Source organism: Xenopus tropicalis, chromosome 8, assembly GCF_000004195.4.
Source record: "Xenopus tropicalis strain Nigerian chromosome 8, UCB_Xtro_10.0, whole genome shotgun sequence".
Lineage (NCBI taxonomy): Eukaryota > Metazoa > Chordata > Amphibia > Anura > Pipidae > Xenopus > Xenopus tropicalis.
In genome coordinates this window covers 133,901,163-133,973,251 of record NC_030684.2, presented here as the reverse complement: position 1 = coordinate 133,973,251, position 72,089 = coordinate 133,901,163, and the positions used below count along the sequence as shown (strand labels likewise).

The 72,089-nt window shown below is 41.9% G+C and overlaps 2 protein-coding genes across 2 annotated transcripts; both read left to right on the top strand.

Annotated features, from left to right (window-relative positions):
* The first annotated feature begins 11,678 nt into the window (after nucleotides 1-11,678).
* On the top strand, nucleotides 11,679-25,180 carry LOC116406481 (major histocompatibility complex class I-related gene protein-like). The gene is made up of 6 exons (XM_031891823.1): nucleotides 11,679-11,798; nucleotides 18,819-18,936; nucleotides 19,312-19,587; nucleotides 21,905-22,177; nucleotides 22,879-22,980; nucleotides 25,035-25,180. The coding sequence occupies exons 1-6, from the start codon at nucleotides 11,679-11,681 to the stop codon at nucleotides 25,178-25,180; spliced, it is 1,035 nt and encodes a 344-aa protein (XP_031747683.1).
* A 6,292-nt stretch (nucleotides 25,181-31,472) lies between these two features.
* On the top strand, nucleotides 31,473-67,835 carry LOC100494293 (major histocompatibility complex class I-related gene protein-like). Its single transcript, XM_018096955.2, has 6 exons — nucleotides 31,473-31,574; nucleotides 33,110-33,373; nucleotides 34,667-34,951; nucleotides 37,054-37,326; nucleotides 38,814-38,921; nucleotides 67,090-67,835. Exons 1-6 carry the CDS (start codon nucleotides 31,514-31,516, stop codon nucleotides 67,119-67,121), a joined length of 1,023 nt encoding a protein of 340 aa, XP_017952444.2. The 5' UTR covers nucleotides 31,473-31,513; the 3' UTR covers nucleotides 67,122-67,835.
* The last annotated feature ends 4,254 nt before the right edge of the window (nucleotides 67,836-72,089 follow it).

Below are 72,089 nucleotides of genomic sequence, written 5' to 3'. Positions count from 1 at the left end.
TTAAAGTAGCATCCCACCCACCTACCCATAAGTCAGGGTTGGTTGTTCAGTGTGGGGCCAAGTAAAGGTGTGTAGATATAATTTGTCGCAGCTGGGGATGACATGGGGGTTTTTGGTCAGTGTTCATGGTAGACAAGTGGTAGTTTTTTAAGAGTGGGGACAAATGGTTGCCTGGTTTACTTGCCTATCTGACCACTAAGGGTCTGGCAGCTGGCATGTCAGGCAGCCAAGTAAAGTGGATGTTGGCTATTATTGGAAGCATTCCTTGAGGGTAATTTTTCCTGTATGATTAAGTAAAAATACTTAATACATTATTCTTATTGTATCTGTATTTTGAACTGTTATTTAAAGCTGTGGCTTTTTCAGTCTCAAAACTGAGTGTCCTTATTGGGTCTTGGGGGAGCATGAAGGGGAGGGTAAAAGGGTGCAGGACAGGGGCGTACTCTTATCCCGCAAGGATTGAAGCTGCCCTTGTCATGTGTTAGATGCAAAAAAAATTAAACTGTTTTACATCCTGATTATAGTTGTAAAATGTCATCTAATACACTCAAGATAAATTTCCGTGTTGTTTTGGCATAGCTAAATTTATTAAGAAATATACTGAAAATAAAAAAAAAAAATAGTTAGAGTGCCATTGAACTACCTGCCTGTACAAGGAGTCAGAAAAATGTTTTAGTCTGAGAGGAAAAGGACATTGCAAACAATCTAGTTATGCTGGTATTGCGTGTCCTTTTCCAAAGCATTCTAATTAATGGCCTCTCTGGAAATGTTGAGTCAAAAGGTTGAAAAATGTTCCCCTCCAGAGTTTTTCTCTGATATCTGTTGGAAAGAAAGTCTTTCACCGGTTTCCATTAAATAAAAGAAGTAGGAAGTGCCATCATTTATTATAACCATATGACAAGGCTGCACATATCTGAAAGTCATAATTATTCTTATGCAAGGGACAAAAGAAAAGTATATGCAAAGCCATAATGGCTCCAAATGTGTACTACAACTAGATTCTCTAACCAATATGCCTAAAACATGCCTGCCAACCTGCCCTTCAGTGGGTTCCAGTGTGGGGTGGGCAATAGTGCAGTCCCACCCCTAGTGTTCTGGAAATTACTGTAAAAAATGTGGCCCAATATGTAAAAAAAAAGATGCAGTAAAGACACAAGACATTGTGACCAGTAAATGGTAACAGCCGATTGGTTGCTATAGGTAACTAGACCTATAGCAAACTTTGCATCTTTTATTACATAATCCTCATTAGATTAGTCTGCACTGCACAGCTATCAATATTATTAACATATAATTAATTAGAAATGATTATGTAGTAAAGTAATGTCCAACATAAAGGGCTGAGTTTATAATAAATAAATAATATATAGATAATCGATATAATCTATAATGGATAGAAAACAGTAATTTATCAAGTCACTCATAGGGACAAAACTACAGGTGCACAGGTTGTGATTTTCCCCATGCCCAGGAAATTAAAAAGCCGGTAGTTGTAAGCAAGAACCAGATTTCTTGACTAACAAAACTAAAATAATCTGCACTGTAAGGGGACAATGCACAATCTGAACGCCTGGTTGTTGGAAGAATTATGAGTGGATAGATTTGCTGATATTATGACACTGGCAGTGGCTGTTTGAATCATGAGTGTTTGGAGGTTTTCAGTGACCAAAAAACCACCAGCCAAGTAGCATCTCACAATTCTCTAAAGTGATCACAGAATGGGAGCATTAGTGGTTCCCTCAATTTACCAGGAACATATACAATAAAGGTGCAAGTACTTGGCTGAATTGTGTCAATGCATGCTGAGTTTTGGGTCAAAACCAATTCACCATCAACATTGTGGGGGGATATATCCTCCCTTCTTCATGTTGACGAAGGGAGGGTATAAACATTTTGCCACCCTGCACCTTGCAAATATTGGAGCAGATGCTCTGTTGTGTGCATACATTGTGAGACATGATATGTCATACTAACTGATACAGGGGAATGCTAAAAAAATATTTCAAGCCACTCCCAAGCTTTACCTCAGGGACAGTTAAAAATGTTCCCTGTATACAGACCAGTACCTGGATTAACACTGTACTTTATGTATTAGTAGTAATAATCTTATATACTGTCTGATCTGCCTTTCTGCATTAAGCAAATCCAGCAAATTCAGTTGCTCCCCTTACTACCTCTTTAAGTGAAAATCACTTTTGTTTTGAACAGATATTATATTCAATTTTTTACAGCAACTAGGGCAATGGTGCACAGAGATTTTTGTGGGATTTTGTCTGTGCTCCTTTCTGAGTATAAATACCCAGCATCACTGCCAAACAGTCATTGCTGCCTATGGGTATGGAGAAAAATGTAGGCAGCCAAGCAAAACAACTTTAAATGATCCCTATTTTTAGGCTGGAGTACTTTGGTTTTCTATGATTACTTTTTCTTATTTCACAGTTGGAATAATGACCTGATTCCATTTGTGTAGCTATTACATCACTCACTTGACTCTATTTGCTAACAAAGGTTATTATCGTCCTTTACAAGCATTTTAATATCATTTACATCAGCTCCTGCCCAAGTACAGTTGACCCCCCCCCCAAAAGATCCCTTTTACATACAAGCTATTTGTCAATTTTATCAGGAGTCATTTAACACCCAGTATGTGTTGGAGGAAACTGGTGTCCCTCAAAGAAACTATAGAGTAGGAACCCACAAAATTTCCCTTGTAGTTTAGCCCTTAAATAAAATCGGTGTTGTTTGTTGTATATACCCATGTATTGCAATATATTCAAGCTGAATAACAATGTCATTGTCATTTCTGGTCTGGACAGTCCTACACTGACTTTCATCTGATTCATTAAGAATTCATTATCATCTTATTGCTTCATTACATTTTTCACAGGGACTGTGATTACCTGTAACTTGTTTTCCAAGGTTAAACTCCCAAATGGTAAAAAGTAGTCCCTGTCAGTAATGCAAAATAAAATAGTATTATCCTTTATGAATTTGTGGCAGTGATAAGAATGTTTCAATTAGCTGCAGGCATCAGTAAAAGCAAAAATGTGGTGACTGTCTGAGTACAAATTTACCAACTGTTTATTAATGAGCCCCAGAGGCTCCTGGCTGGAATTAAACATGGGACCGCAGTTTTGCAAAACTACAGTGTTAACTATGCTTCTCAATTCTAATTTTTTTAAAAAAAAAAACAACCTCTTTTGGATGAAGTTCCCAGGTGCATGTCGACAAAGTGACAAGGCCTATGTTCATTGGGTCATGTTCAAAAGTGATAGCTTTTTGGGCCTAAACTTTGCACTGTGACAAGATTTTAGGTCAGGATTTACTAGGTGAATAATGTTTATTGGCTTTTATGATAAGCTCTGAATCTTTTTTTTTATTAATATTCAACTTGGTAAATGTTGTACCCTACCAGTATTTAATGCATATGAGCATAACGTTCCATCCAACCCACACCCATATGAATTGTAACAAATGCTTCTGAAAGTTGAAGCAATGTCATTTGCAAAATTAGTACAGGTATCGGACCCCTTATCCGGAAACCCGTTATCCAGAAAGCTCCGAATTATGGAATGCCCGTCTCCCATAGACTCCATTTTAATCAAATAATTCAGAATTTTAAAACTGATTTCCTTTTTCTATGTAGAAATAAAACAGAACCTTGTATTTGATCCCAACTAAGATATAATTAATCCTTATTGGATGCAATCCTATTGGGTTTAATTAATGTTTTATTGATTTTTTAGTAGACTTAAGTTATTGAGATCCAAATTACGGAAAGACCCCTTATCCGGAATACCCTTGGTCCCGAGCATTCTGGATAATGGGTCCTATACCTGTACTGAGTCTCACATTATAAATAGGCCATTCACCTTGTGAATCAGAGCTTTTTCTGAGGCCAGGCTGAAATTGGTCATAAATGTCAAATTATGAAAGTTTGCAGTATGGATTGCTTCTGCATTTTAAAAAGCAAACAAGTCTAGTTGCTTTAAATTTATTTATACTAGATATACCATGACCTGGATGAATGAAAATCTTCATAGACATATTTAAAAAGATAGGTTTCAAGCTGGCCTGTGTTAGGTATAGAGTTGGGTTTTAGCTTGGTAATAGATCTTGATAGGGAACTTAAGTGCTGCTTCCTCTGAAGTGCCACTCTCTGTAAAAAGTTCATTTGCTGGGGTTTTCCCTCTATAAAAGTATTTTACAAACTGTACTCCAACATATTTCAAGATCTATATGAACTTACAAGGCTTGCATGAGAAATACTGTCACCCCATAATACTAAATGGTCATGGCACCCCCTGTCAGCAATCTCTAGGGTCCATTGTAAGCACAAGCTATTGAACCCAGCTATTGTCTTCTCTTCTTGGAAGCAGAGGCCCAGATATTTCTGTATAAAACAAGAAAAAGTAGTCTGCCTGAGTTATCCTTTCCCTCTGTGGGCCAAAAATGTCAGGGGCCCCCAACAACAGTTCCAGTTGCTTCCCCCACCCCCATGGTAGCCTTGTGAATATAGATGTACAATATATATGAATGTGTCTTAGTTTGAGTCATTTCTAAAGGCTTCTATTAGAAGACAGAAGCAAAATTAGTACATCCTCTGAGGGGCTTTTACCTTGAAAGAATTTAAATACACAGGGTTTCATTTGTCATACCACTTCCCTAGGAGAGTTTATGCCCACATCCTTTCTTTCGCCTCTAAGAAACTAAGGTATACATATGAACTTACAAGGCTTGCATGAGAAATACTGTCACCCCATAATACTAAATGGTCATGGCACCCCCTGTCAGCAACCTCTAGGGTCCATTGTAAGCACAACCAGAACCCAGCTATTGTCTTCTCTTCTTGGAAGCAGAGGCCCAGATATTTCTGTATAAAACAAGAAAAAGTAGATGTACAATATATATGAATGTGTCTTAGTTTGAGTCATTTCTAAAGGCTTCTATTAGAAGACAGTAGCAAAATTAGTACATCCTCTGAGGGGCTTTTACCTTGAAAGAATTTAAACACACAGGGTTTCATTTGTCATACCACTTCCCTAGGAGCAGTGTCGGACTGGCCCACCAGGATACCAGGAAAACTCCCAGTGGGCCCAGGTGTCAGTGGGCCCTCCTGCTCCTGACCATTTGGCCTGTTTCATGGTCATTCCCTATTTCTTAATGGGAACAAAGAGGAGAAATAGATGGAAGAATAGACACTAGCATGTAAATAAAAGAGACAATGAGAATAAAGAGGTTGGGTGAGGAAAGGAGAAAAAATAGTTTGGAAAGTGGGCCTAGGGTTCAAGGTTTTCTGCTGGGCCCCTGGGCTCCCAGTCCGACACTGCCTAGGAGAGTTTATGCCCACATCCTTTCGCCTCTAAGAAACTAAGGTATATGTAGGGGAGCTGTGTACACTTGTATGTATGTATGTATATCTTTATTTATAAAGCGCTACTTATGTACGCAGCGCTGTACTTGGATGACTAAGGATGTCAGCATTTCAGAGCACCCCTTGACTGACGCAATAACCCAAATGACAGAGGCATTGGCTCAGGGGCTGCAGCTGAGCCACTATAAAAAGCTAAAGACTGACAAGGGAAGAGTCTGCTGGGCTGCTGGTGATTACAGAGGCCTCTGTAGAATCTCTGTGTGTGTCCCCTGGTGGTGAGGACAGGTATTGCTTGTTTGCCTGCTACGCGGAAGCAGCCACCTTTCCAAAGGGGAAGGTACTCTGGGGCAGGTAGCGCTACCTGGGGGACTGAACTGAATAAAAGGGTTGGGGTCTATCCGGATCCAAGGTGGTGGCGCTGCACTAAAATCCCAGTTCCCAGTATCTTATAATTCAAAGAGAACAAAATCTCCTGTTAAAGTCAGTAAACAGCCCAACAGAAGTGAGTGTGCCAAGAAAGGGTTACATATCTAATTTTTAATCCAGTGCAAGGGACACTGCTTACAGGTAGAAGAGAGCCCTGTTGCTACCCTGATGAAACAAGTAAATTGCAAGAACAGTGTTTTCTTAAGTGGAATATTAGCAACATTTTCATCAAAACCCTTTAGTTTCCTACATGGAATGCCACTATGTAGGTAGAGATGCACCAAATCCAGAATTTTTGGATTCAGGCAACTACCGAATCCTTCATGGAGCATTCAGCCAAATACCGAACCCTTCATGGAGCATTCAGCCAAATACCGAACCCTTCATGGAGCATTCAGCCAAATACCGAACCCTTCATGGAGCATTCAGCCAAATACCGAACCCTTCATGGATCATTCAGCCAAATACCGAACCCTTCATGGATCATTCAGCCAAATACCGAACCCTTCATGGAGCATTCAGCCAAATACCGAACCCTTCATGGAGCATTCAGCCAAATACCGAACCCTTCATGGATCATTCAGCCAAATACCGAACCCTTCATGGATCATTCAGCCAAATACCGAACCCTTCATGGAGCATTCAGCCAAATACCGAACCCTTCATGGAGCATTCAGCCAAATACCGAACCCTTCATGGAGCATTCAGCCAAATACCGAACCCTTCATGGAGCATTCAGCCAAATACCGAACCCTTCATGGAGCATTCAGCCAAATACCGAACCCTTCATGGAGCATTCAGCCAAATACGGAACCCTTCATGGAGCATTCAGCCAAATACGGAACCCTTCATGGAGCATTCAGCCAAATACGGAACCCTTCATGGAGCATTCAGCCAAATACCGAACCCTTCATGGAGCATTCAGCCAAATACGGAACCCTTCATGGAGCATTCAGCCAAATACCGAACCCTTCATGGAGCATTCAGCCAAATACCGAACGCTTCATGGATCATTCAGCCAAATACGGAACCCTTCATGGAGCATTCAGCCAAATACGGAACCCTTCATGGAGCATTCAGCCAAATACCGAACCCTTCATGGATCATTCAGCCAAATATCGAACTTAATTTATGTGCACTTGAGGAGGGGGTCAGACAGGTGATGGGTGCCCGTGCGCGCGGGGGGGGTGAAGGTGGTGGCGGGGGCCCACTGGGGGGTGCAGGGGACCCTAAGGCTGTAGCCCCGGTGGGCCCTGTACACCCCAGTCCAACCCTGATAGAAAGAAATAGAGAGGGCTCCTTATAGGCCTTATATTATAATAAATAATGATTGGATTGGACAATGCAGGATTCTTCCAGAGAAGCTCTATTAACTGATGGGTTTTGAAAAGAACATGTTTTCCCATGACAGTATTGCTTTAAGAAAGAGAAATAATTAATGGAGATGAACCTGGTGGTATATATGCATACAAAGGACACTACAGGATTATTTTCCAAATGCAAGAGCTGAATCCTGAAATGGACACAAAATATAAATATACTGCTGTAGGGCTTAATAACAGAATGACAAAGCACAGCAACATGTTTACTATTTGATGGCTCTCAATAGTAATAGTTTCATTTTGAGTGGCGAGATAGAGAGCAGAGGAAATAGACAAACCGGATCTGAACGCTAAAGGCTTTGACTCTTCTACCAGCTGACAATGCTTCCTCTTATACTGACAAAATGGGCAACGGATGTGTCTGGTTTAACTATAAACCTTTTGGCCAAGCAAGAATGCTGTAGAAATGCTGTCTGTTGCGCTTCTGCTCTTCAGCCTCGGTATCCCAGCAGTATATTGTGGTAAGTCTTACCCTGTGAGCTTCTTACTCACTTCTCTCTTATGTCTCTAACTACTAATAAGCTAAGCTATAGCAGGTTAAGGAATGAGTAAAAGTAGTGCTTAGTCACGAACCCAAAGGCAAAACTGCATCAATTATAAAACTCACAGCCATTATTAAGCAATTATTTGTGGAAGTTTGATAATTACAGTTAGCAGATGATTAGTTGTTATGGGTAATGGCAACTGTGCATATTTAACTCCTATGTTAACAGATAGGAGTGTGTATTATGGAAAAATCATTTTCAACCAGGGCTGCACAGGGGTCCTATTGGGGGATTCAGGGACCAGTGACTAATACTAACAGTGCTCATATGCTTGATTTGTATGGTGTATCTTGAATGAGAGCCTGGAATATGAAAGGGTCTAAATAGAGAGACGGGTGATAAAAAGTTGCAATAACAATAAAATAGTAGCTGCACAGCGTATTTGTTTTTTTGATTGGGGTCAGTGACCCCCTTTTAAAAGCTGGAAAGAGTCAGAATTAGATGGCAAATAATTCAATAATAATAATAATAATAATAAGGCATTTTGTAAAATCATTTAGAATTGGATATTCTATTACATACTAAAGGGTGAACCTCCCCTTTAATATCTATTAATCACCTGCTTTTATCATATAATACTAACATAACAAGTATTAAGGGGCAGATTTACTGAGCAATTTTGAGTACATTTTTTTTTTTACTGCTAGATATTTTCAAGATTTACAAATGGGTTTTTGCCAGAACTCAACTATTGATTTTTTGGAAGTTTTCTCCGAAAGATTCAACTTTTTTAAAATAACTCCTAAAACTTGTGATTTATTAATGTTTAGTTAAAGGAGACATTTTATATAAGTCCATATTCCGTTATAATATTCACCCTCCCTCAAAAACTGTCATTATATGAGAGCTGCATACACACCCTCTCTAATCAGAAGCCAAAGTGAAATGAAACATGGGAGTGTCCTTCAGTCTCCCACAGGGAGTGGTCACAGCACTGACTGACTTTACTCAGCAGCAGCAGGGAAACCCCTCCCTCCTTCTGTGTCTCTCTGCTTGTGCTACTGCCGGGGGGGGAGGAGTGAGCGAGCGAGTAGAGCAGGAACAGACTGAAGTCTACCAGGGCGCAGCCCCATAGTCTAGAAGGGAGGGGGTGGGGAGGGCTGGGTAGAGCACAGTTTTCAAGCAGTTATGGACATATTTGAACCCCAAGGTATTAAAATAAAAGCACTTACAGTATGTAACTGCTCAAATTCTGTTGTTTGTCCCATGTTGGTTAAATACTTATTCTTCTCACTGCCATTATAGACTGTAAATACATGTAAATAAAATGTCTATTTTTGCTCCCCTAGGAAGTCACACCCTGCAGTACCATATATCCCTGGTATCAGATCCTGGCTATGGTGTTCCTCAGTTTTCAGTTGTTATGTACATAGACGGCTTGCAGTATGGAAGGTACAACAGTGACACACAGTGCGCCCAGGCTTTGGCTCCATCACTGAATGCACTTTCTGAGCACATAGAAAATCAGATTAAATTTGCTCAGGAATATGAAGTTAGGCAAAGGCACAGGCTAAACTTTCTAATGGGATTTTTTAATAAGACAAAAGGTGAGTGTAAAATATACTGCAAATATCATGTATTATGTTTTTACCACTGCCAACAGTGCATTCTTATTATATAAAAATCTCACTTGAAACGTAGGAATCAGATCTTTAGTTGAATGGAATGATAACAGACTGCAGATGGTGTGAGCGACATTTTGGCTTACTTAGGAATTCTCTAAAGGACCCATTATGGGGGCCACTGCAGTGATGTGCATTGTGCCTGATGCTCTGTACTCACTGCCTAACAGAAGTAGGACCAATACAGAAGTGATTCATAAGCAGAACCTCTTGTCCCCTCTGATTTTGCTCCATATGCCTAAGTCATAACAGTTTAGAATCTCTGCTTTTTCCCTGCTCTCATCAACCATGTGACCTCCCTCTGATACGAAGGGGCACATTACCTAAGCAATTTTGAGAAAAAGTCAATTTTTTTTAACTTCTAAATATTTCCAAGATTTACAAATCGGTTTTTGCCAGTACTCGATTTTCTGATATTGTTTTAAGTTTTTCAAAAATAACTTAATTCGTGAATTTATTAATATTGTCAGGTTTGATCTGTCGCGTACGATTGAGTCCTATGGAGGCTTAGAATAGTAGAGGAACTGAATAGTCAGTGACAGACTGTCCTTGACACATTTTCAAGGGGAAGTTAATCCCATCATTTTGTTTTCTTTTTTACCCAGTTTCAAGTAAAACTTAAACGCATTATTGTTTTGCCAATGCTCCTAAAATGGCTGCTTGAGCAATTCCTGTTTGGGAAAAATAAAGAGGATTCATGGAAACGAACATCTGTTTAAACTCTAATTTCTCAAATTTTAACTATACTTTCTGCTTGAAAACTTCTGGATTTTCGAAAGTAAACTCAAAATTTTCGTATGAACGATTCAAGCATTATTGTGACATTTTATAAATACAGCAATGATGGAGTTTAGTTCAAATACTATGTCAAGTTTATACGACTTTCAAGACCAGAAAAAAAAACAATTATTTTAGTAAACCAGACCCTAAATGTCCCATATGCCCAAGTCATCAAGCAGGTCTGGAACATTTAATAAATGAAATAGGATTGGTTTGCCACCAACATGGATTCATGCATTGTACCCATCAGGTACAAGGTACAAGTGCTAAGATACAGGTTTATGTAATCAAAGCCACTAAGTTTGCTCAGGAGCAGTAACCCATAGCAACTAATCAAATTCAAATTCAAATTTTATTTGTCACATACACAGTCATACACATTATGATATGCAGTGAAATGCTTAAACGACTACTCAACCTCAATTACAAAAAAAAAAAAAAAATACACATAGTAAAATGAGTATAATTGAAATGAAATATAATAATTGAAATGTATGTAGTGCAATGTAGAACCATGATGTTATTATGATTGAGAGCTCGTATGGCGTGCGGGAAGAAGCTCCTCCTCAATCTCTCTGTGTTGGCCTTCAGGGAGCGGAAGCACCTTCCTGACCACAACAGAGAGAACAGTCCATTGTCGGGATGGCTGAGGTCTTTCACTAGCTTCCACTAGCTTCCTGGCCTTGGTCCAGCATCGTTTGTTGTAGATCGATTGAAGGTCAGGGAGCTTGATACAGATGATGTGTTCAGCTAAACGAACTACCCTCTGTACGGCTTGTCTGTCCTGCATGTTGCTGTTCCCGAACCAGGTTGAGATGTTTCCCCTTAAGATGCTCTCTATGGTGCAGGAGTAAAAGTTCCTAAGCACCTTAGAGGGCAGTCTGAAGCCTCTCAGGCGTCTGAGATGGAAGAGACGCTGCCTCGCCTTTTTCACCACGGTATTGATGTGACAGGACCATGACAGGTCCTGCGTGATGTGAACACCAAGGTATCGAAAACTATCTACTCTCTCTACTGAGTTCTTGTTTATGATGGGGGTAAGGTAGTTACTATCCTGCTTAGTGCTAAAGTCTACTATCAACTCCTTTGTCTTACTGACATTCAGGAGGAGATTATTCCTCTGGCACCAGTTCACCAGATTTCCAACCTCCTCCAGGTAGGCCGTCTCGTCGTTATCAGAGATCAGGCCCACCACGACAGTGTCATCAGCAAACTTAATGATGGTTGCGGAGTTTGTGGTGGCTATGCAGTAGAAGGTGTACAAAGAGTACAGCAGGGGGCTCAGAACACAGCCTTGGGGGGCCCCAGTTTTGAGAGTAAGGGAGGCTGAGACATGACCAGCCATCCTTACTGCCTGTGGTCTTCAAGTTAGGAAATTGAAGATCCACTGACACAGAGATGGGCTAAGACCTAAGTACTTCAGTTTGGTGGTGAGTGTGGAGGGAATTATGGTATTAAATGCTGAGCTGTAGTCAATAAGGAGCATTTTAACATAATTCCCCCCCTCCTAGTGTCCAGGTGAGATAGTGTTGTGTGCAGGAGATGAGAGATGGCATCATCCGTAGAGCGGTTCGGGCGGTATGCAAACTGCAGTGGATCCAGTATGTTGGGTAATGAAGAAATGATGAAGTCCCTGACCAGACGTTCAAAGCACTTCATCACTACTGAGGTGAGGGCTACGGGGCAATAATCATTGAGGGAAACAGGATGGGGTTTCTTTGGAACAGGGACAATGATGGTCTCCTTAACCCTTTTACTGCCAGCCATTTTGGTCAAAGCGGAACTTGTATTGCCAGACAGTTTTTGAACATTTTGCACTGTTTCACTTTAGGGGCCTTTCCTCGGGGGGACTTTTAGTTTACCAAGGAAAACAATATATCATTTTTTTCAGAACAACCTAAGCTTTCAAAATATGGTAGAATTTTTGTGTAATTCCAATTCTGTAACAAGATATAGGCTTCTAAATGTCTAAAAATGCAAAAAAAATCAAATTTTCCATAATATAATCACACATACTAGAAACAAAAATTATTTTATGCACGAATATACAACTGATTTGGAAAGTCCCATGTCTCCTGAACGTGCCAATACCAAATATATATAGTTTTATGGAGATTTCTCACTTGTATAGGTCAAAAACTCCCAGCAGTACACTACCAAATTCCCAAAGCACTGCTCCAAAAAAACTGCATACTTTGGATTTCAAGGCCAAAATTCCACTAACAGAAGGTTTATCCCAGAAAATTGTACATTTTTGGAAAGAACAGATTCTGGGGAATACAGAATAGGCACAACTGTCTGTCTACTCCAAACTATCAAGTCGCAATGCTTTCCTAAAGTTATTGGTTTTTATCAAAATTTGTGATTTTTTTTAAAAATCGCTTCAAAGCTTCTAGTCTATAGTATCTTATCTCCTACAGGTCATAAAGTAACCAAATAAAACACCCTAAATATGAATGCCTGGGGTCCACTGAACAGTTTGATGCCCAATATGTATAGGTTTACCTAAGTATGTGGCATGTAGGGGCCCCAATGTGAACATACCCCATATGAACTGTCATTTCTGTCATTTCAGCTTCTGCAAAATCAACACATTTACATCATTATATGTGGGATAAAGCTAGTAAAAAGTATGCTCACCCCAGAAAGTCATATATTTTTGGAAAGTACACATTCCCCCGAATCTAAAATGGGTACCCATGTCTTTCTACTCCAAAGTACCAAGCCGCACAGCTTTTCTAAAGTTAGCAATTTTGATGACATTTCCAAAAATCCCCTCAAAGCTTCCACTTTGAAGCATCTTATCTCCCACATAGCATTAGGTACCAAGATAAAACACCCTGAATTTGAACGCCAGGGGTCCACTGAACAGTTTGATGCCCAATATGTATAGGTTTACCTAAGTATGTGGCATGTAGGGGCCCCAATGTAAACATACCCCCATATATACTGTCATTTCTGTCATTTCAGCTCATGCAAAATCAACACATTTACATCATTATATGTGGGATAAAGCTACAAAAAAGTACGCTCACCCCAGAAAGTCATATATTTTTGGAAAGTACACATTCCCCCGAATCTAAAATGGGTACCTATGTCTTTCTACTCCAAAGTACCAAGCCGCACAGCTTTTCTAAAGTTAGCAATTTTGATGACATTTCCAAAAATCCCCTCAAAGCTTCCACTTTGAAGCATCTTATCTCCCACATAGCATTAGGTACCAAGATAAAACACCCTGAATTTGAACGCCAGGGGTCCACTGAACAGTTTGATGCCCAATATGTATAGGTTTACCTAAGTATGTGGCATGTAGGGGCCCCAATGTGAACATACCCCCATATGAACTGTCATTTCTGTCATTTCAGCTCCTGCAAAATCAACACATTTACATTATTATATGTGGGATAAAGCTACAAAAAAGTACGCTCACCCCAGAAAGTCATATATTTTTGGAAAGTACACATTCCCCCGAATCTAAAATGGGTACCCATGTCTTTCTACTCCAAAGTACCAAGCCGCACAGCTTTTCTAAATTTAGCAATTTTGATGACATTTCCAAAAATCCCCTCAAAGCTTCCATTTTGAAGCATCTTATCTCCCACATAGCATTAGGTACCAAGATAAAACACCCTGAATTTGAACACCAGGGGTCCACTGAACAGTTTGATGCCCAATATGTATAGGTTTACCCAAGTATGTGGCATGTAGGGGCCCGAATGGGAACATACCCCCATATATACTGTAATTTCTGTCATTTCAGCTTCTGCAAAATCAACACATTTACATCATTATATGTGGGATAAAGCTAGTAAAAAGTATGCTCACCCCAGAAAGTCATATATTTTTGGAAAGTACACATTCCCCCGAATCTAAAATGGGTACCTATGTCTTTCTACTCCAAAGTACCAAGCCGCACAGCTTTTCTAAAGTTAGCAATTTTGATGACATTTCCAAAAATCCCCTCAAAGCTTCCATTTTGAAGCATCTTATCTCCCACATAGCATTAGGTACCAAGATAAAACACCCTGAATTTGAACGCCAGGGGTCCACTGAACAGTTTGATGCCCAATATGTATAGGTTTACCTAAGTATGTGGCATGTAGGGGCCCCAATGTGAACATACCCCCATGTATACTGTCATTTCTGTCATTTCAGCTCCTGCAAAATCAACACATTTACATCATTATATGTGGGATAAAGCTACAAAAAAGTACGCTCACCCCAGAAAGTCATATATTTTTGGAAAGTACACATTCCCCCGAATCTAAAATGGGTACCCATGTCTTTCTACTCCAAAGTACCAAGCCGCACAGCTTTTCTAAATTTAGCAATTTTGATGACATTTCCAAAAATCCCCTCAAAGCTTCCATTTTGAAGCATCTTATCTCCCACATAGCATTAGGTACCAAGATAAAACACCCTGAATTTGAACACCAGGGGTCCACTGAACAGTTTGATGCCCAATATGTATAGGTTTACCCAAGTATGTGGCATGTAGGGGCCCGAATGTGAACATACCCCCATATATACTGTCATTTCTGTCATTTCAGCTCCTGCAAAATCAACACATTTACATCATTATATGTGAGATAAAGCTACAAAAAAGTACATTCACCCCAGAAAGCCATATATTTTTGGAAAGTACACATTCCCCCGAATCTAAAATGGGTACCCATGTCTTTCTACTCCAAAGTACCAAGCCGCACAGCTTTTCTAAAGTTAGCAATTTTGATGACATTTCCAAAAATCCCCTCAAAGCTTCCACTTTGAAGCATCTTATCTCCCACATAGCATTAGGTACCAAGATAAAACACCCTGAATTTGAACGCCAGGGGTCCACTGAACAGTTTGATGCCCAATATGTATAGGTTTACCTAAGTATGTGGCATGTAGGGGCCCCAATGGGAACATACCCCCATATGATCTATCATATCAGCTCCTGCAAAATCAACACATTTACATCCTTTATGTGGGATAATGCTACAAAAAAAGTACATTCACCCCAGAAAGCCATATATTTTTGGAAAATACACATCCCCCCGAATCTATAATGGGTAAATATTTCTTATTGCTACAAAGTACCAAGCTGTAAAGCTTTCCTAAGTTTGCAGATTTATATGACATTTCGAAAATCGCATAAAAATGTTGCAATTTGCCGCATTTATCTCTCACAATTTCTTGATAAAGATCAGATAAAGACAAATCACCCCAAAAAGGAACACCAGAGGTCTACTGAACAGTTTGATGCCCAATATGCATAGATATACCAAAGTCTGCGGTATGTACTGAACCCAAAATGAAAATAGCGCATAAGGATTTCTCGCCTGCCAGCTCAGCTTTTGCACACAGAGCCCCCTGTCAGTGTATTATGTGCCAAAACTTCCCCTAACCATACAGTGACCCCCACAAAACCATATATTTTTGGAAAGTACACATTCTGACAAATCCAACAAGGGTAAAGAGTCCTTTCTACACCAAAGTACCAATCTGCAGAGCTTTCCTAAAGTTATTGGTTTTTATGACATTTCAGAAAATCGCCTAAAAATGTTGCAATTTGTCGCATTTATCTCACACAATTTCTTGCGTACAAAGGCAAGTCACCCCAAATAGGAACACCAGAGGCCTACTGAACAGTTTGATGCCCAATATGCATAGATATACCAAAGTCTGCGGTATGTACTGAACCCTAAATGAAAATAGCGCATAAGGATTTCTCGCCTGCCAGCTCAGCTTTTGCACACAGAGCCCCCTGTCAGTGTATTATGTGCCAAAACTTCCCCTAACTATACAGATCCCCCACAAAACCATATATTTTTGGAAAGTACACATTCTGACAAATCCAACAAGGGTAAAGAGTCCTTTCTACACCAAAGTACCAATCTGCAGAGCTTTCCTAAAGTTATTGGTTTTTATGACATTTCAGAAAATCGCCTAAAAATGTTGCAATTTGTCGCATTTATCTCACACAATTTCTTGCGTACAAAGGCAAGTCACCCCAAATAGGAACACCAGAGGCCTACTGAACAGTTTGATGCCCAATATGCATAGATATACCAAAGTCTGCAGTATGTACTGAACCCTAAATGAAAATAGCGCATAAGGATTTCTCGCCTGCCAGCTCAGCTTTTGCACACAGAGCCCCCTGTCAGTGTATTATGTGCCAAAACTTCCCCTAACTATACAGAGACCCCCACAAAACCATATATTTTTGGAAAGTACACATTCTGACAAATCCAACAAGGGTAAAGAGTCCTTTCTACACCAAAGTACCAAGCCGCAAAGCTTTCCTAAAGTTATCGGTTTTTATGACATTTCAGAAAATCGCCTAAAAATGTTGCAATTTGCCGCATTTATCTCACACAATTTCTTGCGTACAAAGGCAAGTCACCCCAAATAGGAACACCAGAGGCCTACTGAACAGTTTGATGCCCAATATGCATAGATATACCAAAGTCTGCGGTATGTACTGAACCCTAAATGAAAATAGCGCATAAGGATTTCTCGCCTGCCAGCTCAGCTTTTGCACACAGAGCCCCCTGTCAGTGTATTGTGTGCCAAAACTTCCCCTAACTATACAGATCCCCCACAAAACCATATATTTTTGGAAAGTACACATTCTGACAAATCCAACAAGGGTAAAGAGTCCTTTCTACACCAAAGTACCAATCTGCAGAGCTTTCCTAAAGTTATTGGTTTTTATGACATTTCAGAAAATCGCCTAAAAATGTTGCAATTTGTCGCATTTATCTCACACAATTTCTTGCGTACAAAGGCAAGTCACCCCAAATAGGAACACCAGAGGCCTACTGAACAGTTTGATGCCCAATATGCATAGATATACCAAAGTCTGCAGTATGTACTGAACCCTAAATGAAAATAGCGCATAAGGATTTCTCGCCTGCCAGCTCAGCTTTTGCACACAGAGCCCCCTGTCAGTGTATTATGTGCCAAAACTTCCCCTAACCATACAGTGACCCCCACAAAACCATATATTTTTGGAAAGTACACATTCTGACAAATCCAACAAGGGTAAAGAGTCCTTTCTACACCAAAGTACCAATCTGCAGAGCTTTCCTAAAGTTATTGGTTTTTATGACATTTCAGAAAATCGCCTAAAAATGTTGCAATTTGTCGCATTTATCTCACACAATTTCTTGCGTACAAAGGCAAGTCACCCCAAATAGGAACACCAGAGGCCTACTGAACAGTTTGATGCCCAATATGCATAGATATACCAAAGTCTGCGGTATGTACTGAACCCTAAATGAAAATAGCGCATAAGGATTTCTCGCCTGCCAGCTCAGCTTTTGCACACAGAGCCCCCTGTCAGTGTATTATGTGCCAAAACTTCCCCTAACTATACAGATCCCCCACAAAACCATATATTTTTGGAAAGTACACATTCTGACAAATCCAACAAGGGTAAAGAGTCCTTTCTACACCAAAGTACCAATCTGCAGAGCTTTCCTAAAGTTATTGGTTTTTATGACATTTCAGAAAATCGCCTAAAAATGTTGCAATTTGTCGCATTTATCTCACACAATTTCTTGCGTACAAAGGCAAGTCACCCCAAATAGGAACACCAGAGGCCTACTGAACAGTTTGATGCCCAATATGCATAGATATACCAAAGTCTGCGGTGTGTACTGAACCCTAAATGAAAATAGCGCATAAGGATTTCTCGCCTGCCAGCTCAGCTTTTGCACACAGAGCCCCCTGTCAGTGTATTATGTGCAGTAACCCCCCCCTAACTATACAGTGACCCCCAGAAAACCATATATTTTTGGAAAGTACACATTCTGATGAATTCAAAATAGGTAAAGTTATTTTTGTACACCAAAGTTACACCTGGCAAAGCTACGCTAAAAACAGATCAGGAATACTTATATAGGGATAAAATGTGATAAAACCACAAAAATTGTGCAAATCAGTGAAACAACAAAATAAGTTACATGACAGTGTAATTAGTGGCCAGAATATCTGATCCAATAGTTACGCTGTCAAAATAAACAGTTTTTAGGTAAAAGAAAATAAAAACAAAGTGGTAAAATGAAAAAAAAAAAAAAAAAAAAGCAAAACAAAAAAAAACCAAAGTGTTTGTGTATACATGTGTGTACATGTGTAAAAGTTGTGTGATAGTGTGTAAGTGTGTATATGAGTGTAAATAAGTGTATACAAGTGTGAAAAATGAAAAAAAAATAAAATAAAAAAATGCTAAAATGTGTGCTGTAAGTGTGTGTAAATGTATGTAAATGTGTATAAATGTATGTAAATGTGTGTATAAGTGTGTAAAAGTGTGTAAATGCAAGAAAAAAAAAACTCCTTACCTGTTCCTGAAGACCCGATCGCTCCTTGCTCAGTTGGGCCGGCGCTGGGGGAGAGGGAGGAAGCAGGAAGCAGCAGACGCGATGCGATCGCGTCTGCTGCTTCCTGGAGGGTCCTGCGAGCGATCGGCTCACAGGACCCTGATGACAGCCCCCCTGGTACATTGCCCAGGGGGGCTGTCATTGTTAGAAGCTTAAACGCCAACGACGTATGAGACACGTCGTTGGCGTTTAAGCCCTTTTACTGCCAGCACGTATGCCATACGTGCTTGGCAGTAAAAGAGTTAAAACATGTGGGGATCACTGACTGAGATAAAGAGATGTTGAATATCTCTGTGAACACAGGTGCTAGTTGATCGGCACAGGCTCTAAGGACTCGACTTGATATGCCATCTGGTCCTGCAGCTTTCCTGGAGTTCACTCTCTTGAAGGCTCTCCTCACATCATGCTCGGAGATGATGAACGTGTTACCGGTGCTGTCAGGTTCTTCCTGTCTGCAGTCAATGGTATATGGTATATGCATTAGTATATGCATTAGCATCGCTAACGACTTTAGCTGCAGCCTCGAAGCGAGCATAGAATGTATTCAGATCCTCTGCCAGAGTCACGTTCGTGATCGTCATACGAGATGTTGGTGCCTTGTAGTCAGTTATTAACCTTAATCCCTGCCAGAGGCTCCAAGAGTCACTCTGTTGGAGCTGTGACTCTAGTTTCCTCCCATAGCGTTGCTTTGCCTCTTTCACTGCCTGGTCACCTGTTTAAAAATCTTATTGGTTGCTATGAGGTACTGCTCCTGGGTAAACTTGGTGCCTTTTATGGGGAATAGTATCTTACATATTTATTATATTTTTATTACAGGAGATATCCATGTCTATCAGAGGAAGTGTGCCTGTGAGCGGCATGATGATGGCACTGTTGATGGATACCAGGAGATTGCCTTTGATGGGAAGGAGCTTTTAGTATTTGATAAGGAGAGAGCGGAGTATGTACCTGTAACAGAAGAGGCTGAGATGGTGGCTCACCTATGGAATATACATTATGAGTCAGCTGATAGTAAGGTGTATGTAGAAAATGACTGCATCGAGAACCTGAAGCTGTATCTCCCTATCATATCAACTGACTTGGAGAAGAAAGGTGAGCTCATAAGATAATGTTCATATGATTTTCAATGAAGCTGCTCCAATACTGCCCCCTCCCATTAAGGTATGTGGAGCACACATATCATGTAGAGGTTGTCCATTATTTGCAGCAGTCTCTATTCAAGTAGAGCTTTTACCCTAAAGGCCCTACCACAATGGAGATTGATGCCATTGTGGTAAATGCTAAATGCTACTCCTCCTACAGTCTTAGGGGTACAACACCCAAACTCCCCACACCCAGGTTGCTTGTGCTTTTCTAAGTGATCCCACCCCCCATCTTTTGTGGCGCCACTCCGAACCCCCCAATTTTCCCATTGACTTTGACATGGAAGATTTTCAAACTGCTGCCAATCTTACAGCTTACAGCTACATTCCCCAAACTTGAATCACACAGTCATGGGCTCAGCCTGAATGAAAATGTGATGATTGCTGGATGCCCAAAAGTGGGCGGAGCTGTGAACAGCCAATCAGATTTTACCTATTGACTTGGGGGAAATTCAACCTGCCATTCTCACAGTAATAACGCCGGGGTCCCCAAACTTTGCAGAATTAGGCACCAGGTAACTGCAGTTCAAGGTTAGAGAAAGTGGGCAGAGCCACCAACAGCCAATCAGATTTTACCTATTGACTTTCAATGGGGAAATCCAACCTGCTGCCATTCTTACAGTATTAACCCCAGGGTCCCCAAACTTTTCACAGTTGGTCACTAGGGGACTGCAGTTTTAGTTTTGAAAAAGGGGGTGGAGCCACCAACAGCCAATCAAATTTCACCAAGTTTAGAAAAGTGGGTAGGGTCATTGATTCCATATTGATTTTCAATATGGAAATTCAACCTGCTGCCAGTCTCACAGTATTAATACCAGGGTCACTAGGGGACTCCAGTTTTAAAAAGTGGGCGGAGCCACCAACTATCAATCAGACTTCACCTATTGAATTTTTTTTGGTTTAAATTTATTAAAAATGCTGCCATTCTCACACTATGCCAGGGTGCCCACTGTTTGTCACTGGGTGATTTCAACTCAAGGTTAGAAAAAGGGGACACATCCACCAATCACAATTTACCTATTGACTTTTATTGGTTTAAATTTAAACTGCTGCCATATTAATCGTAGGGTCCCTAAACTATACAGAGTTAGTCACTGGGTAACTGCAGTATCAGGTTAGAAAAAGTGTGCGGAGCCAACAACTGCCAATCAGATGTCACCGAAATGACTGTGGTCCAAGGTTAGAAAAGCTGGTGGAGCCAAGTCAGATTTCATTCAGTGATTTCACGTTTTTCAAACCAACATGAAGTTTGTTCTCAAACTTCCCTCTCTAGTTTTTAATGCTATCCATGTCACATCCTGGTATTTTTTTGTTAATTTCTGCAGTATCTAAACCTGTTTGTGTCTGTTCTCTATGAGGAGCAGTTTGCAAAATCTATAGCTCCAATGACTGGGCCCGGTGTGTCATGAAAAGCTGGATCACTGTGACAGAATTCAAAGGCCACTGGGTCATGAAATACTGAATCCAGTGTGTATTGAACTGTTGGGGTCACTGAGTCATATAAACTGTTGGGGCCACTGTGTCATGCAATCCTGCGGCCAATGTGTAGGGGGGCACTCTGTGGTTGACCTAAAGGGTGTGAAGCTCTTGATGGTGGCCTAGAACCATGTCTGTATTTAGAGTCAGGGAAGCAACTGGAGCAAAGACTCAAAGCCAGGTCAAAAACAAATCCAAGGCTCCAGTGCTACAAGCCCCCAGTGCCAACCACTGTGCTACCATGTCTTCTCGCTTTATTTTATTTGTGTAGAAAATATAAATGTTATTAGATTACAGATGGTAGTGAGACAACTCACCTTTTTTTGTGTATCTCTCTAATGAAGGCCAGGACCACCAATAAAACTACATAAACAGTGTTTATGAACATGGCGATAATCAGAGTGTTTTTAAAGATACCTATTACATTGTAAAAAAAACAAACATTTTATTACAATTCTGATATTAATGGTTTTACATGTGTTGAAAATAACAAAATTTTTACTAAAACCACAAATGCAGGGTAATTTATTAAAAAAGCCTTTTCTGAAGATCATATATGAAAACTTTCACAAAAAGAAGAAGTGAAGTGGGTAAAGAATGAGACAAAGGAGGTATAAAGTTGAGATCGGAGATTTTGAATGCAACTAAAATGTAGGCATTTTTACATGTAGACGGGTTTAGTTACTATTCAAAAACCAACATTTCACATTGCAGCTATGCTAAGTTATATTAAAGGCCTGCATTTCTGTTGACTACTGATATTTAATAGCTTTTCTGTCTCTTACTGCCAGTTCGCCCCAAAGTGAAGGTTTCCAGCTCAGAGTCAGAGAGCGGCACCAAACTGCACTGCCGGGTGTATGGGTTCTACCCCCGAGATGTGGAAGTGAAGTGGATAAAGAATGGGAGAGATGAGATTCACTCAGAGGAGGCAGCACAGATCCTGCCAAACCCTGATGGCACCTATCAGATCAGAGTCAGAGTGGGGGTAACACCAGAGGGGGGCGCCACTTACTCCTGCCATATAGATCACAGCAGCTTGGAGAAGCCACTGGTTGTTCCCTTTGGTGAGTAACTTTAGGCTGATGGGTGTAATAGGGGAATATTACACTTAGCTTACAATGGTTATCTCAGTTCAGTTTAGGAGTAGAGTCAAGGTCTGATTTTACAAGAGCTAATGTTTCCTGGGAGAAATTAGGAACACATTATATCTATGTTACTATTGGGAAAGTGTTTGTAGTTAAATGTGACTACAAATAGTTGCAGACTGTCTTGCAACTAAAATGAGGCTGTCAGTGAAAATCCTTGTTACAGCCAATTAAATCAGGAGCCTGCCAACTTATTGGCTATTTTACCCATAGCTCCGAGCTGCTTCTCCTGAGAGTCATTGCTGTATTCCATCATATGTTTCCTTCCACCATCATAACTGGTGGCACTGAGCTGCCCTGGGATTGGAAGTCCAATTTCGAATTACATTTGAACTTTAGTCACAAATAAAGAGAGAAAAGAGGGAGAATATATGAATTGTGATGTTCACATTGTAATTTTTAGTTCATTTTATTCTATTTGACAGTTTTTGTATTGGAGGATTGAGACTTCACTGTACATATATGTCTATGTTATTGTTTTGTTTTCCCATGATGCATTTGTTTAAACAGTCTCACTAAATTACTGTCTAGGAATAGATTTTTCTTTTTTTTTATCACTTTGCTCAGTTACATTCGGCAGTTTTTTTACCAACCCCTAATTTTTCGCTCCCAATAAACAGAACCCAGCAATAGAAGCCGTTTGTATATCATCCCTGTCGGTGCGGTACTGCTCCTCCTACTTGTTGTTTTGCGACTACTTACCGACCAAAGGAGAAAAAAAGGTATTGTGTTTTATAATATTTGTATATTGCATATAGAATACAGTTTTGCTCCAGGAAATCAATAATGTGCAGTAATAGCTACACTCCCAGAAGCAACTTGGCCCAAGTGCAGAGTGCAAGCTGCCATGGTTTTTACCCACAATGCAGTGTTTTCCCCACATTTCCAATGTAATTGTGGCTTTAAAAAAATAGTGATTCACCTTACACAGTTGCAACTAATGCGTTAAAGGGGTTTTTAACCATCGAGTTAACTTTTAGTATTATATAAAGAATAATATTCTGAGATTTCTTTTTAAACAGTTTGGAGATTTTCTAATTTGATTTCCTACTTTGAAAATACCATAAAACTATGGCAGCATAGGGATTCCCCTGTACTAAGCACAATTCAGCAGGAACAGCCCCCTAAGTTTGCTCATAGCCTGTACAGAGAGATACCATAAAACTATGGCAGCATAGGGATTCCCCTGTACTAAGCACAATTCAGCAGGAACAGCCCCCTAAGTTTGCTCATAGCCTGTATAGAGAGATACCATAAAACTATGGCACATAGGGATTCCCCTGTACTAAGCACAATTCAGCAGGAACAGCCCCCTAAGTTTGCTCATAGCCTGTACAGAGAGATACCATAAAACTATGGCACATAGGGATTCCCCTGTACTAAGCACAATTCAGCAGGAACAGCCCCCTAAGTTTGCCCATAGCCTGTACAGAGAGATAGCATAAAACTATGGCAGCATAGGGATTCCCCTGTACTAAGCACAATTCAGCAGGAACAGCCCCCTAAGTTTGCCCATAGCCTGTACAGAGAGATACCATAAAACTATGGCACATAGGGATTCCCCTGTACTAAGCACAATTCAGCAGGAACAGCCCCCCAAGTTTGCTCATAGCCTGTACAGAGAGATCCCATAAAACTATGGCACATAGGGATTCCCCTGCACTAAGCACAATTCAGCAGGAACAGCCCCCTAAGTTTGCTCATAGCCTGTACAGAGAGATACCATACAACTATGGCACATAGGGATTCCCCTGTACTAAGCACAATTCAGCAGGAACAGCCCCCTAAGTTTGCTCATAGCCTGTAAAGAGAGATACCATACAACTATGGAACATAGGGATTCCCCTGTACTAAGCACAATTCAGTAGGAACAGCCCCCTAAGTTTGTTTATAGCCTGTACAGAGAGATCCCATAAAACTATGGCACATAGGGATTCCCCTGTACTAAGCACAATTCAGCAGGAACAGCCCCCTAAGTTTGCTCATAGCCTGTACAGAGAGATACCATAAAACTATGGCACATAGGGATTCCCCTGTACTAAGCACAATTCAGCAGGAACAGCCCCCTAAGTTTGCTCATAGCCTGTACAGAGAGATACCATAAAACTATGGCACATAGGGATTCCCCTGTACTAAGTGCAATTCAGCAGGAACAGCCCCCTAATTTTTCTCATAGCCTGTACGGAGAGCCACCATAAAACTATGGCAGCATAGGGATTCCCCTGTGCTAAGCGCAATTCAGCAGGAACAGCCCCCTAAGTTTTCTCATAGCCTGTACAGAGAGATACCATAAAACTATGGCACATAGGGATTCCCCTGTACTAAGCGCAATTCAGCAGGAACAGCCCCCTAAGTTTGCTCATAGCCTGTACAGAGAGATACCATAAAACTATGGCACATAGGGATTCCCCTGTACTAAGCACAATTCAGCAGGAACAGCACTCTAAGTTTGCTCATAGCCTGTACAGAGAGGCACCATAAAACTATGGCAGCATTGGTATTGGGGGAAGTAAATTGACGTTTATCCATAGCCTGTACAGAGAGGTTCTGCAGAATATGGAAGGGTGACTGATTATTACTGATTATGAGCAGTATTGTATGTAGGACAGGTTAGTAACACTCTCTTATATACCCTGTATGCCTTACTGCCAGTGTCTGCCATCAATCTTCTCCAAATCACCAGTATCTCCTACATTAGCTGATTGTGCTTTGTAATTACATTTGTCTATTTTATAAGAAATTTTTTTCATAGTAATGATTTTTGTTTCATTTTTAGATCTCAAGATCAGCTATAAGTGTGTGAGCACAGAAGATAAAGACTCAAAATTCAAATATACACCAAAACTTGCAACACGTGTCTCTATGGAGAAGTTATCAATGGAGGACAGACAGGACTCCTGTCAGGGGCAGAGTTTAGATTGATCAGAGGTTGGATAGAGCGAAGATGGGGCAGGATGGAGAAGTCTGCGGGGCTGCTGGTGATTACAGAGGCCTATGTGGAATCACCGTGTGTGTCCCCTGGTGGTAAGGACAGGTATTGCTTGTTTGCCTGCTATGTGGGAGCAGCCACCTTTCCAAAGGGGAAGGTACTCTGGGGCAGGGGCCACCTGGGGGGACTTAAGAGCTCTTGGGGAAAAGACTGAACTGAATAAAAGGGTTGGGAGTCTATCTGGATCCAAGTTGGGGCTGGGCACCTACAGAGACTGTGCCAGGAGTGGATAGACTGCATGGGTTCCTCAGGGCAGGATAATCAGTTATCCATAAAGTTGTGTTTATACTATTTCATACCCCCCAACTGTCCCGCTTTTCGCGGGACAGTCCCGGTTTTTACAGTGCGTCCCGCTGTCCCGGATTGTTCAATGAATGTCCCGCATTACGGAAATGCAGAACATTCATTAAACTATCCAGGCCAGCGGGACGCGCTGGCTGCAGCCGCTCCGGCTCCGTCTCTTCTTGGGCTCCTGCTCCTTATTTGGCTCCTCGTACGGCGGCGACAGGTCCTTTTATAAGGCTGCGCCCGTGCGTATGTGTGACATCACACGGGTGCAACCTTATAAAAGGTCCTGTCGCCGCCGTACGAGGAGCCGAATAGGGAGCAGGAGCCGCAAGAAGTCTATGGGGGCTGCCATGTATGGGGGAATTTTCTTTTGGAGGTACTCTCTATGGGGGCAATTGGGGAGCTCTGTGTATGGGGGGTACTGTGTATGGGGGGCACTGTATGGGGGGACACTGTGTAAGGAGGGCTACTGTGTATGGGGGGCACTGTGTAAGGAGGGCTACTGTGTATGGGGGGCTCTGTGTATGGGGGGCTCTGTGTATGGGGGGGTACTGTGTATGGGGGGCTCTGTGTATGGGGGGCTCTCTGTATGGGGGGCTACTGTGTAAGGAGGGCAACTGTGTATGGGGGCTCTGTGTCTGGGGGTTCTGTGTATGGGGAGGCTCTGTGTATGGGGGGGTACTGTGTATGGGGGGCACTGTATGGGGGGACACTGTGTAAGGAGGGCTACTGTTTATGGGGGTCACTGTGTATGGAGGGCTACTCTGTATGGGGGGCACTGTGTTTGGTGGGCTATTGTGTATGGGGGGGCACTGTGTATGGGGGCTACTGTGTATGGGGGCTACTGTGTATGGGGGCACTGTGTATGGGGGCACTGTATGGGGGGGCACTGTGTAAGGAGGGCTACTGTGTATGGGGGCACTGTGTATGGGGGGAACTGTGTATGGGGGGTACTGTGTATGGGGGCACTTTCTATGGGGGCATTGTGTATGGAGGGTACTTTCTATGGGGCACTGTGTATGGGGCTACTGTCTGCGGGGCAATTGAGGGCATGGTCTATGGGGTCAATTGGGGGCACTGTCTATGGGGGGGTACTGTTTATGGGGGCACTGTCTATGGGGGTGCTGTCTATTGGGCCATCGTGGGCACTATTTTAACTATTTTAAAAAATGGGGTGTGGCAATTGGGGCGTGGCCACAAAGTGGGCATGGTCAAAAAAATTTGCAAGTCTTTTTGTCCCTCTTTTCATTTTTCAAATGTTGGGAGGTATGCTATTTCAATGGTTATATAAAGTTATCCTTGCTGCAAAGTGTGTGTAATTATTTTTCCTAGTGGAAATCCCTTTGAGATGTGCCCCTCAGTGTCCACTAGGGGGAGGCACTGCGCAAAAATCCCAGTTCCCAGTATCTTTCACATTGCTAAGAGAACTAAAAAATCTCTTGTTAATGCCAAGCTTGTGACTTTATCAAGCAGATCATAGTAAATACAAAATAGTCACATACAGGTACATAATGTTTTCTTGATGTTTGATACCAAGCCCCTACATACAGCCCAAAGAAGTGAGTGTGCCAAGAAAGGGTTACATAAGTAAAAAGATATAAGTATATTTGAATGCTGATGCGCTCAATGTGCCAAATGCGCCTGTCTGCAACTCCTAACTGAACTTTCTAATGGAATTTTTCAATATGACAAAAGGTGAGTGTAAAATATACTGCATATGGTATAAGATACTGATGTTGTATATTTTATATGTGGAGTCACCTTCCTGGATACAGAGGGATGTCCTTACAGTGCAACCAGTTCTACACAAAGTCTATTGCGTGGCTTCTACCTACAAAGACCTTCAAACTCCCAGCCAACTGAGTTACAGCAAAACAAACACAGAGCCATTCCATTACATTCTTCCATTATACTGTATATTTGTTAATCTCACTACTTTCTGTTTAAAATCCCCCTTTAACCTCTACATTGCACTCTCTTCCCTTTATTTTTATCTCCCCTTATTGTGTACCTCACTTTTCTCCCTTCTCTTCTCCCTAAATGCCCTTCTGTGCTACTTTTGTCATTTTACATTTATATCATTTCAATAGTGTCATTTTCCCATGGTGGCCCCTGTGCCTAGCTTCTCTCCAGTTTCCCTCAGTTTGAGATGTTTCCCCCAAACACCAGAAATGAGGCCAGAGAGACTTTGCAAATATTTAATGCAAATACATCTGATTTGTAACTAGGCACACATGCAGTTGTGTTGATTTTGACTAATTGGATATAACAGCAGTAGTTGCAGCACACTCTGTGGAGGACAGCACTATCTTTCTTTCTTTTCTGTCTTTTCTACCTTTGCGGACCAGCACAAACAAAAATAATCTTTCTTAATCTTTTTCTATTACTCCTCGTGTCTGTCCTACACCATTCTCGGCAATGAAATGCATTTTTTACTGTGTCCAACATGGTAACATTGGGTTAAAAGCCATGTGGGAGAACTGCTGTTTGCAGATCTGAAATGCTGAAGCACGTGATTTGCAATGATGTGCAACGCACTTTTGACAATAAAAGTGCAAACTTTAAACATTTAAAGTTAAAAGTAAGTTTTTACCTGAGTTTTCCAAATTGTTCAGTTTACTCTGGGTTTGGTGAAACACAAAGGTGTGGCCTAATGATTGGCAGCTGTGCCACAGGCATTAGCAGAGCTGGGAACTTAAACTTTGTATAAATGAGAATTTTATTTTTCATCTTTTATGTTGTAATCTGCGCAGACTCTTATGTACATGTACTTGGAAAAATTTTAATTATTGTTGAAATTAATATTTGTTTAATTTTAAAATGCATGATGTCAGTGAATTACAAAGCATGCTGGGAGCTTTGTGTATGAAAGGCCACTCCCAGTTAGTAACAATCAGTCTGGTTTTGGCTCTCTGCAAGGAAAGGCTCTGTACAGACTGCTCTGCTGGTTTGCTGCTGTGCTATACTGAGCTGTGTAACACTTTTGCCTTCTGCTTCAAGGAAAAAGCCACAATTTTCTTTGTCAAGCAAGCTTCAGCTAACTCTGTAAAAGGGCCCACACCACAATCCCTCACAATTGCACTTCCAGTCATAAATAAGCCTGGAAATGGTTTGGTGGCACAATAGGGAGTGGTGGTAGTGATTAAGGAGCAATTAGCTACCTATGTTGGGTGCTAAAGTTCTTGACTTTGCCTTACTTAGTCTTAATACCACTACTGGGTTACCCACAATCTTGGTCCCACCGCCATTATGTTTGAATTGGTGATTTAATAGCCATTTATTCAGGTAAATGGATTTCATGTTGCAAAGATTACCATTTTCTCCTATGGCTCTAATAGTTTTAAAGTGTATCAGGCATTGAGAAGAGAACTGTTTTGCCTGTGTCAGAGTTTCCATTATGGCCATTGGTATATGATAAGGAGAGAGCTGTATATGTGCCTGTGACACAAGAGACATTGGCTGAGCTATGGAATGAAAATGATCATTCAACTAATAATAAGACACACAGATTGGCTGCATTGAGCAACTGAAGATGTATCCCCCTTATATATCAGCTTACCTGCAAACGAAAGGGGAGACCACCCTAAACCTTTTTTACAGTCCTACATTGTCAGAAATGGAAAGGGAGAAGGAGGGACGAGGTCACTAATAAATCTCACCCATTGGGGGGAATTCACAAAAGTGGAGATAGCTGTTTTTGGAGTAAAAGTGGCAGTAAAACTGGTGTAAAACACTTTCTCCAGATTCACAAACAGAAATTCCAACTCAGCCACCACTTTTAAGATACTCCATTCCACTGGTCAGTTTCCGGCTAAATATTCCACGTTTTCTGATTAGAATTTTACCTAGAATCACCTTCTTCGTCTTAACATTTATTTCAATGGAAAAAGGTTTAAATGGCGTAGCATGGTGGTATATGGTCAGTCTTCTAAACCAAAGTTTTAGTTTTGAGACTCTGCATAATGATTAGTGGAAACAGACCAGCTGACCGATAGAAGGAGCTATGCCCCTCCTTTGTCCTCTTCTCGGACCAGCCTATGGAAACCCATGTGGAGTCTGCCCAGTTGTGGTATTTGGGAGGTAAACTGGCCACACATCTGCTCATTGTATGAGGTTGTTCAACAAGTGAATCGTCTTTGCCTGATTTGGCCACATACATACTGGAGCCTGATTAAGTGCTGGGTAAGCATGAAACGCGTTAGGCTATGTCTGTAGGGGGTTACTTATGTTTTTAATGGATTGAAATAAAATTGTTATACTTTTAAGTGGCTTTTTTGAGACTTTTTTTTCTCAGTTGCTATATCACTCAGTGATCACTAGAGGGCATTCTCTATATGCCACACTAAAGGGCACATTCATCAAAGTATGATTGCTTCCGAATACAGATAAATTAGTATTTTTACTAAGTTTTCGTACTGTGCGTATTCTCTGTGATTTTTTGTGCGACTTTTTCGTACTTTTCGGCCAAATTTACCGATCGCCAATACGATATTATCATGACTATTACAATTTTTTCATAAGCATTTTCGTGACATTTCCGATCATCAGAAATTATTGTATCTAATCCGAATTTTACCCATTTCGGGATTCAAACTTGTACTTAAATGAATCTGCTCTTTTTTTGAGTACTGTTTCTCCATCAAATTCCTTTTTTAAAGTTTTCACATACGTACTGGGTCATATCAGGCTAATGAGATTGATTGGCCCCCGGGCCAGTGATTGAATCATAACATGCACCTATGCAGACTCGTCAGGACCTCATCAATATACTTCTTTGACAGGATTTTCAAACATGTCCAATAGATACCTAGCCCAGTTTCATACAGATATCTGTCAGGCAAGCCGTTGATGGGCCTTTTATACAAACAGATATGCCGGCAACTTCGTCTGAAGGGGCTGTTTCGCAAAAAAATCTGCCAATGGCAAAACCCGGAAAGTCACAGCAAATCCATGCCTGCCGAAAAACTTCACTCATCACTACTAACCTGCAAGTTTTCACATCTGATGTACAGGTATGGGATCCCTTATCCGGAAACCCGTTATCCAGAAAGTTCCAAATTACAGAAAGGCCTTATTGGGGCAGAACAGTCCTATTGGGTTTATTTAATGGTTAAATGATTCCCTTTTCTCTGTAATAATAAAACAGTACCTGTACTTGATCCCAACTAAGATATAATTACCCCTTATTGGGGGTAGAACAGTCCTATTGGGTTTATTTCATGGTTAAATGATTCCCTTTTCTCTGTAATAATAAAACAGTACCTGTACTTGATCCCAACTAAGATATAATTACCCCTTATTGGGGGTAGAACAGTCCTATTGGGTTTATTTAATGGTTAAATGATTCCCTTTTCTCTGTAATAATAAAACAGTACCTGTACTTGATCCCAACTAAGATATAATTACCCCTTATTGGGGCAGAACAGCCCTATTGGGTTTATTTCATGGTTAAATGATTCCCTTTTCTCTGTAATAATAAAACAGTACCTGTACTTGATCCCAACTAAGATATAATTACCCCTTATTGGAGCAGAACAGCGCTATTGGGTTTATTTCATGGTTAAATGATTCCCTTTTCTCTGTAATAATAAAACAGTACCTGTACTTGATCCCAACTAAGATATAATTACCCCTTATTGGGGGCAGAACAGCCCTATTGGGTTTATTTCATGGTTAAATGATTCCCTTTTCTCTATAATAAGACTTAATTTATGGAGATCCAAATTACAGAAAGATTCTTTATCCAGAAAACCCCAGGTTCCAAGCATTCTGGATAACAGGTCCCATACCTGTACAAATACATTTTGTACTAGATCACAAGCAGGGGTTAAATATGTTTGTTGTGGTTACTGATTAACCTGTTTTCCAAATTCTACCCTGGCAACAATGACTGCGGCGGATTCTATTTTTCTCATTGGTGATGAAAATGAAAGTAAGTTATCGCTCGGCTACACACGGGCTGCTCAGTACAACAGAGAATGGGCTGCATTCTCACACTGGCCCTGCTTTTTACCTTTGGAATTTATGTAGTTTATTCTGGTGAGTATAATTACACATTTGATTGTTTCATTTTGCTACCGGGAAGAAGAAACATAGCAAAAACGCACATAGAAAACACAAGGTTTTACCTGCAACTTGTTTGCTTTCAAAGTTAAAACACCCAAATGGCTGCCTTTTTATTGGCCCATTGAGATCACCTGACTGTAGCTGGGAAAACTCCCCTTTGTTAAATGTACAATGAAGCAGTTGAATTCATAATGAATCGGATAAAACTGAGTGTAGGACAGGCCAAACCAGGGGGTGAGTGAGTGTAGGACAGGCCAAACCAGGGGGTGAGTGAGTGTAGGACAGGCCAAACCAGGGGGTGAGTGAGTGTAGGACAGGCCAAACCAGGGGGTGAGTGAGTGTAGGACAGGCCAAACCAGGGGGTGAGTGAGTGTAGGACTGGCCAGACCGGGGGTGAGTGAGTGTAGGACAGGCCAGACCGTGGGTGAGTGAGTGTAGGACAGGCCAGACCGGGGGTGAGTGAGTGTAGGACTGGCCAGACCGGGGGTGAGTGAGTGTAGGACAGGCCAGACCGGGGGTGAGTGAGTGTAGGACAGGCCAAACCAGGGGGTGAGTGAGTGTAGGACTGGCCAGACCGGGGGTGAGTGAGTGTAGGACAGGCCAGACCGGGGGTGAGTGAGTGTAGGACAGGCCAGACCGTGGGTGAGTGAGTGTAGGACAGGCCAAACCAGGGGGTGAGTGAGTGTAGGACTGGCCAGACCGGGGGTGAGTGAGTGTAGGACAGGCCAAACCAGGGGGTGAGTGAGTGTAGGACAGGCCAGACCGGGGTGAGTGAGTGTAGGACAGGCCAGACCGGGGGTGAGTGAGTGTAGGACTGGCCAGACCGGGGGTGAGTGAGTGTAGGACAGGCCAGACCGGGAGTGAGTGAGTGTAGGACAGGCCAGACCGGGGGTGAGTGAGTGTAGGACAGGCCAGACCGGGGGTGAGTGAGTGTAGGACAGGCCAGACCGGGGGTGAGTGAGTGTAGGACAGGCCAGACCGGGGGTGAGTGAGTGTAGGACTGGCCAGACCGGGGGTGAGTGAGTGTAGGACAGGCCAGACCGGGGGTGAGTGAGTGTAGGACAGGCCAGACCGGGGGTGAGTGAGTGTAGGACAGGCCAGACCGGGGGTGAGTGAGTGTAGGACAGGCCAGACCGGGGGTGAGTGAGTGTAGGACAGGCCAGACCGGGGGTGAGTGAGTGTAGGACAGGCCAAACCAGGGGGTGAGTGAGTGTAGGACTGGCCAGACCGGGGGTGAGTGAGTGTAGGACAGGCCAGACCGGGGGTGAGTGAGTGTAGGACAGGCCAGACCGGGGGTGAGTGAGTGTAGGACTGGCCAGACCGGGGGTGAGTGAGTGTAGGACAGGCCAGACCGGGGGTGAGTGAGTGTAGGACAGGCCAGATCGGGGGTGCCAAGGTCAATATGATGTGCTTATTTGTCCTTTAACTTTGCTGTTACCCCGATCATTAAATGATTTAACAAATGAACATAATTCTGCTCTCATTACATAATTCTCATTGTATTGCAGGCCCCCATATCCTACAGTATCGCTTAACGCTAATATCAACCCCTACCCCCGGCAGTCCCCAGTGCACCATAACTGCCTATATGGATGGCTTGAATTATGGAAGGTACGACAGCGACACGGGCCATGGTCAGGCTTTGGTTCCATCTCTGAGTATTCCTTCACTGGCTGAGCACCGGGAGATGCAGACTAGACACGCCCGGGGGGTGGAGCTTATTCAACGAGACAAAATTAAATTTCTGATGGGCTTTTTAAACAAGACAAATGGTGAGTATAATGAAATAAAAATCTACCCTTAGTTTCTGAGTAGTGATGAGCAAATATTTTCGGCAGGCGTGGATTCGCAGTGAATTTCTGCATTGCAAAAATGAAAATTCACTGCAGAAAAATTTGTTAAAAAAAGTTGTAACCACGCCAAATTTGGCCCAGACGCGTCAAAAAATGGGCAAAATTGGGCATGGTCGTGGCAAAATTAGCCATTGAAAAATTTGTTGTGCTTCAAAAAAAAGTTGCGTGCACATCAAATTGGGTGCGGACATGGCAAAAATGGGCATAATTGGCCACGGACACATCAAAATGGGCAAAATTGGGCATGGTTGTGGCAAAATTAGCCACGGAAAAATTTGTGGCGGGCGCATCAAATTGGGCACGAACACGTAAAAAATGTGGCCGTGGAAAAAAAGGTGCGGCCTTGTCAAATTGGCCTTCATTGCGTCAAATTGGGCATTCTTACATCAAAATTTCACATGGTTGCATCAAAATTGGGCGCGGTTCCATAAAAAAAAAGACGCGGGAGACAAAAAAAAGCGGATGAGAAAAAAAAGTGCGCCTAATGTGTTTCGCTAATTTTTCGCCATTTTGCTTTGCCATAAAATTCACAAAACGCATTAGGCACGCTTTTTTTTACTGGAATAAAAATCTAAGCTTAGTTTCTGAGTAGTGATGAGCACATTTTTTCACCAGCCATGGATTCGCAGCGAATTTCTGCATTTCGCAATTGTCGCACAGACGCGTCCAATATGGGCACAGTTGCAGCAAAATTCGACATGGAAAAATTTGTCACGCATCAAAAAAAGTTGCGGCGGCGTAAAGTTGGGCATGGTCGTGTCAAAATTGGGCTTGGTTCCGTTAAAAAAGACGCGGGAGACAAAAAAGAAGTGCATTTTGCTAATTTTTTGCCGTTTCACTTCGCCATAAAATTCATGAAATTTGCGAAATGCCTAAAATTCACGAAACCCATTAAGCACGCAATTTTTTTTTGTGTGTCTGCGTCCTTTTTTGTCTCCCGCATCTTTTTTTGCTCATCACTATTTATGAGACATTCTCCCTATGTCAGTAACAGCAGTTTGAGGTTGTAGCCGAACTAGGTACAGATTCATGGCAAAATTTCCATTCATGGGAGTGGCGAAAATTGTCATGAATTTGCATTAAAAATGTATTTTGTTGAATTTGGAACAAGAAAAAAATGCCCACTCAGCACTAATCCTGATGGAATGAGAACTGTAGGTTCCAAAAAGGACAAATATTACTAATGTTTCCTGCTATATGCTTGTGTTGTAGGTAATGGAGACTTCCATGTCTACCAGAGGAAGTTTGCCTGTGAGCTGCATGAGGATGGAACCGTTCGTGGATATGAGGAGATTGCCTTTGATGGGAAGGAGTTTATATCAGTGGATAAGGAGAGAGTGGTGTATGTGCCTGTAACACAGGAGGCTCTGGTTATCACTGAGCTATGGAATAAGCGCTATGATTATGCAAAGACAAATAAGATCTACCTGGAGAATGAATGTATCCAGCACATGAAGATGTATCTCCCTTATCTATCAACTGACTTGGAGAGGAAAGGTGAGTCAATCTAATACGGCACTATAATAAGGCACAATAATAAGGCACAATATTAAGGCACAATATTAAGGCACAATATTAAGGCACAATATTAAGGCAAAATAATAAGGCACAATAATAAGGCACAATATTAAGGCACAATATTAAGGCACAATATTAAGGCACAATAATAAGGCACAATATTAAGGCACAATAATAAGGCAAAATAATAAGGCACAATAATAAGGCACAATATTAAGGCACAATAATGAGGCACTATAATAAGGCACAATGTTAAGGCACAATAATAATGCACAATATTAAGGCAATATAATAAGGCACTATAATAAGGCAAAATAATAAGGCACAATAATAAGGCACAATAATAAGGCACTATAATAAGGCACTATAATAAGGCACAATAATAAGGCACAATATTAAGGCACAATAATAAGGCACAATAATAAGGCACAATAATAAGGCACAATATTAAGGCACAATATTAAGGCACAATAATAAGGCACAATATTAAGGCACAATAATAAAGCACAATATTAAGGCACAATAATAAGGCACAATAATAAGGCAAAATAATAAGGCACAATAATAAGGCACAATAATAAGGCACAATATTAAGGCACAATATTAAGGCACAATAATAAGGCACAATAATAAGGCACAATATTAAGGCACAATAATAAGGCACAATAATAAGGCAAAATAATAAGGCACTATAATAAGGCACTATAATAAGGCACAATAATAAGGCACAATATTAAGGCACAATAATAAGGCACAATATTAAGGCACAATAATAAGGCACAATAATAAGGCACAATAATAAGGCAAAATAATAAGGCAAAATAATAAGGCACAATAATAAGGCACAATAATAAGGCACAATATTAAGGCACAATATTAAGACACAATAATAAGGCACAATATTAAGGCACAATAATAAGGCACAATATTAAGGCACAATAATAAGGCACAATAATAAGGCAAAATAATAAGGCACTATAATAAGGCACAATATTAAGGCACTATAATAAGGCACAATAATACGGCACAATATTAAGGCACTATAATAAGGCACAATAATACGGCACAATAATAAGGCACAATAATAAGGCACAATATTAAGGCACTATAATAAGGCACAATAATACGGCACAATAATACGGCACAATAATAAGGCACTATAATAAGGCACAATAATAAGGCACTATAATAAGGCACAATATTAAGGCACAATATTAAGGCACAATATTAAGGCACTATAATAAGGCACTATAATAAGGCACAATAATAAGGCACAATAATAAGGCACTATAATAAGGCACAATAATAAGGCACAATAATAAGGCACTATAATAAGGCTTACCCACTTGTCCAACATTAGCAAAACATTTAGATGCACAATAAATACTATACAGTATCTAGTAGAATTAAATCTAAAACAACTGGACTTTTCAGAGTTTTTTCTTGAATACGTTTCACCACTCATCCGAGTGGCTTCTTCAGTTCCAATGACTGGTAGGGAATTCCCCGGCATTTCAACCCTTGAGGGTAGTACAGTCACAGACATCCAATCACATTGAACTTGTTCAGTTAGGTGTTGGCTGAAACTGACAGGTGTAAGAAGGTATGATCCAATCACTATGGTACCATGATTCTCAGTGATGCAGGGGTTAATCCTTCAAAGTACATTGCTGGAAGTGTGATCTGTTGTGAAACTGCCAGGGTAAGGATGTCAAAGCGGCATTGTATGTTGGTGACAAGCAGTGTCGAAGGCCCCCTCCTCTGTTCAGGGATGGTTTTTCCAGGCTGGTATAAATGGCCTCTTTCACACCTCTTTCAACCCATCTGTCCTCTCTGTCCCCAGTGTCAAACAACCGAATTAGCCTAAAGTCGCCCGATATCGCCCACCCGCAGGTGGGAGAAGATCTGCTCGCTTGGTGACCTCGGGTCAAGTTTTTTTTTTTTTTTAATGTTTTGTTTCGCTAATTACCACTTAAGCAACACTTCTTCCCTTTCATTTACAGTACATTTTAATTGTATAAAATGAGTATTCATGGCACTTACCTTTAACCACTAATGACTTCTGTCTTTTATGCTGCCAGTTCCCCCCAAAGTGAAGGTTTCCAGCTCAGAGTCAGAGAGCGGTACCAAACTGCACTGCCGGGTGTATGGGTTCTACCCCCGAGATGTGGAAGTGAAGTGGATAAAGAATGGGAGAGATGAGATTCACTCAGAGGAGGCAGCACAGATCCTGCCAAACCCTGATGGCACCTATCAGATCAGAGTCAGTGTGGGGGTAACACCAGAGGGGGGCGCCACTTACTCCTGCCATATAGATCACAGCAGCTTGGAGAAGACACTGGTTATTCCCTTTGGTGAGTAACTTTAGGCTGATGGTTACAATAAGAAAAAACGTTTCATTCCCCTGACAAAATGTATTTTGTAATTTCAAAAATATTTTATATTCACAAAAATAAATTTAGTGGCTTTAAAAATATTTGTAAAGTGAATTTTGTCAGCTTGAAATATTTTTATTTCATATTCTGTCAGAAATGTCTGTTAAACTGTTTGGAAGGAAACTGTGTGACTACTCGCAAGCATATTAAGGCTAGCCACTAATTGCTTAGAGCCAAAAACTGAACCACAGAGCATAAGGCTAATGGCACACAGAGCGAGTTACCATACCTCACAACATTTGAAAAATGAAAACAGGGACTAAAAAATTTGATGCGTGCAGTGCTGCAATTTTTTGGCCATGCCCACTTTTGTGGCCATGCCCCGATTACCACACCCCATTTTTTTTTCAAAAAATGCTCCTTTTATATAGTTGAAATGCCGGGATCAGATGCAAATGTGCTATACCCTCATACTGTACTACCTAAGGAAAACAATATAGCAACTCCTACATATAAATACAAATATAGAGAGAAGGCAGTCAGTTATAAGGGAGTTATAACTATGTACCAGTTTTTCCCCCCATACACAGTGCCCCCAATGGCCCAATAGACAGTACCCCCCATACAGAGTGCCCCCATACACAGTGCCCCCATAGACAGTACCCCCCCATACACAGTGCCCCCCATAGAAAGCACCCTTATAGACAGTACACCCCCAATTGACCCCATAGACAGTGGACCCCATACACAGTGCCCCCAATAGCCCCCATAGACAATGCCCCTATAGTAAGTGCCCCCAATTGCCCCCATAGACAGTAGCCCCATAAACAGTAGCCCCCCGTACACAGTAGTCCCCTGTACACAGTAGCCCCCCCTTACACAGTAACCCCCCCGTAAACAGCCGCTCCTTTTTCTGCTCCTTATGCGGCAGTGACAGGCCCTTTTATAAGGTTGCGCCCCATGCGTATGACGTCACACGTACCACAGGGTGCAACCTTATAAAAGGGCCTGTCACTGCCGCACAAGTTGCAGAGCAGCAGAAGAAGCCAACGTTGCGGGTACAGCCAGCGCATCCCGCTGTGCTTGATAGTTCAATGAATGTCCCAGAAATGCGGGATGCAGGGATGCACTATAAAAACCGGGGGGTATGAGTTACTTGTCTGTGATAGATCTCTGCTACTGTGGCCAAAATGCCTTTGCAACAATAAGTGTCAGGACAGGCAGAAAGTCAGATAACAGGCCTAGGACAAACTGGTAAGTCAGATGGGGGGGAACAAGGGCAGGGCAGAAACAGGCCCCATACGGCTTGGATTAGCCAGAAAGCTAATGATGCAGCACAGGCTACCAAGCAGTGCCCTGCAGTGCCATTAAATGACTATAATAGATTTTACCATCAGTATCACTTCCTTCACTTACATTTGGTGGTTTACCCCCATCCCTTTTTCCTTTCTACCACCCATAAACAGAACCCAACAAGAGAAGCCATTTTTATATCATCCCTGTGGCATGGCTCCTCCTCCTCCTCCTCCTGATTATCCTGGGAGCACTGATATACAGAAAGAGAATGGCAAAAGGTATTTATTTTCATTTTAAATGTGTTTGTATATTGGACATAAGGCGCAGTTTTGCTCAGGTAAGTCACTCTAAGGTAAGGTGACCAGATTTTCACACTCGGCGGCAATTTTTTTAGCCACTCCCACTTTGGAAGCCACACCTCCAGTAAACCACGCCCCAGATGGTGGTATGGTACAGTGGCATTTACATGTATAATACTCCAGAACTCATAGCAGAATAAAACTGTGACTATTCCATGTATAATACCCCAGAACTCACAGCAGGATAAATACAGTGCCAATTCCATGTATAATACCCCAGAACCCACAGCAGGATAAATACAGTGCCAATTCCATGTATAATACCCCAGAACCCACAGCAGGATAAATACAGTGCCAATTCCATGTATAATACCCCAGAACCCACAGCAGATAAATACAGTGCCAATTCCATGTATAATACCCCAGAACCCACAGCAGGATAAATACAGTGCCAATTCCATGTATAATACCCCAGAACCCACAGCAGGATAAATACAGTGCCAATTCCATGTATAATACCCCAGAACCCACGGCAGGATAAATACAGTGCCAATTCCATGTATAATACCCCAGAACCCAATGCAGATAAATACAGTGCCACATCCATGTATAATACCCCAGAACCCACAGCAGGATAAATACAGTGCCAATTCCATGTATAATACCCCAGAACACACAGCAGGATAAATACAGTGCCAATTCCATGTATAATACCCCAGAACCCACAGCAGATAAATACAGTGCCAATTCCATGTATAATACCCCAGAACCCACAGCAGGATAAATACAGTGCCAATTCCATGTATAATACCCCAGAACCCACAGCAGATAAATACAGTGCCAATTCCATGTATAATACCCCAGAACCCACAGCAGGATAAATACAGTGCCAATTCCATGTATAATACCCCAGAACCCACAGCAGATAAATACAGTGCCAATTCCATGTATAATACCCCAGAACCCACAGCAGGATAAATACAGTGCCAATTCCATGTATAATACCCCAGAACCCACAGCAGATAAATACAGTGCCAATTCCATGTATAATACCCCAGAACCCACAGCAGGATAAATACAGTGCCAATTCCATGTATAATACCCCAGAACCCACAGCAGGATAAATACAGTGCCAATTCCATGTATAATACCCCAGAACACACAGCAGGATAAATACAGTGCCAATTCCATGTATAATGCCCCCCAGAACTCATAGCAGAATAAAACAGTGGCCATTTCATGTATAATACCCCCCAGAACTCATAGCAGAATAAAACAGTGGCTATTCCATGTATAATGCCCCTCAGAACTCATAGAAGAATGATACCCCAGAACCCACAGCAGGATAAATACAGTGCCAATTCCATGTATAATACCCCAGAACCCACAGCAGATAAATACAGTGCCAATTCCATGTATAATACCCCAGAACCCACAGCAGGATAAATACAGTGCCAATTCCATGTATAATACCCCAGAACCCACAGCAGATAAATACAGTGCCAATTCCATGTATAATACCCCAGAACCCACAGCAGGATAAATACAGTGCCAATTCCATGTATAATACCCCAGAACCCACAGCAGGATAAATACAGTGCCAATTCCATGTATAATACCCCAGAACACACAGCAGGATAAATACAGTGCCAATTCCATGTATAATGCCCCCCAGAACTCATAGCAGAATAAAACAGTGGCCATTTCATGTATAATACCCCCCAGAACTCATAGCAGAATAAAACAGTGGCTATTCCATGTATAATGCCCCTCAGAACTCATAGAAGAATGATACCCCAGAACCCACAGCAGGATAAATACAGTGCCAATTCCATGTATAATACCCCAGAACACACAGCAGGATAAATACAGTGCCAATTCCATGTATAATACCCCAGAACCCACAGCAGATAAATACAGTGCCAATTCCATGTATAATACCCCAGAACCCACAGCAGGATAAATACAGTGCCAATTCCATGTATAATACCCCAGAACCCACAGCAGATAAATACAGTGCCAATTCCATGTATAATACCCCAGAACCCACAGCAGGATAAATACAGTGCCAATTCCATGTATAATACCCCAGAACCCACAGCAGATAAATACAGTGCCAATTCCATGTATAATACCCCAGAACCCACAGCAGGATAAATACAGTGCCAATTCCATGTATAATACCCCAGAACCCACAGCAGATAAATACAGTGCCAATTCCATGTATAATACCCCAGAACCCACAGCAGGATAAATACAGTGCCAATTCCATGTATAATACCCCAGAACCCACAGCAGGATAAATACAGTGCCAATTCCATGTATAATACCCCAGAACACACAGCAGGATAAATACAGTGCCAATTCCATGTATAATGCCCCCCAGAACTCATAGCAGAATAAAACAGTGGCCATTTCATGTATAATACCCCCCAGAACTCATAGCAGAATAAAACAGTGGCTATTCCATGTATAATGCCCCTCAGAACTCATAGAAGAATGATACCCCAGAACCCACAGCAGGATAAATACAGTGCCAATTCCATGTATAATACCCCAGAACCCACAGCAGATAAATACAGTGCCAATTCCATGTATAATACCCCAGAACCCACAGCAGGATAAATACAGTGCCAATTCCATGTATAATACCCCAGAACCCACAGCAGATAAATACAGTGCCAATTCCATGTATAATACCCCAGAACCCACAGCAGGATAAATACAGTGCCAATTCCATGTATAATACCCCAGAACCCACAGCAGGATAAATACAGTGCCAATTCCATGTATAATACCCCAGAACACACAGCAGGATAAATACAGTGCCAATTCCATGTATAATGCCCCCCAGAACTCATAGCAGAATAAAACAGTGGCTATTTCATGTATAATACCCCCCAGAACTCATAGCAGAATAAAACAGTGGCTATTCCATGTATAATGCCCCTCAGAACTCATAGAAGAATAAAACAGTGGATGTTTTCTGAGGCGGCGATTGGCTACATTTGGTTCCCACTTATAGCCAGTGATAAAGTACATTACTTGACAGGCATTTTCAAGTGAGGTTTGTTTCCGGACTGGGTGCTGCCAGTTAGTACACGGGGACTTTTAAACATTATTTCAGCTGCTGGGGACAGTCCACAGGGCAATTTCCAACAGGGCAGGAGGTCTTGAAACGGGGCCTGTCCCCGTGGTATGGGGACGAATGGTAAGCATACTCTAAGGGTACATCATGGCTCTGGATATCTGACCCTCTGCAAAGTAAGAGCCATACAGTAAAGCAGGCAGATCCACCCTCCCGTACCAGGGATACAAAAACCTCAGCTTAACTTAATTAGCTGAGAGTTAATAAAAGTTTATATAAGCAGAAAAACATAATTAACTTACATGCTCCATAGAAAATACATAGTACATGCAGGGAAATCCTTCCTCACTTCACTACGCCAGCTCAACAGTAGGGAACCTATTCTAGTCCTGTCTATGTAGCAACTACCGAGGACTCACTTAGGGGCTGATTTACTTACCCACGAACGGGTCGAATGGAGTCCGATTGCGTTTTTTTCGTAATGATCGGTACTTTGCGATTTTTTCGTATGTTTTGCGATTTTTTCGGATTCTTTACGAATTTTTCGGATCCAATACGATTTTTGCGTAAAAACGCGAGTTTTCCTATCCATTACGAAAGTTGCGTAAAAAGTTGCGCAATTTGCGTAGCGTTAAAACTTACGCGAAAAGTTGCGCATTTTTCGCGTAAGTTTTAACGCTACGCAAAATGCGCAACTTTTTACGCAACTTACGTAATGGATACGAAAAACTCGCGTTTTTACGCAAAAATCGTATTGGATCCGAAAAATTCGTACAGAATCCGAAAAAAATCGCAAAACATACGAAAAAGTCGCAAAATATTCGTTTTCAAGTCGGAACTTTTCCAATTCGGGTCGGATTCGTGGGTTAGTAAATCAGCCCCTAAGAGTCATACTTTTAAACATTTCAATGAAAGAAGAGGAGCAATCAAGCCCATGCCCCATATTACCCTGGTCACAGCAAACTCCCTTCCCCCAACCCTTCTGCTAAGGCCCATACCTTTTGGGATCCATGATTTGGGAGTGTTCTGCAAAAATCGAAACCATTTAGAAAAAAGTTTTATATCACTAAACATTTTTAAATTAAAAAGTCACAGCTGGATTTCCCTTCGGGGCAGCCGGAAAGGACTGGGCACGTGGAGATCTCCTGTACTTAAACTTCAGGTGTGGTGGGGCAGCATGTCACCCCTTAATTTGTGCCACCCTAGGCCTGGACCTTTGTGGCCTTGCCCCCAATCCGGGCCTGTAAAAACAGCTGTGCACTGAAGCTGCGACCACATCAATGAAACAATACTAGAGCTTAACTTGCAAAGATATACTTCTAACGGGGCAAATAGTTATAAGGAAATTACAGCAAGGGGTAAGAAATGGAGCAACATTAAAGACCTGATAGAGAAGGAGAAACCATGGAAAATATAAGTGTAGCAAAGAGATGGCTTCTAACAGGGCAATTTTAAATATATTGCTCACAAGCTTCTTGCAACTATAACTTGTGGGTCCTCTTAGCTTTTTCCCCCATCTGTTTTCTTCCTTTGCCCCAATATCATAGGAAGGCCCATCTCTCACTACATCTGCACTATCTTTATTGGTGCTCTGGGGGTTAGAAAGGAGCACTTTCATCTCATTTCATTGGCGCAAATGTTGCCTCTTGTGTTCCAGTCACCATTTTAAAGCCATTTGACATTGTACAAAAAGGGAAGCCCCCATGGTGCAACAATGAAAATGACTCTGGAAAATGGGAAACCCCACCAGGTTGTTCATAAAAAATTGTCAAAAGCATTACCTTTGTACAGTAGTACAGTAGTACAGTAGTACAGTAGTACAGTCGTGCAGTAGTACAGTAGTACAGTCGTGCAGTAGTACAGTCGTGCAGTAGTACAGCCGTACAGTAGTGCAGTAGTACAGTAGTACAGTAGTACAGTCGTGCAGTAGTACAGTAGTACAGTCGTGCAGTAGTACAGTCATACAGTAGTACAGTAGTACAGTCATGCAGTAGTACAGTAGTACAGTAGTACAGTAGTACAGTCATGCAGTAGTACAGTAGTACAGTCATGCAGTAGTACAGTAGTACAGTAGTACAGTCGTGCAGTAGTACAGTAGTACAGTAGTACAGTCGTGCAGAAGTACAATAGTACAGTAGTACAGTCGTGCCGTAGTACAGTAGTACAGCAGTACAGCCGTACAGTCATACAGTAGTACAGTACTGCAGTCATACAGTCGTACAGTCGTACAGTAGTACAGTGGTACAGTGGTACAGTCGTGCAGTAATACAGTAGTACAGTAGTACAGTCGTGCAGAAGTACAATAGTACAGTAGTACAGTCGTGCAGTAGTACAGTAGTACAGTCATACAGTAGTACAGTAGTGCAGTCATACAGTTGTACAGTCGTGCAGTAGTACAGTAGTACAGTCGTGCAGTAGTACAGTAGTACAGTAGGACAGTAGTACAGCCATACAGTAGTACAGTAGTACATTCATACAGTAGTACAGTCGTGCAGTAGTACAGTAGTACAGTAGTACAGTCGTGCAGTAGTACAGTCGCACAGTAGTACAGTAGTACAGTCGTGCAGTAGTACAGCAGTACAGTAGTACAGTCATGCAGTAGTACAGTTGTACAGTAGTACAGTAATACAGTCGTACAGTAGTACAGTAGTACAGTAGTGCAGTAGTACAGTAGTACAGTCGTGCAGTAGTACAGTAGTACAGTCGTGCAGTAGTACAGTAGTACAGTCATGCAGTAGTACAGTAGTACAGTAATACAGTTGTGCAGTAGTACAGTAGTACAGTCGTGCAGTAGTACAGTCGTGCAGTAGTACAGTAGTACAGTCATACAGTAGTACAGTAGTACAGTTGTACAGTAGTACAGTAGTACATTCGTACAGTAGTACAGTCGTGCAGTAGTACAGTCGTACAGTCGTGCAGTCGTACAGTAGTGCAGTAGTACAGTCGTACAGTCGTACAGTCGTACAGTAGTGCAGTAGTACAGTAGTACAGTTGTACAGTCTTACAGTAGTACAGTAGTACAGTAGTGCAGTCGTACAGTAGTGCAGTAGTACAGGGGTACAGTGGTACAGTCATGCAGTAGTACAGTAGTACAGTCGTGCAGAAGTACAATAGTACAGTAGAACAGTAGTGGAGTAGTACAGTCGTCCAGTAGTACAGTCGTACAGTCATACAGTAGTACAGTCGTGCAGTCATGCAGTTGTACAGTAGTACAGTAGTACAGTCGTGCAGTAGTACAGTAGTACAGTCGTGCAGTAGTACAGTAGTACAGTAGTACAGTAGTACAGTCATGCAGTAGTCCAGTAGTACAGTAGTACAGTCGTGCAGTAGTACAGTAGTACAGTAGTACAGTCGTGCAGAAGTACAATAGTACAGTAGTACAGTCATGCCGTAGTACAGTAGTACAGTCGTACAGTCATACAGTAGTACAGTACTGCAGTCATACAGTCGTACAGTAGTACAGTAGTACAGTAGTACAGTGGTAGAGTGGTACAGTCGTGCAGTAATACAGTAGTACAGTAGTACAGTCGTGCAGAAGTACAATAGTACAGTAGTACAGTCGTGCAGTTGTACAGTAGTACAGTCATACAGTAGTGCAGTCATACAGTTGTACAGTCGTGCAGTAGTACAGTAGTACAGTCGTACAGTAGGACAGTAGTACAGCCATACAGTAGTACAGTAGTACATTCGTACAGTAGTACAGTCGTGCAGTAGTACAGTAGTACAGTAGTACAGTCGTGCAGTAGTACAGTCGTACAGTAGTACAGTAGTACAGTCGTGCAGTAGTACAGCAGTACAGTAGTACAGTCATGCAGTAGTACAGTTGTACAGTAGTACAGTAGTACAGTCGTACAGTAGTACAGTAGTACAGTCGTGCAGTAGTACAGTAGTACAGTCGTGCAGTAGTACAGTAGTACAGTCATGCAGTAGTACAGTAATACAGTCGTGCAGTAGTACAGTAGTACAGTCGTGCAGTAGCACAGTCGTGCAGTAGCACAGTCGTGCAGTAGTACAGTAGTACAGTCGTACAGTAGTACAGTTGTACAGTAGTACAGTAGTACAGTAGTACATTCGTACAGTAGTACAGTCGTGCAGTAGTACAGTCGTACAGTCGTGCAGTAGTACAGTAGTGCAGTAGTACAGTCGTACAGTCGTACAGTAGTGCAGTAGTACAGTAGTACAGTTGTACAGTCTTACAGTAGTACAGTAGTACAGTAGTGCAGTCGTACAGTAGTGCAGTAGTACAGTAGTACAGTTGTACAGTCTTACAGTAGTACAGTAGTACAGTAGTGCAGTAGTACAGGGGTACAGTGGTACAGTCATGCAGTAGTACAGTAGTACAGTCGTGCAGAAGTACAATAGTATAGTAGAACAGTAGTGGAGTAGTACAGTCGTCCAGTAGTACAGTCGTACAGTCATACAGTAGTACAGTCGTGCAGTCATGCAGTTGTACAGTAGTACAGTCGTGCAGTAGTACAGTAGTACAGTAGTACAGTCGTGCAGTAGTACAGTAGTACAGTAGTGCAGTAATACAGTAGTACAGTCGTGCAGTAGTACAGTCGTACAGTCGTACAGTAGTACAGTAGTACAGTAGTACAGTCATACAGTAGTACAGTCATGGACTTGTGGGTCCTCTTAGCTTTTTCCACCATCTGTTTTCTTCCTTTGCCCCAATATCATAGGAAGGCCCATCTCTCACTACATCTGCACTATCTTTATTGGTGCTCTGGGGGTTAGCAAGGAGCACTTTCATCTCATTTCATTGGCACAAATGTTGCCTCTTGTGTTCCAGTCACCATTTTTCAGCCATTTGACATTGTACAAAAGGGGAAACCCCTATGGTGCAACAATGAAAATGACTCTGGAAAATGGGAAACCCTACAGGTTGTTCATAAAAAATTGTCAAAAGCATTACCTTTGTACAGTAGTACAGTAGTACAGTCATGCAGTAGTACAGTAGTACAGTCGTGCAGTAGTACAGTCGTGCAGTAGTACAGTCGTACAGTCGTGCAGTAGTACAGTAGTACAGTCGTGCAGTAGAACAGTTGTACAGTCGTGCAGTAGTACAGTAGTACAGTAGTACAGTCATGCAGTAGTACAGTAGTACAGTCGTGCAGTAGTACAGTAGTACAGTACTACAGTAGTACAGTGGTACAGTGGTACAGTCGTGCAGTAGTACAGTAGTACAGTCGTGCAGAAGTACAATAGTACAGTAGTACAGCCGTGCAGTAGTACAGTAGTACAGTCGTACAGTCATACAGTAGTACAGTAGAACAGTAGTGCAGTTATACAGTCGTACAGTCGTGCAGTAGTACAGTAGTACAGTAGTACAGTATTGCAGTAGCACAGTAGTACAGTCATACAGTAGTACAGTAGTACAGTAGTACAGTTGTGCAGTCATACAGTAGTACAGTAGTACAGTCGTGCAGTAGTGCAGTAGTGCAGTAGTTCAGTAGTTCAGTAGTACAGTCGTACAGTCGTGCAGTAGTACAGTAGTACAGCCGTGCAGTAGTACAGTAGTACAGTAGTACAGTCGTGCAGTAGTACAGTAGTACAGTCGTGCAGTAGTACAGTAGTACAGTACTACAGTAGTACAGTGGTACAGTGGTACAGTCATACAGTAGTACAGTAGTGCAGTAGTACAGTCGTGCCGAAGTACTATTGTACTTCAGAAGTACAGTCGTACAGTAGTGCAGTAGTACAGTCGTACAGTAGTACAGTATTGCAGTAGCACAGTAGCACAGTAGTACAGTAGTACAGTAGTACAGTTGTGCAGTCATACAGTAGTACAGTCGTGCAGTAGTGCAGTAGTTCAGTAGTTCAGTAGTACAGTAGTACAGTTGTGCAGTAGTACAGCCGTGCAGTAGTACAGTAGTACAGTCGTACAGTCATACAGTAGTACAGTAGAACAGTAGTGCAGTTATACAGTCGTACAGTCGTGCAGTAGTACAGTAGTACAGTCGTACAGTAGTACAGTAGTACAGTCATACTGTAGTGCAGTAGTACAGTCATACAGTCGCACAGTAGTACAGTTGTACAGTCGTGCAGTAATACAGTAGTACATTCGTACGGTAGTGCAGTAGTGAAGTCGTACAGTAGTACAGTAGTACAGTCGTACAGTGGTACAGTGGTACAGTCGTGCAGTAGTACAGTAGTACAGTAGTACAGTCGTGCAGTAGTACAGTAGTACATTCGTACAGTAGTACAGTCGTGAAGTAGTACAGTCATACAGTAGTACAGTAGTGCAGTAGTACAGTCGTGCAGAAGTACTATTGTACTTCAGAAGTACAGTCGTACAGTAGTGCAGTAGTACAGTCGTACAGTAGTACAGTATTGCAGTAGCACAGTAGTACAGTCATACAGTAGTACAGTAGTACAGTTGTGCAGTCATACAGTAGTACAGTAGTACAGTCGTGCAGTAGTGCAGTAGTTCAGTAGTTCAGTAGTACAGTAGTACAGTTGTGCAGTAGTACAGTCGTGCAGTAGTACAGTAGTACATTAGTACAGTCGTACAGTATTACAGTAGTACAGTTGTGCAGTAGTACAGTCGTGCAGTAGTACAGTCGTACAGTAGTACAGTCGTGCAGTAGTACAGTCGTACAGTCAGGCCCGGATTTGTGGCGAGGCTACAAAGGCCTGGGCCTAGGGCGGCACATACAGAGGGGTGGCATGCCGCCCCGCCGCAAGCAAATTTTAACATTTTGCTTCCATACAGAGCAATGGGGACATCTCCCCACTGCTCCGTATGGGAGTTCTAAGTTTGGCGCATGCGCATTAGCGGTCATGGCGGGGGGCAGTCGTACAGTCGTGCAGTAGTACAGTCGTGCAGTAGTACAGTCGTACAGTAGTACAGTAGTGCAGTAGTACATTCGTACAGTAGTACAGTCGTGCAGTAGTACAGTCGTACAGTCGTGCAGTAGTACAGTAGTGCAGTAGTACAGTCGTACAGTAGTGCAGTAGTACAGTAGTAGTCATACAGTTGTACAGTAGTGCAGTTGTACAGTAGTGCAGTCGTACAGTAGTGCAGTCGTACAGTGGTACAGTCGTGCAGTAGTACAGTAGTACAGTCATGCAGAAGTACAATAGTACAGTAGTAGTCGTGCAGTAGTACAGTAGTACAGTCGTACAGTCATACAGTAGTGGAGTAGTACAATAGTGCAGTAGTTCAGTCGTACAGTCGTGCAGTAGTACAGTAGTACAGTCATGCAGTAGTACATTTGTACAGTAGTGCAGTAGTACAGTAGTACAGTCGTACAGTAGTACAGTAGTACAGTCGTGCAGTAGTACAGTAGTACATTCGTACAGTAGTGCAGTAGTACAGTAGTACAGTAGTGCAGTAGTACAGTATTACAGTCGTGCAGAAGTACAGTCGTACAGTAGTACAGTAGTACAGTCGTGCAGTAGTACAGTCGTGAAGTAGTACAGTCGTACAGTCGTACAGTCATACAGTAGTACAAAAGTGCAGTAGTACAGTCGTGCAGTCGTACAGTAGTACAGTAGTACAGTAGTACAGTAGTGCAGTAGTACAGTAGTACAGTTGTACAGTAGTACTGTCGTGCAGTAGTACAGTCGTGCAGAAGTACAGTCGTACAGTAGTACAGTAGTGCAGTAGTACAGTCGTACAGTAGTACAGTATTGCAGTAGTACAGTAGTACAGTCGTACAGTAGTACAGTAGTACAGTCGTACAGTAGTACAGTAGTACAGTCGTGCAGTCATACAGTAGTACAGTAGTACAGTAGTACAGTCATACAGTCGTGCAGTAGTGCAGTAGTGCAGTAGTACAGTAGTTCAGTAGTACAGTAGTACAGTTGTGCAGTAGTACAGTCGTGCAGTAGTACAGTAGTACAGTAGTACAGTCGTACAGTATTACAGTAGTACAGTTGTGCAGTAGTACAGTCATGCAGTAGTACAGTCATACAGTAGTACAGTAGTGCAGTCGTGCAGTAGTACAGTCGTACAGTCAGGCCCGGATTAGTGGCGAGGCCACAAAGGCCTGGGCCTAGGGCGGCACATACAGAGGGGTGGCATGCCGCCCCGCCGCAAGCAAATTTTAACATTTTGCTCCCATACAGAGCAACGGGGACATCTCCCCACTGCTCCGTATGGGAGTTCTAAGTTTGGCGCATGCGCATTAGCGGTCACGGCGGGGGGTTTGTTCGCGCATTCGCAAGTTAGGCGCATGCGCATTCGTGTTTTCGCGGCGGCGGGGTGGGGGGGCGCCGAATGGGGCGGCCTTGGGGCGCCCCAAGTAGAAATCCAGCCTTGCGTACAGTAGTAGTAGTAGTAGTACAGTCATGCAGTAGTACAGTCGCACAGTAGTACAGTAGTACAGTAGTACAGTAATACAGTTGAGCAGTCGTACAGTAGTACAGTCGTACAGTAGTACAGTCGTGCAGTAGTACAGTAGTACAGTCGTACAGTAGTCCAGTTGTGCAGTAGTACAGTAGTACAGTCATACAGTAGTACAGTCGTGAACTTGTGGGTCCTCTTAGCTTTTTTTCCCATCTGTTTTCTTCTTTTGCCCCAATATTATAGGAAGCCCCATCTCTCACTACATCTGCACTATCTTTATTGGTGCAAGTTAGGCGCATGCGCATTCGTGTTTTCACGGCGGCGGGGTGGGGGTGGGGGGCGCCGAATGGGGGCGGCCTCGGGGCGCCCCAAGTAGAAATCCGGCCCTGCGTACAGTAGTAGTAGTAGCAGTAGTAGTACAGTCGTGCAGTAGTACAGTAGTACAGTCGTGCAGTAGTACAGCAGTACAGTCGTGCAGTAGTACAGTCGTGCAGTAGTACAGTCGTGCAGTAGTACAGTAGTATAGTCGTACAGTAGTACAGTAGAACAGTCATTCACTAGTACAGTAGTACAGTAGTACAGTCGTGCAGTCATGCAGTAGTGCAGTCATGCAGTAGTACAGTCGTGCATAGTACAGTCGTGCAGTAGTACAGTAGTACAGTCGTGCAGTAGTACAGTAGTAGTCATACACTAGTATAGTAGTACAGCAGTACTGTCGTGCAGTACTACAGTAGTACAGTCGTGCAGTAGTACAGTAGTATAGTCGTGCAGTAGTACAGTAGAATAGTCGTGCAGTAGTACAGTAGTACAGTAGTGCAGGAGTACAGTAGTACAGTCGTGCAGTAGTACAGTCGTGCAGTAGTACAGTCGTGCAGTAGTACAGTCGTGCAGTAGCGCAGTAGTACAGACGTGCAGTAGTACAATCGTACAGTAGTACAGCATTATAGTCGTGCTGTAGTATAGTAGTACAGTCGTGCAGTAGTATAGTAGTATAGTAGTACAGTCGTACAGTAGTACAGTATTACAGTCGTACAGTAGTACAGTCGTGCAGTAGTACAATAGTACAGTAGTACAGTAATGCAGTTGTACAGTTGTGCAGTAGTACTGTCGTGCAGTAGTACAGTCGTGCAATTGTACAGTAGTACAGTCGGGCAGTAGTACAGTAGTAAAGTAGTGCAGTAGTGCAGTAGTACAGTCGTACAGTATTAGAGTCGTACAGTCGTGCTGTAGTACAGTGGTACAGTGGTGCAGTAGTACAGTAGTACAGTCGTGCAGTAGTACAGTCGTACAGTAGTACAGTATTACAGTCGTACAGTCGTACAGTAGTGCAGTAGTACAGTCGTACAGTAGTGCAGTAGTGCAGTAGTACAGTTGTGCAGCAGTACAATAGTACAGTAGTACAGTATTGCAGTCGTGCAGTAGTACAGTAGTACAGTCGTACAGTCGTACAGTAGTACAGTCGTGCAGTAGTACTGTCCTGCAGTTGTACAGTAGTACAGTCGTGCAGTAGTATAGTAGTATAGTCGTACAGTAGTACAGTCGTGCAGTCGTGCATTAGTACAGTCGTACAGTCAGACCCTGATTTGTGGCGAGGCCACAAAGGCAAGGGCCTAGGGCGGCACATACAGAGGGGCGGCATGCCGCCCCGCCGCAACCAAATTTTAACATTTTGCTCCCATACAGAGCAATTGGGACATCTCCCCACTGCTCCGTTTGGGAGTTTGGCGCTTGCTCATGCGCATTAGCGGTCACGGCGGGGGGGGGGGGCTTGTTCGCGCATGCGCAAGTTAGGCGCATGCACATTCGCGTATTTGCGGCAGCGGGGGGGGGGTATGCACCAAATGTTGGCGGCCTTGGGGTACAGTCGTACAGTCATACAGTAATACAGTAGTTCAATCATGCAGTAGTACAGTAGTTCAGTAGTACAGTAGTACAGTCGTACAGTAGTAGTCGTGCAGTAGTACAGTCGTACAGTAGTACAGTCGTACAGTAGTGCAGTCATGCAGTAGTACAGTAGCACAGTAGTACAGTCGTACAGTCATACAGTAGTGCATTAGTACAGTCGTACAGTAGTACAGTAGTACAGTAGTATAGTCATGCAGTTGTACAGTAGTACAGTAGTACAGTCGTGCAGTAGTATAGTCATGCAATAGTACAGTCATGCAGTAGTACATTAGTACAGTATTACAGTTGGACAGCAGTACAGTAGTACAGTCGGATAGTAGTAGTACAGAAGTACAGTAGTACAGAAGTACAGTAGTACAGTCGTTCAGTAGTACAGTAGTACAGCTGGACAGTCGGACAGTAGTACAGTCGGACAGTAGTACAGTCGTTCACTAGTATAGTCATACAGTAGTACAGTAGTGCAATCGTACAGTCATACAGTAGTACAGTTGTGCAGTCGTACAGTAGTGCATAGTACAGTCGTACAGTCGTACAGTAGTACAGGAGTACAGTTGTGCAGAAGTACAGTAGTACAGTAGTACAGTAGTACAGTATTACAGTCGGACAGTAGTACAGTAGTACAGTAGGATAGTAGTAAAGAAGTACAGTCATACAGTTGTACAGTCGTACAGTAGTACAGTCGGATAGTAGTAAAGAAGTACAGTAGTACAGTCGTACAGTAGTACAGTCGGACAGTAGTACAGTAGTACAGTTGTTCAGTAGTACAGTAGTACAGCAGTACAGCCATACAGTAGTACAGTAGTACAGTGTATAGTCGTAAAGTCATACAGTAGTACAAACAGTCGTACAGTCATAAAGTAGTACAGTCGTGCAGTAGTACAGTAGTGCAGTCGTACAGTAGTACAGTAGTGCAGTCGTACAGTAGTACAGTAGTACAAACAGCCGTACAGTCATACAGTCGTACAGTCGTACAGAAGTACAGTCGTACAGTCATACAGTTGTACAGTAGTACAGTCGTACAGTCGTACAGTAGTACAAAAAGTCGTACAGTCATACAGTAGTGCAGTCATACAGTAGAACAGTTGTACAGTAGTACAGTTGTGTAGTCGTACAGTAGTACAGTTGTGCAGAAGTACAGTAGTACGGTCGTACAGTAGCACAGTCGTACAGTAGTACAGTAGTACAGTCGGATAGTAGTAAAGAAGTACAGTAGTAAAGTAGTACAGTCGTACAGTCATACAGTCGTACAGTAGTACAGTCGTACAGTAGTACAGTCGGACAGTAGTACAGTAGTATAGTCGGACAGTCATACAGTAGTACAGTAGTACAGTGTACAGTAGTAAAGCCGTACAGTAGTACAGTAGTAAAGTTGTACAGTAGTACAAACAGTCGTACGGTAATACAGTCGTATGGTAGTATAGTTGTACAGACGTACAGTAGTACAGTAGTACAGTCGTACAGTGGTACAGCCGTACAGTTGTACAGTTGTACAGTAATACAGTAGTACAGTCGTGCAGTAGTACAGTAGTACAGTTGTGCAGTAGTACAGTCATACAGCACTACAGTAGTACAGTTGTAAAGTCGTACAGTAGTACAGTCGTACAGTAGTACCGTCGTACAGTAGTACCGTCGTACAAACAGTCGTACAGTAGTACAGTAGTACAGTCATACAGTAGTAAAGTAGTGCAGTCGTACAGTAGTACAGTAGTACAAACAGTCGTACAGTCGTGCAGTAGTACAGTAGTACACTAGTACAGTCGTACAGCACTTCAGTAGTACAGTCGTACAGTCGTACAATTGTAAAGTCGTACAGTAGTACAGTCGTACAGTAGTACAGTCGTACAATTGTACAGGCGTACAGTCGTACAGTAGTACAAACAGTCATACAGTAGTACAGTCGTACAGTAGTACAGTAGTGCAGTCGTACAGTAGTACAGTTGTGCAGTCGTACAGTAGTGCATAGTACAGTCGTGCAGTCGTACAGTAGTACAGGAGTACAGTTGTGCAGAAGTACAGTAGTACAGTAGTACAGTATTACAGTCGGACAGTAGTACAGTAGGATAGTAGTAAAGAAGTACAGTCATACAGTTGTACAGTCGTACAGTAGTAGTCGGATAGTAGTAAAGAAGTACAGTAGTACAGTCGTACAGTAGTACAGTCGGACAGTAGTACAGTAGTACAGTTGTTCAGTAGTACAGTAGTACAGCAGTACAGCCATACAGTAGTACAGTAGTACAGTGTATAGTCGTAAAGTCATACAGTAGTACAAACAGTCGTACAGTCATAAAGTAGTACAGTCGTGCAGTAGTACAGTAGTGCAGTCGTACAGTAGTACAGTAGTGCAGTCGTACAGTAGTACAGTAGTACAAACAGCCGTACAGCCGTACAGTCGTACAGTCGTACAGTCGTACAGAAGTACAGTCGTACAGTCGTACAGTCGTACAGTCATACAGTTGTACAGTAGTACAGTCGTACAGTCGTACAGTAGTACAAAAAGTCGTACAGTCATACAGTAGTGCAGTCATACAGTAGAATAGTTGTACAGTAGTACAGTCGTGTAGTCGTACAGTAGTACAGTTGTGCAGAAGTACAGTAGTACGGTCGTACAGTAGCACAGTCGTACAGTAGTACAGTAGTACAGTCGGATAGTAGTAAAGAAGTACAGTAGTAAAGTAGTACAGTCGTACAGTCATACAGTCGTACAGTAGTACAGTCGTACAGTAGTACAGTCGGACAGTAGTACAGTAGTATAGTCGGACAGTCATACAGTAGTACAGTAGTACAGTGTACAGTAGTAAAGCCGTACAGTAGTACAGTAGTAAAGTTGTACAGTAGTACAAACAGTCGTACGGTAGTACAGTCGTATGGTAGTATAGTTGTACAGACGTACAGTAGTACAGTAGTACAGTCGTACAGTTGTACAGCCGTACAGTCGTACAGTTGTACAGTAATACAGTAGTACAGTCGTGCAGTAGTACAGTAGTACAGTTGTGCAGTAGTACAGTCATACAGCACTACAGTAGTACAGTTGTAAAGTCGTACAGTAGTACAGTCGTACAGTAGTACCGTCGTACAGTAGTACCGTCGTACAAACAGTCGTACAGTAGTACAGTCATACAGTAGTAAAGTAGTGCAGTCGTACAGTAGTACAGTAGTACAAACAGTCGTACAGTCGTGCAGTAGTACAGTAGTACACTAGTACAGTCGTACAGCACTTCAGTAGTACAGTCGTACAGTCGTACAGTTGTAAAGTAGTACAGTCGTACAGTCGTACAGTAGTACAGTCGTACAATTGTACAGGCGTACAGTCGTACAGTAGTACAAACAGTCATACAGTAGTACAGTCGTACAGTAGTACAGTAGTGCAGTCGTACAGTAGTACAGTAGTACAAACAGTCGTACGGTAGTACAGTCGTACAGTAGTACTGTTGTACAGTCGTACAGTAGTACAAAAAGTCGTACAGTAGTGCAGTCATACAGTAGAACAGTTGTACAGTAGTACAGTCTTACAGTAGTACAGTAGTACAAAAAGTCGTACAGTAGTGCAGTCATACAGTAGTACAGTAGTACAGTCGTACAGTAGTACAGTCGTACTGTTGTACAGTAGTACAGTAGTATAGTCGTACAGTAGTAGTCATACAGTAGTACAGTAGTACATTAGTACTGTTGTACAGTATTACAGTATTACAGTAGTACAGTCGTACAGAAGTACAGTCGTACAAACAGTCGTACAGTCATACAATAGTACAGTAGTGCAGTCGTACAGTAGTGCAGTCGTACAGTAGTACAGTCATACAGTAGTACAAACAGTCGTACAGTCATGCAGTAGTACAGTCGTACAGTCGTACAAACAGTCATACAGTAGTACAGTCATACAGTAGTACAGTAGTGCAGTTGTACAGTCGTACAGTAGTACAGTCATACAGTAGTACAGCCGTACAGTAGTACAGTAGCACAGTAGTACAGTCGTACAGTAGTGCAGTAGTGCAGTCATGCAGTAGTACAGTCGTACAGTTGTACAGTCGTACAGTAGTACAGTAGTAAAGTAGTAGTACAGTCGTTCATTAGTACAGTCGTGCAGTAGTACAGTCATGCAGTAGTACATTAGTACAGTATTACAGTTGGACAGCAGTACAGTAGTACAGTCGGATAGTAGTACAGAAGTACAGTAGTACAGAAGTACAGTAGTACAGTCTATCAGAAGTACAGTCGGACAGTAGTACAGTAGTACAGCTGGACAGTCGGACAGTAGTACAGTCGGACAGTAGTACAGTCGTTCAGTAGCAGTCGTACAGTAGTGCAATCGTACAGTGTTACAGTCGTACAGTAGTACAGTCATGCAGTAGTACAGTAGTACAATCGTACAGTAGTACAGTCGTGCAGTAGTATAGTCGTACAGTCGTACAGTAGTACAGTCGTACGGCAGTGAAGTAGTACAGTCGTACAGTAGTGCAGTCATGCATTAGTACAGTCGTGCAGTCGTACAGTAGTGCAGTAGTACAGTAGTACAGTGGTACAGGAGTACAGTTGTGCAGAAGTACAGTAGTACAGTATTACAGTCGGACAGTAGTACAGTAGTACAGTCGGATAGTAGTAAAGAAGTACAGTCGTACAGTCATACAATAGTACAGTAGTGCAGTCGTACAGTAGTGCAGTCGTACAGTAGTACAGTCATACAGTAGTACAAACAGTCGTACAGTCATGCAGTAGTACAGTCGTACAGTCGTACAAACAGTCATACAGTAGTACAGTCATACAGTAGTACAGTAGTGCAGTTGTACAGTCGTACAGTAGTACAGTCATACAGTAGTACAGCCGTACAGTAGTACAGTAGCACAGTAGTACAGTCGTACAGTAGTGCAGTAGTGCAGTCATGCAGTAGTACAGTCGTACAGTTGTACAGTCGTACAGTAGTACAGTAGTAAAGTAGTAGTACAGTCGTTCATTAGTACAGTCGTGCAGTAGTACAGTCATGCAGTAGTACATTAGTACAGTATTACAGTTGGACAGCAGTACAGTAGTACAGTCGGATAGTAGTACAGAAGTACAGTAGTACAGAAGTACAGTAGTACAGTCTATCAGAAGTACAGTCGGACAGTAGTACAGTAGTACAGCTGGACAGTCGGACAGTAGTACAGTCGGACAGTAGTACAGTCGTTCAGTAGCAGTCGTACAGTAGTGCAATCGTACAGTGTTACAGTCGTACAGTAGTACAGTCATGCAGTAGTACAGTAGTACAATCGTACAGTAGTACAGTCGTGCAGTAGTATAGTCGTACAGTCGTACAGTAGTACAGTCGTACGGCAGTGAAGTAGTACAGTCGTACAGTAGTGCAGTCATGCATTAGTACAGTCGTGCAGTCGTACAGTAGTGCAGTAGTACAGTAGTACAGTGGTACAGGAGTACAGTTGTGCAGAAGTACAGTAGTACAGTATTACAGTCGGACAGTAGTACAGTAGTACAGTCGGATAGTAGTAAAGAAGTACAGTCGTACAGTCGTACAGTCGGATAGTAGTAAAGAAGTACAGTCGGACAGTAGTACAGTCGGACAGTCGGACAGTCGGACAGTAGTACAGTTGTTCAGTAGTACAGTAGTACAGCAGTACAGCAATAAAGTAGTACAGTAGTACAGTGTACAGTCGTAAAGTCATACAGTAGTACAAACAGTCGTACGGTAGTACAGTCGTATGGTAGTATAGTCGTACAGTAGTACAGTGGTATAGCCATACAGTAGTACAGTCGTACGGTAGTATAGTTGTACAGCAATACAGTCGTACAGTCGAACAGTCGTACAGTCGAACAGTCGTACAGTCGTACAGTCATGCAGTAGTACAAGTCGTACAGCACTACAGTAGTACAGTCGTACAGTTGTAAAGTCATACAGTAGTACAGTAGCACTGTAGTACAGTCGTACAATTGTACAGTAGTACAGTCGTACAGTCATAAAGTAGTACAAACAGTCGTGCAGTAGTACAGTAGTGCAGTCGTACAGTAGTACAGTAGTGCAGTCGTACAGTAGTACAAACAGCCGTACAGTCATACAGTCGTACAGTTGTACAGTAGTACAGTCATACAGTCGTACAGTAGTACAAAAAGTCGTACAGTAGTGCAGTCATACAGTAGAACAGTTGTACAGTAGTACAGTCGTGCAGTCGTACAGTAGTACAGTTGTGCAGTAGCACAGTAGTACAGTAGTACAGTCGGATAGTAGTAAAGAAGTACAGTCGTAAAGTAGTACAGTCGTACAGTAGTACAGTCTTACAGTAGTAGAGTCGTACAGTCATACAGTAGTATAGTCGTACAGTCATACAGTCGTACAGTAGTACAGTGTACAGTAGTAAAGCCGTACAGTAGTACAGTGTACAGTCGTAAAGTCGTACAGTAGTACAAACAGTCGTATGGTAGTACAGTCGTATGGTAGTATAGTCGTACAGTCGTACAGCAGTACAGTAGTACAGTCGTACAGTGGTACAGTCGTACAGTAATACAGTAGTACAATTGTGCAGTAGTACAGTCGTGCAGTAGTACAGTAGTACAGTCCTACAGCACTACAGTAGTACAGTTGTAAAGTCGTACAGTAGTACAGTCGTACAGTAGTACAGTCGTACAGTAGTACAGTCGTACAGTTGTACAAACAGTCGTACAGTAGTACAGTAGTACAGTCATACAGTAGTAAAGTAGTGCAGTCGTACAGTAGTACAGTCGTACAGTAGTACAGTCGTACAGTAGTACAAACAGTCGTACAGTCGTACGGTAGTACAGTCGTACAGTAGTACTGTTGTACAGTCGTACAGTAGTACAAAAAGTCGTACAGTTGTGCAGTCATACAGTAGAACAGTTGTACAGTAGCACAGTCGTACAGTAGTACAGTAGTACAAAAAGTCGTACAGTAGTGCAGTCATACAGTAGTACAGTAGTACAGTCGTACAGTAGTACATTCTTACAGTAGTACAGTCGTACAGTTGTACAGTAGTACAGTTGTACAGTAGTACAGTTGTACAGTAGTACAGTTGTACAGTAGTACAGTAGTATAGTCGTACAGTAGTAGTCATACAGTAGTACAGTAGTACTGTCGTACAGTCGTACAGTATTACAGTATTAAAGTATTACAGTAGTACAGCCGTACAGTCGTACAGAAGTACAGTCGTACAAACAGTCGTACAGTAGTACAGTCTTACAGTGGTACAGTCATACAATAGTACAGTAGTGCAGTTGTACGGTAGTACAGTCGTACAGTAGTACAAACAGTCGTACAGTCGTACAGTCATGCAGTAGTACAGTAGTACAGTCGTACAGCACTACAGCACTACAGTAGTACAGTCGTACAAACAGTCGTACAGTAGTACAGTCATACAGTAGTACAGTAGTGCAGTCGTACAGTAGTGCAGTAGTACAGTCGTGCAGTAGTACAGTCGCACAGTAGTACAGTCGTACAGTCGTACAGTAGTGCAGTCATGCAGTAGTAAAGTAGTACAGTCGTGCAGTAGTACAGTAGCACAGTAGTACAGTCGTACAGTCGTACAGTAGTGCAGTAGTGCAGTCATGCAGTAGTACAGTCGTACAGTCGTACAGTAGTACAGTAGTATAGTCATGCAGTTGTACAGTAGTACAGTCATGCAGTAGTACAGTCGTGCAGTAGTACAGTCGTGCAGTAGTACAGTCATGCAGTAGTACATTAGTACAGTATTACAGTTGGACAGCAGTACAGTAGTACAGTCGGATAGTAGTACAAAAGTACAGTAGTACAGAAGTACAGTAGTACAGTCATTCAGTAGTAATGTCGGACAGTAGTACAGAAGTACAGTAGTACAGCTGGACAGTCAGACAGTAGTACAGTCGGACAGTAGTACAGTCGGACAGTAGTACAGTCGGACAGTAGTACAGTAGTGCAATCGTACAGTAGTACAGTCGTACAGTAGTACAGTTATGCAGTAGTACAGTAGTACAATCGTACAGTAGTACAGTCGTTCAGTAGTATAGTCGTACAGTAGTACAGTAGTGCAATCATGCATTAGTACAGTCGTGCAGTAGTACAGTAGTACAGGAGTACAGTTGTACAGTATTACAGTCGGACAGTAGTATAGTAGTACAGTAGTACAGTCGGATAGTAGTAAAGAAGTACAGTTGTACAGTCGTACAGTAGAACAGTCGGATAGTAGTAAAGAAGTACAGTCGTACAGTCATACAGTAGTACAGTCGTACAGTAGTACAGTAGTACAGTCGGACAGTAGTACAATTGTACAGTAGTACAGCAGTACTGCCATACAGTAGTACAGTGTACAGTCGTAAAGTCATACAGTAGTACAAACAGTCGTACGGTAGTACAGTCGTATGGTAGTATAGTCGTACAGTAGTACAGTGGTACAGCCATACAGTAGTATAGTTGTACATTAATACAGTTGTACAGTCGAACAGTCGTACAGTCGTGCAGTAGTACAGTCGTACAGCACTACAGTAGTACAGTCGTACAATTGTACGTTGTTAAGTCATACAGTAGTACAGTAGCACAGTAGTACAGTCGTACAGTAGTACAGTCGTTTAATTGTACAGTAGGACAGTCGTACAGTCATAAAGTAGTACAAACAGTCGTGCAGTAGTACAGTTGTACAGTCGTACAGTCGTGCAGTAGTACAGTCGTACAGCACTACAGTAGTACAGTCGTACAGTTGTAAAGTTATACAGTAGTACAGTTGCACAGTAGTACAGTCGTACAGAAGTACAGTCGTACAAACAGTCGTATAGTAGTACAGTCTTACAGTCGTACAGTCATACAGTAGTGCAGTCGTACAGTAGTACAGTCGTACAGTAGTACAGTCATGCAGTAGTACAAACAGTCATACAGTCATGCAGTAGTACAGTAGTACAGTCGTACAGCACTACAGTAGTACAGCCGTACAGTCGTACAGTCATACAGTAGTACAGTAGTGCAGTCGTACAGTCGTACAGTAGTACAGTCATGCAGTAGTACAGTCGTGCAGTAGTACAGTCGTACAGTAGTACAGTAGTGCAGTCATGCAGTAGTAAAGTAGTACAGTCGTGCAGTAGTAAAGTAGTACAGTCGTGCAGTAGTACAGTAGTACAGTCGTACAGTCGTACAGTAGTGCAGTAGTGCAGTCATGCAGTAGTACAGTCGTACAGTCGTACAGTAGTACAGTAGTATAGTCATGCAGTTGTACAGTAGTACAGTCGTGCAGTCGTACAGTAGTACAGTCATGCAGTAGTACAGTCGTGCAGTAGTACAGTCGTACAGAAGTGCAGTCATGCAGTTGTAAAGTAGTACAGTCGTGCAGTAGTACAGTAGCACAGTAGTACAGTCGTACAGTCGTACAGTAGTGCAGTAGTGCAGTCATGCAGTAGTACAGTCGTACAGTCGTACAGTAGTACAGTAGTATAGTCATGCAGTTGTACAGTAATACAGTCGTGCAGTAGTACAGTCGTGCAGTAGTACAGTCGTGCAGTAGTACAGTCATGCAGTAGTACATTAGTACAGAATTACAGTTGGACAGCAGTACAGTAGTACAGTCGGATAGTAGTACAGAAGTACAGTAGTACAGTAGTACAGAAGTACAGTAGTAGAGTCATTGAGTAGTACAGTCGGACAGTAGTACAGTAGTACAGCTGGACAGTCGGACAGTAGTACAGTCGGACAGTAGTACAGTAGTGCAATAGTACAGTCGTACAGTAGTACAGTCATGCAGTAGTACAGTAGTACAATTGTACAGTAGTACAGTCGTTCAGTAGTATAGTCGTACAGTCGTACAGTAGTACAGTCGTACAGTAGTACAGTAGTGCAGTCATGCATTAGTACAGTCGTGCAGTCGTACAGTAGTACAGGAGTACAGTTGTGCAGTAGTACAGTAGTACAGTATTACAGTCGTACAGTAGTACAGTCGGATAGTAGTAGTAAAGAAGTACAGTCGTACAGTCGTACAGTAGTACAGTCGGATAGTAGTAAAGAAGTACAGCCGTACAGTCATACAGTAGTACAGTCGTACAGTAGTACAGAAGTACAGTAGTACAGTCGGACAGTAGTACAGTAGTACAGTTGTTCAGTAGTACAGTAGTACAGCAGTACAGCCATACAGTAGTACAGTAGTACAGTGTACAGTTGTAAAGTCTTACAGTAGTATAAACAGTCGTACGGTAGTACAGTCATATGGTAGTATAGTCGTACAGTAGTACAGTGGTACAGCCGTACAGTAGTACAGTAGTACAGTAGTATAGTTGTACAGTAATACAGTTGTACAGTCGGACAGTCGTACAGTCGTGCAGTAGTACAGTCGTACAGCACTACAGTAGTACAGTCGTACAATTGTACGTTGTTAAGTCATACAGTAGCACAGTAGTACAGTCGTACAATTGTACAGTAGTACAGTCATACATTCATAAAGTAGTACAAACAGTCGTGCAGTAGTACAGTAGTGCAGTCGTACAGTAGTACAGTAGGGCAGTCGTACAGTAGTACAGTAGTACAAACAGCCGTACAGTCATACAGTCGTACAGTTGTACAGTAGTACAGTCGTTCAGTCGTACAGTAGTACAAAAAGTCGTACAGTCATACAGTAGTGCAGTCATACAGTAGAACAGTTGTACAGTAGTACAGTCGTGCAGTCGTACAGTAGTACAGTTGTGCAGAAGTACAGTAGTATGGTCGTACAGTAGCACAGTAGTACAGTAGTACAGTGTACATTCGTAAAGTCATACAGTAGTACAAACAGTCGTACGGTAGTATAGTCGTACAGTAGTACAGTGGTACAGCCGTACAGTAGTACAGTCGTACAGTAGTATAGTTGTACAGTAATACAGTTGTACAGTCAAACAGTCGTACAGTCGTGCAGTAGTACAGTTGTACAGCACTACAGTAGTACAGTCGTACAGTCGTAAAGTCATACAGTAGTACAGTAGCACAGTAGTACAGTCATACAATTGTACAGTAGTACAATTGTACAGTCATAAAGTAGTACAAAATGTCGTGCAGTAGTACAGTAGTGCAGTCGTACAGTAGTACAGTAGTGCAGTCGTACAGTAGTACAGTAGTACAAACAGCCGTACAGTCATACAGTCATACAGTTGTACAGTAGTACAGTCGTTCAGTCGTACAGTAGTACAAAAAGTCGTACAGTCGTACAGTAGTGCAGTCATACAGTAGAACAGTTGTACAGTCGTACAGTCGTGCAGTCGTACAGTAGTACAGTTGTGCAGAAGTACAGTAGTATGGTCGTACAGTAGCACAGTAGTACAGTAGTACAGTCGGATAGTAGTAAAGAAGTAAAGTAGTACAGTCGTACAGTCGTACAGTAGTACAGTCGGACAGTAGTACAGTAGTATAGTCGGACAGTCATACAGTCGTACAGTAGTGTAGTAGTACAGTGTACAGTAGTAAAGCCGTACAGTAGTACAGTGTACAGTCGTAAAGTCGTACAGTAGTACAAACAGTCGTATGGTAGTACAGTCGTATGGTAGTATAGTCGGACAGTCGGACAGCAGTACAGTAGTACAGTGGTACAGCCGTACAGTCGTACAGTTGTACAGTAATACAGTAGTACAGTTGTACAGTCGTGCAGTAGTACAGTAGTACAGTCGTACAGTAGTACAGTCGTACAGCACTACAGTAGTACAGTTGTAAAGTCGTACAGTAGTACAGTCATACAGTAGTACAGTAGTACAGTCATACAGTCGTACAGTAGTACAGTCGTACAGTGGTACAGTAGTACAAACAGTCGTCCAGTCGTCCAGTCGTGCAGTCGTGCAGTAGTACACTAGTACACTAGTACAGTCGTACAGCACTACAGTAGTACAGTCGTACAGTTGTAAAGTCGTACAGTAGTACAGTAGTACAGTCGTACAGTAGTACAATTGTACAGTCGTACAATAGTACAAACAGTCATACAGTAGTACAGTCGTACAGTAGTACAGTAGTGCAGTCGTACAGTAGTATAGTCGTACAGTAGTACAGTCGTACAGTAGTACAAACAGTCATACAGTTGTGCGGTAGTACAGTCGTAGAGTCGTACAGTAGTACTGTTGTACAGCCGTACAGTAGTACAAAAAGTCGTACAGTAGTACAGTCGTACAGTAGTACAGTAGTACAAAAAGTCGTACAGTAGTGCAGTCATACAGTAGTACAGTCGTACAGTCGTACAGTAGTACAGTCTTACAGTAGTACAGTCGTACAGTTGTACAGTAGTACAGTTGTACAGTAGTACAGTAGTATAGTCGTACAGTAGTAGTCATACAGTAGTACAGTAGTACTGTCGTACAGTCGTACAGTATTACAGTATTACAGTAGTACAGCCGTACAGTCGTACAGAAGTACAGTCATACAAACAGTCGTACAGTAGTACAGTAGTACAGTCGTAAAGTCATACAATAGTACAGTAGTGCAGTCGTACAGTAATACAGTCGTACAGTAGTACAGTCATACAGTAGTACAGTAGTACAAACAGTCGTACAGTCGTACAGTCATGCAGTAGTACAGTAGTACAGTAGTATAGTCGTACAGCACTACAGTAGTACAGTCGTACAAATAGTCGTACAGTAGTACAGTCATACAGTAGTGCAGTCGTACAGTCGTACAGTAGTACAGTCGTGCAGTAGTACAGTAGTACAAACAGTCGTACAGTCATGCAGTAGTACAGTAGTACAGTCGTACAGCACTACAGTAGTACAGTCATACAGTAGTACAGTAGTACTGTCATACAGTAGTACAGTCGTACAGTAGTACAGTAGTACAGTAGTACAATAGTACAGTAGTACAGTAGTACAATAGTACAGTAGTACAGTAGTACAATAGTACAGTCGTACAGTAGTACAGTTGTACAGTAGTGCAGTAGTACAGTCGTACAGCACTACAATAGTACAGTCATACAGTCGTACAGTCGTACAGTAGTACAGCCGTACAGTAGTACAGTCATGCAGTAGCACCCAAAATTATACAGCCCTAGCATTTTATCATCTATAAGGGAGAAAAATTCAGAGTTGTCCCCTGCTCTCATAAATTATACATATTAACATATAGGGCCCTGGATTTACCATCAGGTGGGATAGTAGTGCCAGGATACCCTTAGTAATTTGCATCAATAATGGGCCCGAATTTGTCATTTTTATTTCTTTTTTAATTCACTTTTTATTCTCTCTCTTTATCTCTCTCTCTACTTGGAATGTAAACTATTACATGGTTAATAGAGTGTCAGTTACGCTAGCAGCCAGGCGATGGTTTGAAGGGACGATTGGAAGAATAAATGAATCACTTTACAAATCTAGTTTTAATAAATAAAAAAACAAATACAAAAGTATTGTAGAAGTGATACCTATATTGGCTATACATTGCAAGCTTTCAGAGCTCTAAGGCCCCTTCGTCAGGCATAATACATCTTCCTAATCTGGTTGTTGGACTCCAGCAATGAGATACAACTTTACATTTCAGGTGAGAGAGGCCAAATAGAAAATCAAATAGCCGATAGTTTCATATGGTGCCAGTTCAAGCCTTCATTGAGAGCCAGCATCCACTCAGGGCCTCCCTTATCTTATAAAGCTTAGGCATTGCCCCCAGGTGTCCCTAGGGAGCCATTCTCCATTAATTTAACCATAACTGACTGGGTCTCATCAGACACTGCCCTTAGCCCCTATGAGGGCAGCCCAGTAGTTATGGGTGAAATGTTTCGCCAGGCACGGATTCGCAGCAAATTTTCATCTTTTGCCATTGGCGGGTTATTTCATGAAACGGATGAAAAAATTTGCCTTGGACAAATTTGGTGCACGTCCAAAAATTCTTGCCAGCGTCAAAAGAATAGCTGCACAACAAAAGAATAGCCGCGCAACATAAAATAGCTGCGGCCAACAAAAGAATAGCCGCAGGCAACCAAAGAATAGACGTGGGTGACAAAAGCATAGCCGTGCAACAAAAGAATAGCCGCGGGCAACAAAAGAATAGCCGTGGGCAACAAAAGAATAGCCGCGGGCAACAAAAGAATAGCCGTGGGTGACAAAAGAATATCTGGGCGACAAAAGAATAGCCGGGTGACAAAAGAATAGCCGCGCAACAAAAGAATAGCCTCGTGAGACAAAAGAATAGCCTTGCAACAAAAGAATAGCCACGGGCGACAAAAGAATAGCAGCGCAACAAAAGAATGGGCACACAACAAAAGAATAGCCGCACAACAAAAGAATAGCCGTGGGCAACAAAAGAATAGCCGCGGGCAACAAAAGAATAGCCGTGGGTGACAAAAGAATATCTGGGCGACAAAAGAATAGCCGGGTGACAAAAGAATAGCCGCGCAACAAAAGAATAGCCACGGGAGACAAAAGAATAGCCTTGCAACAAAAGAATAGCCGCGGGCGACAAAAGAATAGTCACGGGTGACAAAAGAATAGCCGCGGGCGACAAAAGAATAGTCACGGGAGACAAAAGAATAGCCTTGCAACAAAAGAATAGCCGCGGGCGACAAAAGAATAGCCGCGCAACAATAGAATAGCAACAGACGACAAAAGAATAGCCGCGGGTGACAAAAGAATAGCAGCGCAACAAAAGAATGGGCACACAACAAAAGAATAGCCGCGCAACAAAAGAATAGCCGCGCAACAAAAGAATAGCGACAATTTTTTTTTGACGTGCACCATTTTCGCCGTTTCACAAATCTTTTGAAAGATTTGCAAATTTTTCAGCAAAGCAAAATGGGACAGATTCTCTCATCACTAGTTATGGAACCAGTTCTGGAAAGTGCTGAATAAACAACCTAAACTGTTCCTTTATAATACCATTATCCCCTTCCATTGGGTCTGTCATTGGGTGTGTGAATTCCTTGTCTTGTTAAGGGGAATTTATTTCATGGCAAATAAACATCTTTTTGTTTACTTTTTAGGCCAAGAGAATTTCAGAGGAGGAAAACCATGACTCTTGCCATTAACATTAAATTGTGCAAATAACAACATTGCATGGTTCTACAGCCGGCCTCCACTATGCCTTAATTGGTCATTGCAAAAACATTGGGACTAGGGACTGTTATCTCAGGAATTTTGTAAAGCATTGCATTTTTCCATTCCCCCCCCCCCCCCAAAGTTCTATATAATGAAGAATTTTAAATGACATTAAGATGTAAAAACAAGATTGTTACACTATGTATAAAAATTTACCCACGTATTAGAACATTACTTGGTGCCCCCCCCCAATGTAAATACAGATACTGACTTGGGGGTACATTTATCAGTTGGGTATTCCTACTGTACTATCAATTCAAAATTCTTACTTATCGTCGTCAGTGAACATTAGAGATTCCATATAACAGATCCCCAAAAGAACGACTGCTCTGAGCTACTGAATCCCCTAGTCAGCTATGGGCAATGTTTACATATTGTTAATGGTTTTTTACCTGCTCAATTAATATTGATTGTGATCATTATGAATGGAAGACGTGCCGAAGAGTTAGAAGAATTGCACTCTATACCACTTAGACTGTAAGCTCTATGGGGCAGGGACCTCCTTCCTACTGTGTCTCATACCACAGGGCTGTGTATTTATACGTATTTATTGTATTTATGACACTTGTTCTCCCTGTGCGTAATTGTATATATTGTACAGCGCTTTATAAATAAAGTTATACATACAAACATTTCATTTGTTGGAAATCAAAAAATTGTTATGGATCCAACAAATCTGATTGATCTTTTAGCCTGAGTAATGGAAGCACAGATATCAGGGCAGAGCTGAACGAGCACAAACTTAGGAGAGTGTCTACTCAACGGTGCACAGAAGACTTTGGTGTGCAGAAAACATAACAGACTTGTTTTGCTGGAAAGTCTTTGCACTCTGGCACCACCTAGAGGCAGGATTTAACACTTTAAAATGGTGTCTGGACATGGTGAGACAAAATGTGAAAACTTGCTGGCTGCATCTCTGCCTACTAACTCCAATTTCATATAATGCTCTATATCAGTCCTATCCAACTTATTACATGAAGTGGGGCAATTATTTCTCATACAGTATGTTCGAGGGCTGATGAAGCCCATAGAGTCTATGAGCAGGCTCATTTATTTTGACGCCGTGACTATTTATTTTGATGCTGTGGCTATTTATTTTGACGCCGTGACTATTTATTTTGACGCCCACGACTATTTATTTTGACGCCCGCGACTATTTATTTTGACGCTGTGACTATATATTTTGACGCCGTGGCTATTTATTTTGACGCCGTGACTATTTATTTTGATGCCCGCGACTATTTATTTTGACACCCGCGACTATTTATTTTGACGCCATGACTATTTATTTTGACGCCCACGACTATTTATTTTGACGCCCGCGATTATTTCTTTTGACGCCGTGACTATTTATTTTGACGCCGTGGCTATTTATTTTGACACCGTGACTATTTATTTTGATGCCGTGGCTATTTATTTTGACGCCATGACTATTAATCTTGACACACGACTATTCTTTTGACGATTTTTCCGCTGCAAATTTTTTCATCCGTTTCGCGAAACAATCCGTGAATCCATGCCTGGTGAAATATTTCGCCCATCACTAGCCATCACCCATATCTCTGCTAGATGCCAGATTTCTGGTATGTCTGGGGTTAATGGAACAGTTCAGTTTAAAAATGAAACTGGGGAAAATAGACAGACTGTGCAAAATAAATAATATTTGCAATATAGTTAGTTGGGCAGAAATGTAATCTATAAAGGCTGGAGTGAGCAGATGTCTAACATAATAGCCAGAACACTACTTCCTGCTTTCAGCTCTCTAAGCTGTTAGCAGTCAGTAACCAATCAGTGACTTGGGGGGAGGCCTATATTGGACATAACTGTTATGAATCTGACCTGACTAACTGACCGTTATGTCCCATGTGCCCCCCCACTAAAGTCACTGACTAATTAAGAGGTTAGAGATCTGAAAGCAGGAAGTAGTGTTCTGGCTATTATGTTAGACATCTGCCCACTCCAGCCTTTATAGATTACATTTTGCCTAACTTTGGTAGGCTGTGCAAAATAAAAAAATAAAAATACTTCTATTTATTTACCCACACTGAACTGTTCCTTTAATGCCTCTAGTGATTAACGGCAATGGTTTCTGGCATGTCTGAGGTTAATGGTGATTATTCAGGTTCTAAAGTGATTACTGGTATTTCTGGGCATAATGATGTGTATTTACTCACTCTACTTAATCAGCCCCCCTAGATACAAGCTGTGGGCGCTTGCTGGGTTTTGCCGATAACTTATTTTCCTAGAAATCATCTATCAGGCCTGGCATTACCCTGGCACCTAGTTACTATGTACAGGCTTTGCCTAGGAAACAGCTTGCATTGGGCTGATGAACTGAGAGTTTCCTGCGGACGACCATGAATAATGTGTCCCCAATAAAACTTTATAAGAAAGACAGTTTGTCTGTGAGAGAACGTTAAACCACAATCTGACACCTGTTACAGAGATCTTTTACAGCACAAAGCAGAAACCCACATTCTGCCAAAGCAATGAGGCAGCGCCACCCAGTGGCCCACACCGAGGCTGCAAGCTCATTCTAGGCACTGAGACTCACAAGTCAAGCTTATGCTTTGCTGGAAGTACTTCTGTGCGCTGCAGTTCATGTAAATGTAGGAATTCAATGATTTTTGACATTCCTTTTCAAAATTGAAAACTATAGATCTGTATAAATCAGTTTTATTATTACAGAGAAAATGGAATTATTTAAACATGAAATAAACCCAATAGGGCTGTTCTGCCCCCAATAAGGGGTAATTATATCTTAGTTGGGATCAAGTACAGGTACTGTTTTATTATTACAGAGAAAAGGGAATCATTTAACCATGAAATAAACCCAATAGGGCTGTTCTGCCCCCAATAAGGGGTAATTATATCTTAGTTGGGATCAAGTACAGGTACTGTTTTATTATTACAGAGAAAAGGGAATCATTTAACCATGAAATAAACCCAATAGGGCTGTTCTGCCCCAATAAGGGGTAATTATATCTTAGTTGGGATCAAGTACAGGTACTGTTTTATTATTACAGAGAAAAGGGAATCATTTAACCATTAAATAAACCCAATAGGGCTGTTCTGCCCCAATAAGGGGTAATTATATCTTAGTTGGGATCAAGTACAGGTACTGTTTTATTATTACAGAGAAAAGGGAATCATTTAACCATGAAATAAACCCAATAGGACTGTTCTGCCCCCAATAAGGGGTAATTATATCTTAGTTGGGATCAAGTACAGGTACTGTTTTATTATTACAGAGAAAAGGGAATCATTTAACCATGAAATAAACCCAATAGGGCTGTTCTGCCCCAATAAGGGGTAATTAAATCTTAGTTGGGATCAAGTACAGGTACTGTTTTATTATTACAGAGAAAAGGGAATAATTTAACCATTAAATAAACCCAATAGGGCTGTTCTGCCCCCAATAAGGGGTAATTATATCTTAGTTGGGATCAAGTACAGGTACTGTTTTATTATTACAGAGAAAAGGGAATCATTTAACCATGAAATAAACCCAATAGGGCTGTTCTGCCCCAATAAGGGGTAATTATATCTTAGTTGGGATCAAGTACAGGTACTGTTTTATTATTACAGAGAAAAGGGAATCATTTAACCATGAAATAAACCCAATAGGGCTGTTCTGCCCCAATAAGGGGTAATTATATCTTAGTTGGGATCAAGTACAGGTACTGTTTTATTATTACAGAGAAAAGGGAATCATTTAACCATGAAATAAACCCAATAGGACTGTTCTGCCCCCAATAAGGGGTAATTATATCTTAGTTGGGATCAAGTACAGGTACTGTTTTATTATTACAGAGAAAAGGGAATCATTTAACCATGAAATAAACCCAATAGGGCTGATCTGCCCCCAATAAGGGGTAATTATATCTTAGTTGGGATCAAGTACAGGTACTGTTTTATTATTACAGAGAAAAGGGAATCATTTAACCATGAAATAAACCCAATAGGGCTGTTCTGCTCACAATAAGGGGTAATTATATCTTATATTTATATTAAAAAACATTTTTCTTTATGAGATTTTTGTTGTTCTGACAACTGTTTTGCGGGAAACCCTACAGATAAAGTAAAATGCCCCAGTAAAATGGCATAACTGGTTTTGTATATATTGTAGTTGCCTATGTGACTAACAGATATTTGATTTGGATGCAGCACTAAAGTATTTGTTGCAGAAAGGCAAATGTTTCCCTGTTATCACCAAGGACCTGTTTGTATTCTTTCTATTCATGTTGTTTAATTAGTGATAAGGTTATTATATGCTCCTAATTGGGTGTGTATTCCCTATGACAGTTTGTACTATGGAAATATCTCTGGACATGGAATGTATTTCTATCCTGCACACGTAATAATCTAAGGGCCAGTAAATCCCTTCTACGCCACAAGTGCAATGATTGGGTCTTTTGCTGAGCAAACAATCATTTTGTTATTTTGAGCAACCTGTGATTGCAATTCTGGGGTAAGGGTGGTTGCTACTGGGATGACTGGGGGACAATTCCAGGCAGCCATGATTAACTTATTAAATTGTGTGCCTTGCAATAAAATTGCCTATTATTTTTTTTCTAATGGGGTGGTTTCAATTGGTCTTCATTTTTTGCTTTTAAACTATTTGCCTTCCTCTTCTGCCTCTTTCCAGCTTTCAAGTGGGGGGGGGGGGGGGGTCACTGACCCCGGCATAATTATATGCCTGTCTTCCTTTCCAACCACTGCCTGGTTGCTAGGTTAAATTGGAACCTAGCAACGAAAGAGCTCCTGACATGGAGCCAAACTGGCTACTGAACAAAAAAACTAAATAATTCAAATGCTGCAAATAAAAAAAGACCAATTGCAAAGTGTATTAAAATAGTACTCTATATCATAAAGGAGCTTTTTC

Excerpts from the sequence above, each read along its gene's own strand:
- LOC100494293 (XM_018096955.2), top strand. The coding sequence starts at position 31,514 with ATGGGCTGCATTCTCACACTGGCCCTGCTTTTTACCTTTGGAATTTAT. Across the intron at positions 31,575-33,109 it reads AATTTATGTAGTTTATTCTG|GCCCCCATATCCTACAGTAT; the intron begins GTGAGTATAATT and ends ATTGTATTGCAG. Across the intron at positions 37,327-38,813 it reads GACACTGGTTATTCCCTTTG|AACCCAACAAGAGAAGCCAT; the intron begins GTGAGTAACTTT and ends ACCCATAAACAG.
- LOC116406481 (XM_031891823.1), top strand. The coding sequence starts at position 11,679 with ATGGCATCATCCGTAGAGCGGTTCGGGCGGTATGCAAACTGCAGTGGA. Across the intron at positions 19,588-21,904 it reads AACTGACTTGGAGAAGAAAG|TTCGCCCCAAAGTGAAGGTT; the intron begins GTGAGCTCATAA and ends TCTTACTGCCAG. Across the intron at positions 22,178-22,878 it reads GCCACTGGTTGTTCCCTTTG|AACCCAGCAATAGAAGCCGT; the intron begins GTGAGTAACTTT and ends CCCAATAAACAG.